The following is a 72,089-nucleotide window of genomic DNA, read 5'->3' on the forward strand; positions in this document are numbered from 1 at the left end:
TTGGTCTCGACACCCGGGAACTGGTCTAAAGTATAACACAGCAATGACACAGTAATCCTATACTTGGGTGTGAGGTCCTTGGTCTCAACACCCCGGAACTGGTCTAAAGTATAACACAGTAATGACACAGTAATCCTATACTTGGGTGTGAGGTCCTTGGTCTCAACACCCTGGAACTGATCTAAAGTATCACACAGTAAACTTCAAGAGCGGAATCTGGCTAAGTGTGAATTCCCAGTTCCAACTGGTTCTAACACACTGTAGGATCTGACTGAGGTCTGAGTGCTCACACAGAAAAGTATTCACAACGGCAGACAACCAGCAACTGACAAGCAAAATCTATATATACTACAGCGCTCCGCAGCGCCGCCCCCAGCCACTCAGCCAATCAGGAGTTCCGCTGGGATCAGCTGATCGTCCTGATCAGCTGATACCTCTCCTGCTGGCATAAAGGTCCTGTCTTCTGGTGCGCGCGTGTGCGTAGCTCTCCATCTGTGTGCACTAGAAGGCCCAGGCAAACCAGACACATGTTGCTGTGCGGAAACCGTCGGTCTGAACGCGGAGACAGCCGCCCCGCCGCCAGACCGCGCGGCGGCATCTCCGCTTTTCATTACACAAGACTCTTGACAAAGTGCTCGGACAGGGGGAGGAAGCCCTACTGAACAGTGGTCAGTCAAGTGGGGGACTGAGTGAGCATGCTCAAGTCCTAGATGAGGAGGCAGAGCTTGTGGAAGCAGAAGAGCCCATTGTCCAGGGGTGGGAAAAGATTCTGATGTGGAGCTGGAGCATGACAACAGTTCTGACAGCCAGGAAGAGGTGATTAATGGCAGACATCTCTTCCCTATGGCTGCGCATATGCTCCAGTCCCTCCGTAAGGACCCCCAGGTTAAAACTTTAAAATCAAGGCTCGACATGTGGGTGGCCACCATCTTAGATCCCCGGTGCAAGGGGAAAATGCAGCAGTTCATACCCCCCTCCCAAGCAGATGCCAGGGTGAGCCACATCCGGGATGCCCTTCTTCGTTGGGTAGAAGATGCGTTTCCTGAACCTGTATCCCGGGCCCAAGCTACCAAGCCTCATCATACTCAGCAAAGGTCTGGTGGTCCCTGTCACAGGAGCCCTAGTGGTCAGACCGCGAAATGCCTTCCAAACGGTGCCAGCGCACGGATTGTGCGAACTCTGGTCGCAGTCAATGCGTAGGAACCGTTGGGAATTGGCTGCAGACAAACCAGAATGGAGCCTGTAAGGTACGGTAATTACAACTTTACACACTATTTCAGGGTATCTGCCCCCATCTCTGTTTTCTGAGACAGGGGAACTCACTAACTGGCTATTTCTCGACCTGCAAATAAAACAGTTAAAACACGCTGTATTCTGTCTAGCCAACAACAAACAATAGTAGCGTCTCTTCAGAGACCTGGGATCGGTTTCTGTGTATGCTGAGTAATAGGGTAGCTAGAACAACAACTGACGATAGCGTCGGTTTATTGAAAGCAATATAAATAATTAATATATACAGAAAATTATTAAAATCAACAATTATTGAGACATGAGATAACACAGTATGAAAATAAAGGGGAGAAAAAATGCTTAGTTTCATGGAAAATGTCCTTTTGTGGGAAAATCATCAAGTCCTTGATTTCAAGTTCCGCAGAGTTCTTTGTTTCAGCTAAGTTCCTCACGGTGGCCGTGTGTTCATGAAGGTGGAAAAATGGAGGAATAAAGGCCCGCCTGCCAGCCATGTGCTTTTGATGAAGCTGGTTTGGGGGTGTGGCAATGCCGGCCCCCTCTGAGTCACCCACCAATGACAGTTCATTCCCTCTGAAAGATTTTAGGTTTTAAACGTACAAACTGCCGTACCTCACAAACGATACCCGTTATATTTAGGGGGATAACAGATTAATACTTGTCAGAAAATACAGATTAATATGACATCAGACATGGCTAGGGCAACGGGTCCAGTTCTTGAGAAGGGTCATATCTCAATAACCAGACGGACTATCACAATGAATTTCATATCAGCACGATGGCCAGATTTTACCGAATAAGACAATATGAATTTCATAGCTGTGCAATATTCGGTTTTCGTATACCGACAGGAAATAATACCACCCAGGCTTCCAGATTGGCCATTCATCGGTGCCAAGAAGTCTGGGGGGAAAGTAGGTTTGGAGTAGCCCCCTGCTGGGGAGGGAAGCCTTCTCTGAATAGAGTCCCCAGCTGGTGACTAGAGAGGTAATAAAAGATAAACATTCTAAGCTAATTAACACATCAAAAGACATCCTGCATCCAAGTCAGGGGCAGAGGAGAAAAACTTGTACTTTTAAAAAAAACCAGGAATGTCCGTTCTGAATCCTGTAATGGCTGCACAAATTTAGCCAGACAGCGATCAGAAATTGGACTGTGCGGCTCCTTCCAATTTGCCCGCGTTTCTCATGGCTGTTCCGTGACAGTCCCACTCCCAGCAGCAGCACCATTAGCCAATCTGTGAACCTGCTGAGTATGTTGAAAGAATTTTATCAGCCAATGCCAGATACTCCTTGTAGCAGCAGCACCACCAGCAGACAAAGCAGTCACCACCAGCGGCTGGCCCATATGGTGAATGATTACTTGGGGTCAGCCAGTGCTCCAGACAATATGGATAGTAATGATAACCCCATGGAGTATTGGACAAAACAACTGGATGCCTGGCCTGAACTCGCTCAGTATGCACTGGAGGTTCTTGCATGCCCCGTCGCCAGTGTTCTTTCTGAGCGAGTATTTAGTGCTGCAGGTGGGGTGGTCACCACCGACCAACGGACCCGTCTGTCCACAGACAATGTGGACATACTAACGTTCATTAAAATGAACGAGTCATGGATCAGTAATAATTACAAGGCCCCTCTCACTGATTCATGATGAAGATTAGACAGACTAAATGAAAATTTTGCTGTTTTTCAAGCCTCAAATGGTCTCCCTCTCAAACTCTGCTGCCTATCACTATCATCGCATATTTTTGCTTTTTAAGATCATAAAATGCAGCTTTTGCAGCTGTCCGACGTTTTAGTCTTTCTTTAACCCTATGCTTTTGGCCTACAACTTCTCCTGCTGCTCCAAAAAAAACCAAACTATAATGACTGCTGTGAAACCACCTCTAGGTCCCATGGCCTACGACAACTCCTGCTGCTACCAAAAAAAAAAAAAAACTGTGATGACTGCCGTGAAACCACCTCTAGGTCACATGGCCTACGACAACTCCTGCTGCTCCAAACAAAAATTGTAATGACTGCCGTGGAACCACCTCTAGGTCCCATGGCCTACGACAACTCCTGCTGCTCCAAAAAAATTGTAATGACTGCCGTGGAACCACCTCTAGGTCCCATGGCCTACGACAACTCCTGCTGCTCCAAAACACATTGTAATGACTGCCGTGGAACCACCTCTAGGTCCCATGGCCTACGACAACTCCTGCTGCTACAAAAAAAATTTGTGATTACTGCCGTGAAACCACCTCTAGACTCTAAGTCCCATGGCCTACGACAACTCCTGCTGCTACAAAAAAAAATTGTAATCAGGATTGTGATTCAGCCACCACTAAAGCCAAAGTTATCAGCAGGACTGCCAGGGAACTGGTATTTGTTTAAAAGGAAACATCCATTAGGTTCCCTTTAACATTGTGGAAATTGTTCCGCAGGAATGCGGAATTCCGCGGGAAACCGCTCGAATGTAGTGGTAGCGGAATTTCGTTATAGCGGAAGGCGGAATTACCGCGATATCGGAAATCGCTTCTTCCGATCATCCCTAGTACCTTCCGTAGGGCTGCAGGTGTAGCTATGGCTAGGGTGCCGCTGTGGTGCTCAGCCACTGTGTTCTTCCACCTGGGACCTTTTCTCATAGATTGGGCAACATTCAGGAAAATAGCAGCAGGTAGTGCAGGGAGGGGACTGTACTACTTCCTGCACTAGATGTAGCACCCCTCCCCCTTTCTATCCCGTGGGCAATGTGTCTCCTCTCTCACTACACAGGGCCTGCAGTGAGTGAATGTGCAGAGCAGCAGGTGAGTAGAGAGAATGATTGCTGTGCTGCAGCTAGGACATTAGCAGGGAGAGAAGGCAGGATGTGTTTAGCGCTTCAGAATTTGCCTGTCATTAGTAGCCATGTGCACTGGCTGCTTTAATACCACAGTGCTCTGGACTATTGAATATATATCCTGATCAGAGTAATTAATCAATAATGCAGGGCAGTCTACTGTTGCAGAAGCCAGTGATACAGGTGCTGACAGCTGACTTCTGTAGTGAGCAGAGAAACAAGCTCCAGGCAATTTAGATTAGCTTGATTGCAAGTAATCTTATCTCTTTTTCCAGCTCCCCCTCCCACCCTGTTGTATTCCCCCATGGCTCTTTCCTCTTTTCAGATTTTAGTGGCCTCTTTTAACAGCATGTTCCTGCCAAACAGCACTGGTGATGTCTGCAGTGCTGGTGAGAGGTCTTCCTGTCATTTCTCCTCTCCCACCAGGCTCTCTGTCTTGTGCCTCTACCTCTTTACTCCCACCCCCCCCCCCCCTTCCTTTGCATCTCCCTCTTTCATATGTCCGTCTAGCCTAATGTCCTACCACATTATTATTGTGTGTTTATATAGCACTGACATCTTATGCAACACTGTATACAGAGTTTCATAACAGTTAGCTTTGTCCACATCTTGACAACCCTTCACCCCAAAAATCCCCCAAAATTTGAAGCAACTTGCTCGGCGCCCCGACCCGTCAAACCTCCCATTAAAAATGTGTTGTTGTTTTTTTGTCTGTAAGTAATCAGCACCGGGTGTCAAATACCCTAGGTATGGCACTGTAAGGAGGCACTGGCTTCTTTATCTATTGACCTCCAACTAGAGTGTCATCATCCACTCCATTCAGCACTCCCCACTATAGAACGGTAGGTCATGCTGCCAAATCTGCAGGATTACCTTTCTTTCTTTGAAATAAATGGCTTGGGCTTGTGTCTCCTGTGGGAAGAACGGGCTACTGTCTCAACAGCAGATATCCCAGAAGATGACAGGAAATAAACTCAACACAAATGCTAAGAATATGGTTTAAATATATATTAAATATTGTAAATATTGTTCCATCTGTGTGCTACGCAAGCTGTTGGAAGTCTCCAAGTGAGGAAGCCGAACCCAAGATAGGTGCCGATCCTAGGTATCACATTTCAAGAGGGCAGAACACCCTGTGAAGTGGTGGAGGACAGTAAATACATTGGTAAGAGGTACAATGTACAAAAAGCCACCAACCATTCTGAGAAAGACTGTGTACATTTCCAACTAGCACTAATAAAGCAGAAACATTTAATTACATTTGACAAGAATACTGATATCTGCTGGGACAGCCTGACAGCATGCACCAATTTAACAGCATAAGATGATAACTCTCGGAGAGCTGCCAAGAGATGATAATATTTACATATATATTTGTAAATGTTACAAAATGTTCTTTTATGAGAGAACAACTTGAAATGTAATTATTTCTTCTCTAAAACATTACATGAAGTTACAACACTGCCATCTAGTGATGAGACACCGACCCAGGATGAGCATGCAAACCAGGTGCTCTGACTCTGGTCTGCCTTCAAGCCTTGCTTACAGTGGGACAGTGGTATAGGAATAGGGAGTGCAGAGGTTGCGATCGCACCGGCCAGAGGGGCACCCTTTCTTGGTCCTGTGGTGATAATTATCACTTTCAAAGATGCGTAACTAGGCCCCACCGGGCCCCCCTGCAGAATTTCCGGGCGCCCCCCCCCCCCCCCCCCCAGGGCCCGCTCGGGCCGTTTTGGAGGGCTGGAGGGGTCACAGCATGAGGGGAAAGCCATGCCCACAGTTGATAGGGAGGAGGGACGGTCCCCCCCTCACCTCGGGGCTCTCCCCTCCCCTCCAGATACATCCCTTCCGTGCGTTACAGCCTGCGTTCCTCTCCCTAGTCTCTGTATAACAGGAAGTCGCGTCAGAGGCTAGCGAGACGAACGCAGGCTGGAGCGTACGGAAGGTATGTATCTGTTTGCTGCCCGCTGCTGCTCAGGTACACTTATTTAAGCTGGAGGGGAGCGCAGAGGGGAGAGCCCCGAGGTGAGGGAGGGGAGGACCGTCCCCCCTCCCCGCCGACTGTGGGCATGGCTTTCCCCTCATGCTGCGACCCCTCCAGCCTCCCAAAACGGCCCTGAGCGGGCCCCCCCACGGGAGCAGGGGCTGCAGGCCCTATTGTTACGCCAGTGCTTTCAATAGTAGTAATCACGGTGGCGTAATGGTTAGCTCTCTCGCCTTGCAGCACTGGGTCCCTGATTCGAATCCCAGCCAGGGCACTATCTGCAAAGAGTTTGTACGTTCTCTCCATGTCTGTGTGGGTTTCCTCCGGGCACTCCGGTTTCCTCCCACATTCCAAAAACATACAGATAAGTTAATTTTCTCCCACAAAAATTGGCCCTAGACTACAGTACTTACACAACATAATATAGACATATGGCAATGGTAGGGATTAGATTGTGAGCTCCTTTGAGGGACAGTTAGTGACAAGATATAGATAGATAGATATATATACAATGTACAGCGCTGCGTAATATGTTGGCGCTATATAAATACTAAATAATAATAATAATCATTAACAAACTGTTCCCCATCCGTTTCTTGCACCTCTGGCACTGTGGTTTTCTTTGATTAATTTTGGTGCGCCCGCACATGCGCAGAAGAGCCGACCAGCCGATGGGTCGCCATGCTTCACGGCAGGACATCGGGGAGCACCGGAGCTGCAGCAAGGGACTCAGAAGACATCTAGGGGCTGGGAGAAGTCCCAGGTAAGTAACAATTGCTAATCTTGTTTCACCTCGTGAGTCCTTTCAGTCTAGGCACTGTTCACAGTGTACACGTTGCGTTGAGTTGTAACGTGTCACGTTATCAAGACGCACTGCATGCAGTGCATTGGACATAACTGATGTGTTGACCTACATAATGGTAGCCTATGACAATGCAAAAGTTGATGAATGACATGTTAGAATTCCTCACGTTATGAAGTTGGGACGTGCCGTAATGTCCGCATCATGTAACAAAATGCGACCTAATGCAGCTTAACGCCGTCAATTTTTATGTAACTTTTTACTGTTGCATTAGGGTTCCACTGTGCGACCTTAAAGAGATACTCCGACCAAGAATTGAACTTTATCCCAATCAGTAGCTGATACCCCCTTTTACATAAGAAATCTATTCCTTTTCACAATCAGACCATCAGGGGGCACTGTATGACTGATATTGTGGTGAAACCCCTCCCACAAGAAACTCTGAGGACCGTGGTACTCCTGGCAGTTTCCTGTCTGTGAACCTTGTTGCATTGTGGGAAATCGCTGTTTACAGCTGTTTCCAACTGCCAAAAAAGCATGCAGCAGCTACATCACCTGCCAACAGTAAAAATGTCACCATGTAATAAATGTCCGAATGTAAATCAGGGATTTAAAAGATTTTACAATGGGCAAACACTGACTAAATCATTTATACATAATTATTGTAAAAATGAAGCACTTTTTTATTACATTATTTTCAATGGAGTTCCTCTTTAATGTCGCTATACAACACAACGTCTCACTTCTGTTCCCCTATGTGACTACATGTGTAACTTTCTCCCTACATAACTATCCATCCACCATCTACATCAATACAAAGGGTGAGGCAACAGCTCCCATTCATGCACATAGGGACAAAAGTGGGAGCCACCAAAGGGACCCAGAAAAAATTAACACAACAGAAAGGCAGCTAAGATGAATGCTTACTGGGGATAGTTGGTTTATCTCAGACTGAATCCACAATACCTACATTTCCACCAGCCATTTATATAGAACTTCAAAGTGGTTCAATTTCAATTGCTTCCTATTTGGATTGGTCCAACTCTAAACTGCATACAAACTTCACTAAAATTTGCATCAAGTTGGAAAAATTGTCATCTTGTTGATCATCTCTACCGGCCCTTTCCCCGTCATGTGGCCAACTAAGGGAATGTACAAATTCAGGGACTGATTGTAAAATATAATGTAAATTCAATGCACTTATAGAATGTCTGTAATGTGTTATCAACACATTGTCACAGCTTGTATTCTGCATTTATATAGCAACTGACATTAAATAGGAACTGTTGCGAAAATCTTAAAATTTAAAACACATACAAATATACAAATAAGAAGTATGTTTTTTATTGAGTAAAATGAGCCATAAGTTACTTTTCTCCTATGTTGCTGTCACTTACAGTAAGTAGTAGAAATCTGACATTACCGACAGGTTTTGGGCTAGTCCATCTCTCCATATTGGATTCTCAGCATGGCCTTTATTCTTTATCAAGACACTCCCTGAAAAGATTTATACAAAGATGCTTACCAGCCTCCCTGCTCACCGTCCCCTTTTTTGGCAGTTGGATGGAGCAACTGCCATTTACTAAGAGTATTTTGAAAATAAAGAAATCTCTGTGAACCTCACATGAGGAGATGGGCTGGTCCAAAATCTGTCAGTTCGGTCAGATTTATACTACCTTACTACTTACTACTACTTACTCACTTACTACTAGAAAGTGACAGCAACATAGGAGAAAAGTAATTTATGGCTCATTTTACTCTGGAAGAAACGTACTTCTTAATTGTATATGTTTACATATATTTTAAATTTTAAGATTTTTGCGACAGAGGTGGGAGAATGGTGGGATGGGTCCAGGGAGTCAGCTCGGAGGGCGTGCGGGGGGGGGGGGGGGGGGGGGGGGCCTCATGGCTAGCGGGGCTCCAAGATACTTTTGCCCCGGGGCCCCATTGTAGCTAGAACCAGCCCTGACTCTAGTGCTTTAAGGTAAGAGGCCCATATGCAAGTAACTTTTTCTCCTGAGTTTTCTCCTAGGTGATATTTTCACAACTTGTCATTAAAATGCCTTACAATCCACAAGCAAGCAAGAAAATACTCCAAATAAATTTGATAGTACTTTTTCGCCTACCTTTTCAATTGCAAGGTACTAAAACATTTTTTAAAGAGAAGATGAAAAATTGTAAAGTCAGACTTTAGCAAGAACCTCTTATCCTGATCAGCATTCACATCAGTGTCCATATGCAATTAACCTTTTCTCAGTCATTTGCTTGGAGATCATTTTCATCTTCTCTTTAACCACTTCACCACGGAGGGGGTTTTCCTCTTTAGGACCAGAGCAATTTTCACCTTTCAGTGCTCCTCCCTTTCATTCGCCAATAACTTTATCACTACTAATCACAACGAACTGATCTATACCTTGGTTTTTTTGCCACCAATTAGGATTTCTTTGGGTGGTATGTTTTGCTAAGGATTATTGTATGCTAAATGCATTTTGACAAGAATAATAAGAAGTCTTCCTGCATGGTATAGATATACTGCTGCAAACGCGGCTAGTGGTTAAAATAACTTTACAGCACTTTGCAATTGAAAAAGTACAACTTTTGGTACTGGTAGCAGGTACTGGTAGTTGAAAAAGTACTATAAAAATTATTTTAAGCATTTACTTGCTTGCCAGTGGTTCAAAAGGCATTCTATTGAAACGTTTTAAAATATCACCTGGGAGAAAACTGAGGAGAAAAAGTTAATTGCATATGGGCCCAAGGGTGTAGCTAGAAATCACTGGGCCCCGAAACAAAATTTTGGTTGTTCCTCTCCGTCTGCAAAAAAATTATAAGGTACCAATGTGCACACACCCCCCCTTCCACACACCACTTTTAGGTAGCCTTTGCCAGGGACCATACTGTTCTGCTGTACTGTAGCACATGGCAAAACTTGCACTGCAGCACTGGCCATTACAGTCAATGGCCCGCTTGGGAATTGCATGTCTTTTGTATTTTTCTCTGTGATTTTAGATTGAACAGCTTTCTGGGTTTTTTTTTTTTCGCATGATGAAAGCATTCCTATCTACAATATATTTTGTGGCAATATGGAAAATTGGAAACAAAGGCAGAACAACGCATACGGAAAAAAGCAATCGCAAATACGGAAATCCCTAAATTGCACAAAAACCCACTAGGACAAGAGTGTTCCCTGCCTTTATATTTGGTACCAAGAAGTGCACTCATCCAGCAGACTAGATGGCTAGAAGTGCCTCCCCCAGTACAGCTAGCTCCCAGTATAGGTAGACAGATTTGACACTCAGTATAGGTAGCCCCCTAATATAGGTAGCGGAGGGTGCCTCAATATAAGGTAACATACCCCAGTATAGGTAGCCAGAGCTGTCCCCCAGTATATGTAGTCAAAGGGGCCCCCAGATTTAGGTAGCATCACCAAGTATAGATAGATAGATAGATAGACAGACAGACAGATGTATACAGTATAGATTGCCAAAGGTGCCACCCTGTATAGGTAATCAAAAGTAGCTACTTCCAAAATAGGTAGCCCCCAGTATTAGGAAGCATCCTCTTGTATAGATGGCTAGATGCCACCCCATGATGCAAGTGGAGGAAAGAAATAATTCCTCTCCATCCAGCCTCCACCAACGACCTGCCTTCCTCCACAGTCTCTGTCTTCATACATAACTCTGATCTTCTGCAGCCAGGAAAAAGAGACACTAAAACCTTCCGCTGCTACACCTCAAATTCACATGCAGTGCACCTAGGAAAATATCACCTAGGAGAAAACTCAGGAGAAAATGTTAATTGCATATGGGCCATATTCTGCTATATATATACTGGGCCGAGGGAGCACAGGATTGCACCGGAACACAAGAGGCCTGCCACAGCCCCAATATCTCCCAACCTGGGCCAGTCCCAGCCAAACTGGGATGGTTAGGAGGTATGTCTAGGGTTCTAGTGCTATTTGTCATCACATACCCAATTGGAGTCATGGACGCCTAGAAGATGGATTGGGGGTGGAGCCTGCCTGCTTGCTTCAGGGGGACTGCCACAGACCCCCTTATCACCAGCAGCTGAGATTAGGCTCCCATCCTACTTGGCTATGGGACTCATAGCTGGAGCAGGATCATCCACCAATCCAACAGGCAACCTAGGCAGGTGCTTGGTGCCTGTGTCAAGGGGCCTATCTGCTATCTTCTTTGACCTCTCTACACTTCAGCTTACCAAAAGGACCACAAGGGGGACCCAAATCTACTACCTTGCCTAGGGCCCCATTACATCTTAATCCATCTCTGCAACTGACTGCACAGTGGGCGAGGAAGCTAACTGACTGCAAAGAGGATGGGGAAATCAACTGATTGCACAGAGGATGGGGAAGCCAACTGACTGCACAGGGAATGAGGAAGTCAACTGACTGCACAGGGAATGAAAAAGCCTACTGACTGCACAGGGGGTGGGGAAGTCAACTGACTGCACAGGGGCTGGAGAAGCCAACTGACTGCACAGGGGATGGGAAAGCCTACTGACTGCACAGGGGATGGGAAAGCCTACTGACTGCACAGGGGATGGAGAAGCCAACTGACTGCACAGGGGATGGAGAAACCAACTGACTGCACAGGGGATGGAGAAGCCAACTGACTGCACAGGGGATGGGAAGCCTACTGACTGCACAGGGGATGGAGAAGCCAACTAACTGCACAGGAGCTGGGGAAGCCAACTGACTGCATAGAGGATGGGGAAGCCAACTAACTGCACAGGGGCTGGGGAAGCCTACTGACTGCACAGGGGATGGAGAAGCCAACTGACTGCACAGGGGCTGGGGAAGCCAACTGACTGCATAGAGGATGGGGAAGCCAACTGACTGCACAGGGGCTGGGGAAGCCTACTGACTGCACAGAGGATGGGGAAGCCAACTGACTGCACATGGGTTGTTGAAGTCAACTGACAGAACACGGGGGCCAGGGAACCCTACTGACTGCGCAGAGGATGGGGAAGCCAACTGACTGCACAGAGAATTTGGAAGCAAACTGACTGCACAAGGGTTGGGGAAGCCAACTGACTGCACAGGGGATGGGGAAGCCAACTGCCTGCACAGGGAATGGGGAGGCCAACTGCCTGCACAGGGAATGGAGAAGCCAACTGACTGCACAGGGGATGGGGAAGCCAACTGGCTGCACTGGGGAAAGGGAAGCCAACCGACTGCACAGGGGTTTGGGGAAGCCAACTGACTGTGCAGATGCCGGGAAAGCTAACTCACTGCACAGGGGATGGGGAAGTCAGCTGACTGCACAAGGGATGGGGAAGCCTACTGACTGATCAGAAGATGGGGAAGCAAACTGACTGCATAAAGGATGGGGAAACAAACTGACTGCACAGGGGCTGGCAAAGCCTCCTGACTGCACAGGGGCCGAGGAAGCCTACTGACTGCACAGAGCATTGGGACGCAAACTAACTGCACAGGGGACAGGGAAGCCAACTGACTGCGCACAGAATAGGGAAGTCAATTGACTGCACAGAGGATGGGGATTCAAACTGACTGCACATCGGCCGAGGAAACCAACTGACTGCACAGGGGCCGTGGAAGCCAACTGACTGCACAGGTGATGGGTAAGCCAACTAACTGCACAGGGAATGGGCAAGCCAACTGACTGCACAGGGGATGGGGAAGTCAACTGACTGCACAGCACAGTGGACGGGGAAGCCAACTGACTGCACAGGTGATGGGGTTCTTGTTGACGGACTGCAAACTATAATGGGCGCTAGTCTACTTTAGGGGACCCACCGCAAATCCCCATAGACACTTTCAGCTGGGCTGCAAAACGGAACAAATGGCTTCCGTTTGCTTGATGAAACCCCCACAAGCCTTATATCCCCGGGTAGCTACGCATGTCCTCTAACGAATTTTGCGGGTTTCGGTAAAAAAAAAAAGTTTGAACTGACTGTGTAGGAGCCTCGGAACGACCGCAATTTCGGGTCCGTCGGCCATCTTGGTTTTGCTCTGCAGGTCGTTTCTTCCTCCTCATTGGAGGGATTGTTAGGTGGGGCGTGCCAGCTAACAAACCCTCCAATGAGGAGGAAGAAAGAGACCTGCACAGCAGAATTAAGATGGCCGACGGAACCGAGATTTAGGCCGTTCGGTGGCTCCTACACGGCCAATTTAAACTTTCTGTTACCGAAAACCTCCCAATTCGTTACAGGGCATGCTTACCTATCCATGGGTATATGGCTTGTGGGGGTTTCAACAAGCAAACGGAAGCCATTTGTTCCGTTTTGCAGCCCAGCTGAAAGTGTCTATGGGGATTTGCGGTGGGTCCCCTAAAGTAGACTAGCGCCCTATAATGGATGAAACATGGAAGGAAACATAGGTTCTTCTTTCTACCTACCCCAAAATTTGTATGTGCAAATTGTCTTCTTTATAACTTACTCTAACGGAGAACTGTCTATAAAACAATCACACTAGCTCAATTTCTGAGCGTCATCCTTGCTGCATGACTGTAATGCCGCATGTATATCCGGGCCTTTGGAGAGTAGATATATGGCTTCTACACGTCAGACGCGTTTTAGAGTACCAACATGGCACGTTTAGCAGGCATCACGTGATCGGTGACTTGCTTTTCCAAGTCAGACAATAATGAAGATCTGCGTTGAAACACTAGCGTCATACTTGTGCGTCTGACGTCAGTACGTGCAGCGGCGCCTGCGTGGATTGGACGGCCAGTGTACGTCTGTACCGGGGCTCAGTAGCAAACATGGAGGAACAGAGCAGGAGCCAGCAGACACCCACGGGAGGCAAAGGCAAGGAGGCTGGTGGAGAGACGCGCGATCCGGTGAAGGAGAAGAAGGAGGAACAGGAATTGGTGAGTTGTTGTTGGGCGTGAGATGGGCTCTAGTGCGGAGGGGAAAGGCCTCTGCTAGAGACAGCTGAGTCATGGGGCCCATTCAGAGCAGAGCTAGTTCAGGTGCCTGCCGAGTGACCGGAGAACAGCATACAGCAGCTGCGATTACCACAACTCTGCCAGCGGGTGCCAATATATATTGCTTTGATAGATATTAATATGTAAAACTCAAACTATGAATTATATCAGCCTGTTGGTACACCCATGTGATACAACTACCAAGCCACTAATACAGTATGTATATTTACGTACACACAATTATTTTCTAACAAATAGGTTTGTGCTGTGATGATGTGATTTACGAGTTTGAGACAATACAGAGCAAGAGCATTGTAGGAAATGGCATTCTGAAGACTGCTGCAAGGATTTAGCTGAATGATTAAATCAATGAAAGACAAACTTTGTCATCAGGCACAAAGCATTGTGTTCTGCAGAAGGGAAATTGGCAAACATTAATGCTAGGTATACACTATGAGATTCTGTCAGATCGATTATTTCCAATCTGATTTGTGATCATTTTTTTGATAGATTTCCGACTTGTTTTCCATTTACTCCTATTGGAAATCAATCGGTGATCAGATTGGACATGATGGAAATAATCGATCTGGCAGTAAATCTACCAGAAAATCTTAGTGTGTACCTAGTATAATACAAGTGAAAGGAAAGCAGGACTGTGGCTCAAATGGCCTGCCTGTATCCAGCACCTGCCTGTATCCCACACTCGATGCACAGCTCGATTTCCGGCCACTCGATTATTTCTGAGCGTATTTTGATTATTGTTAGGTCGATTGACATGTAAAGTATGCCAAATTGACCTAACGATCCATCAATACGTGAATCAGACATGTTGGAAATAATCGAATCGACGGGAATCGAGCGGCGCATCAAGTCCGGGAATGCACCATGTGTATCTAGCATAAATGCGCTGTTTGGCTTTAAGAGATTAACAAATAAACATCAAGTTATAGCAGATTATAACTGCTTTAAAGTACTAATTTTAAGAGTAAGAAATCCTTGTAGTGATGATTCTCACAGGGTGTAGTTATGCTGATTAGTTTACGTGATGTTGGAGTCTTGCAGGAATGGCGTGTGCTCATACAATAATATGGTTTGTTTTGTTTTTATTTTGTGAGCTAAAAACAAATCCTAAACTGTGTACTGTACATTTATGGATGAAATGTAGGCAATTCAAGAGAGCTTGAGTGCTGTTTCATTTACAAATGTATTTTTCATTAAAGGGAACCTTAACTAAGAGGGATATGGGTGTTTCCTTATAAACCATACCAGTTGCCTGAAAGTCCTGCTGATCTCTTTGGGGAAGTAGTGGCTGAATCACACACCTGAAACAAGCATGCAGCTAATCCAGTCGGACTTCAGTCAGAGCACCTGATGCGCATGCTTGTTGAGGGGCTGTGGCTAAAAGTAATAGAGACACTGGATCAGCAGGAGAGTCAGGCAACCGGTATTATTTTAAAAGGAAAAAAATCCATATCCTTCTCAGTTTAGGTTCCCTTTAAAGGGAACCTGAGGTGAGAGGGATATGGAGTCTGGTATATATATATATATATATATATATATATATATGTTTCCTTTTAAACCATACAAGTTGCCTGGTTGATCTTCTGGCATCAGTAGTGTTTAAAGGACAGCAGAAATGAGATGAATATGGAGGCTGCCATATTTATTTCCTATTAAACAATACCAGTTGCCTGACATCCCTGCTAATCTATTTGGCACTAGTAGTGTTTGAATAACGCCAGAAACAAACATGCAGCTAATCTTGTCAGATACCTCTGATCTGCTTCATGCTTGTTCAGGGTTTATAGCTAAAAGCATTCAAGGCAGTGGATCAGCAGGACAGCCAGGCAACTGGTATTACTTAAAAGGAAACCAATATGGCAGCCTCCAAATCCCTCTTGCTGCAGTTGTCCTTTAAGCATATAGCTAATCCAGTCAGATTTGAGTCCGAGCACCTGATCTGCATGCTTGCTCAGGGTCTATGGCTAAAAGTATTAGAAACTGTCACTCACTTTTGACCACCATTACTTTGACACACTTCTCCCAATCCCCCAACCACCTGAAAAACAAGCATGCAGCAGATCAGGTGTATCTGACAAGATAAGCTGCATGCTTGTTTCTGGTGTTATTCAGACACTACTGCAGCCAAATAGATCAGCAGGGTTGCCATGCAATTGGCATTGTTTAATAGAATATAAATATGGCAGCCCCCATATCCTTCTCCCTTCAGTTGTACTTTAAAGGAAACATGAGACAAGACAAATAACATTTATATTGCTTTTCTCCTGTCGGACTCAAAGCGCCAGAGCTGCAGCCACTAGGACGCGCTCTATAGGCAGTAGCAGTGTTAGGGAGACTTGCCTAAGGTCTACTGAATAGATGCTGGCTTACTGAACAGGCAGAGCCGAGATTCGAACCCTGGTCTCCTGCGTCAGAGGCAGAGCCCTTAACCATCACACCATCCAGCCACTGAGATCAAAACTAAATCTATGGCCTGGGGCACACTGAGCGGATTTGGATGCGATCCGTCGGCCGCATCCGCCTGCAAATCCGCTTGGCTAATGTATTTCAATGGTCTAGTGCACACCGGCGGTTTGAGGTTTTTAGCAAACCGCAAACGTTCCTCCTGCTGCACGTTTGCGGTTTGCTAAAAAACCTCAAACTGCCGGTGTGCACCACACATTGAAATACAATAACCAAGCGTTTTCACTGGCTGATGCGGCCGGCGGATCGCATACAAAATCCGCTCGGTGTGCCCCAGCCAAATATCATCTCTCTGCTCCCAAAACCGCTAGTGTTTTGATGATCTGCTAGCGGTTTTGGTGTGCACTGGGCCTATGTAATTTTAGTTAGGCATATTATACAAGCAGTGGCATACATGTATCATTTCACGCTAACCTGATTCTTCTCCCTGCTGTGCTCCAGATAGAAACTCCGCCCCCATTGAGAAAAGCACCACATCGTTTTTGCATAGAGAGCATTGGTTTATGGACTTTTTTTTCAGGGAGAAATAGGTATATAGCGGTGATTTACAGATATTGGGAGCGATTCTTATCCCTTGTTGTGACAGTGGGTGTAAGGAAAGGAACATCCAGAGAGCAGTAGATGTACAGTGGCGTGACTCTTGTCATAATGGCTTTTGTTTATATAGATGATGCAAAATTTGTTTGGATGTGAAGTCTAGGCTCTAGTAGTAGACTGCTTCAAGTTAAGCATGCCCACCATATGCCTTAAAGTGACTCTGTAACAAAAATTACAACATTTTTTCTACCATCCTACAAGTTCCTAAACCTATTCTAATCTGTTCTAGCTCACTGCAGCTCTTTCTTCTATAACCATCTCTGTAATAAATCAATGTATCTTTCCCCTGTCAGACTTGTCGGCCTGTGTCTGGAAGGCTGCCAAGTTCTTCAGTGTTGAACTGTTCCTCTATGCACACTCCAGTGTGTGTTTTATTTACATAAGCCAGCAGCTTCTCTGCTATCTTATCAGTGACAGAAGAGAGCTGGATAAAAATCCTCCTCTGGAGGCTGTGAAAGGAGCTGGTCTGTCACATACTGAGGAATTAACGACATAGGCAGAGCTGTCTGCAGGAAGCCTGTAATGTTCAGTGCATGAGAGAAGCTGGGGACAGAAGGTAAACACACACAAGTGATCTCTTGAGATTCAGAAGTAAGGCTGTATACAGCCTGCTTGTGTATGGATGTATTTTCTATGTGTGGACATGCTGTACATCAACCTACTTCCTGTTTTTTTGGCCATTTTGTTTGTTTATAAACAAACTTTTAAAAACTGTTTTTGACTACTTTTAATGCGGCGGGGAGTGGTGAAATTGTGACAGAGGGTAATAGGAGATGTCCCCTAACACACTGGTATGTTTACTTTTGTGCGATTTTAACAATACAGATTCTCTTTAAGGGCTCTTTTCCACTATGAAATGCGATCGGGATTGCGATCGCGATTCCGATCGCGATCGCAATCGCGTTTCAATTTCCATTATGCGATTGCGATTGAGCCACTATACTCATTATAGTCCAGCTCAATCGCATACAAAACGCGGCAGGACAACGATTGCGCTTTGACCAAAATCGCATCGCAATCGGATCGCACTAATGGAAATTGCTGCTGCAGTTTCCATTAGTTTAATGTACCTTGCGATTTGCGATCAGAAGCAAATCGCAAATCGCAGGCTAGTGGAAAAAGGCCCTTAAGCACAATTTGTTGGTGTTTGTAAAGGCACTAAGGAAAAAGTATGCTGGCTGCTTTCATATGTTGACAAAATACTCGATTTACCTTTGCCACAAGTGTGCACTTATGGTGCCCATATATGGTAAAAAAATGTTTTTATCCAATCTTACCATTTCTATGTAGTATAGATTATAAGGGTAAATTAAGTGAATATACTGAAAGGATAATTTAGGCAGTTCCCTTATATTACATAGAAATGGTAAGATTGGATTAAAAAAAATTGCACCATAAGTCGCATCAGAGGGTAAACCCTGCATTTTATAATTCTCCTCTTTCTTACTAGTACAGATATCTCTGTACCCCAGATGCTCATAGTGTTCTTTAAGATAGCATGTCATCTCTGCAGTCATGGGCAGTCTCTCTCTTCAGTCGCTCTTGTTCTTACTTCCTGCTTTCTACATCTCTCCAATTGCAACCACTCACACACAACAGATATTAGTACCATTCTAGACTATGATACATACACTACATGTTACATACATAGGCATATGACTATGGTAGAGATCAGATTGTGAGCTCCCCTGGGGGACAGTTAGTGACAAGACAATATACTCTGTGCAACGCTGCAGAAGATGTAGACGCTATATAAATACTAAATAATAATATATTTGTTACATTATTATTGCTGATGGAAAGTACATGGAGTGAGGGAAAGCCAAGGGGAGGGTACAGTTTCAGGTAGGAAGAAACCGAGGGTGCTCTACCCTATATGGCAGGGGTAGCGATCTACCTGTAGATCACAAAGGACTTCATGGTAGAGCCAGAAACCAGATCACGCAGCACCGTATGAGTACAAGGTAATGCTATATGGTAGTTTCTGAACCATTTATGGATATGTGGAAGCTGCCATACAAAAACACTACACCGAACTATCGCATAAAGCAAGAGTAGGGGTTCGATCAGCAATAAGAATCAATAACTTTGTGTCTAATGCTGTATATAAACACCAACTCGATAACCCTTAGCCATTCCACCTACAAACCAACAATATAAGGTGCATCATAGCCAAAGACCACAGCTTTGTATCTCAAATAAGCAGCTCCAGGACTGGTCCTGTACTCGATCCTATGTCAAAGCACTCTCTGCCACACAACTGGAGCCCGCAATTGGCAGATATGTGGACAGTGCTGGAAATAAAGTCCAGCAGTCACTGTAACAGTGATAAACAGCACAGCAACCAAACAAGTGTTCCTAACACATCTCCCAGGTATGTGAATCTCCCCACTCTTGTAGAGATGAGCAGTCAGACAGGGCTCAGACACAGGGATGGAGATAAGATTCCACCACTTCTGAAGCATGCATCAGTTAGTGTCCTGGGATGTTTGAAGTGGAGCGCCACAGCAGCAGCTTGATTAAAAGTTGTAGTTGTTGCGCCATGTGATTGAGCAGTGTGTGACTCCACCTATATGTTTCACCCAGCTTTCTCAAGGCTGTCGTGCGTCACAATGCAAGTCCTGGTGCTGCTTAGTTGAGATACAAAGTGGTGGGCTCCTGCTATGGTGCACCTTGCATTGTAGGATTGTTTATTGTAGGATGGGATGGCTAAGATTTCTGTAGGAGGAATCAAATTAGTGTTTATATGCAGCATTAGACTCGTTTTTTTTATTTATTTATTTTTTATTTTTTTTATTGCTGATTGAGCACCTGTACTTCCTTCCCATTTAAAATAAAATACTGTATGTGTTTTGTGTATGTAAAAACTGAAATGTTTTGAGTGCACATATTCACCCCCTTTGCTATATGTAATCAATGCCTATTTATAACATGCTTGTATACATAGAACTGTTCTCTAAGCAAGTGCCTCTCCCCATGGGATGGTGATTAATGCTCCATTAATAATATAGAATAAGGTGTAATGTTCACAGAGTTGATAAGTTTGTTCTTTCTTTCATAGTCTGAAGAAGATAAGCAACTACAAGATGAACTTGAAATGCTGGTGGAGCGTTTGGGGGTCAGTATTGGAACAATATTTCAAATTATTTTCAGTTTTATGTGTTTGAACTCTCATCTGAATCTTTGTTTTCCATTTTAGGAGACTAAGGTCACATACACACATCAGTCTTTTGAAAATGAAAGATCACAGACCAATTTTACCTCCTTCCATGTAGTATGAGAGCCATACCTTCACAGTCTTTTCTATGGAGCTGAACTCCCCATCAGAAAAAAAATCTTTGCAAGATGCTGCACACACAGATGCTGTACAGACACAAAAGATCAGTATCTGCAAAAGATCTGTTCCTGCCAAAGATCCGTTCCTGCAAAATGCATTCAGAGTCTATGAGATCTGCAGATCATCATACACACCTTGTTTAACTGACATTCATCTGCAAATCTGACAATCATCTGCAGATCTGAAAATCCATCCTGGTGGATCTGATCTGTAGATGAATGTCTGTTAAACAAGGTGTGTATGATGATCTGCAGATATCATAGACTATGAATGCATTTTGCAGGAACGGATCTTTTGCAGATACTGATCTGTTGCATGTATACAGCATATTTGTGTCCAGCATCTTGCAAAGATTTCCATCTGATGGGGAGTTCAGCTCCATAGAATAGACTGTGTAGGTATGTCTCTCATACTACATGGAAGGGGGTAAAATTGGTCTGTGATCTTTCGTTTTCAAAAGACTATGGTCTGATGTGTGTATGAGCCTTAAGGCCGATGAAGGTTTATTAGCCAAAAGCTTACTTATATTTTTTTTTACCTCTAAGTTAGTCTATAAACGGTATCATCCTGATTTAACCACTTGCCGACCGCCCACAGCCCATGGGCGGCGGCAAAGTGGACGCCTAAAGGACCGCAATACGCCTTCAGGCGGCGCGTCCTTTAGGCATGCCGGGGGAGCGATCGCGTCATTGATGACGCGCGCTTCCCCCGGCAACTGGCTCCGCCCACCCGCCGTAACATCCCGCCGGCCGTACGGAAGCGCCGGCGGGATGTTAACCCCGCGATCGCCGCATACAAAGTGTATAATACACTTTGTAATGTATACAAAGTGTATTATACAGGCTGCCTCCTGCCCTGGTGGTCCCAGTGTCCGAGGGACCACCAGGGCAGGCTGCAGCCACCCTAGTCTGCACCCAAACACACTGATCTGCCCCCCCCCGCCCACTGATCGCCCACAGCACCCCTCAGACCCCCCCCCCTGCCCACCCCCCAGACCCCTGTTTGCACCCAATCACCCCCCTAATAACCCATCAATCACTCCCTGTCACTATCTGTCAACGCTATTTTTTTTTTTATATCCCCCCCTGCCCCCTGCCCCCTCCTGATCACCCCCAGACCCCCCCCCCTGTGTACTGTATGCATCTATCTTCCCTGATAACCTGTCAATCACCCGTCAATCACCCATCAATCACCTATCAATCACCCCCTGTCACTGCCACCCAACAATCAGCCCCTAACCTGCCCCTTGCGGGCAATCTGATCACCCACCCACACCAATAGATCGCCCGCAGATCCGACATCAGATCACCTCCCAAATCCATTGTTTACATCTATTCTCTCCTCTAAACACCCACTAATTACCCATCAATCACCCCCTATCACCACCTGTCACTTTTACCTATCAGATGAGACCCTAATCTGCCCCTTGCGGGCACCCAATCACCCGCCAACACGCTCAGATTGCCCTCTGACCCCCCTTATCAATTCGCCAGTGCATTAATTACATCTGTTCTTCCCTGTAATAACCCACTGATCACCTGTCAATCACCTGCCAATCACCTATCACCCATCAATCACCCCCTGTCACTGCCACCCATCAATCAGCCCCTAACCTGCCCCTTGCGGGCAATCTGATCTCCCACCCACACCATTAGATCGCCCGCAAACCCGCCGTCAGATTACCTCCCAAATGTATTGTTTACATCTGTTATCTTCTCTAAACACCCACTAATAACCCATCAATCACCCATCAATCACCCCCTATCACCACCTGTCACTGTTACCTATCAGATCAGACCCTAAGCTGCCCCTTGCGGGCACCCAATCACCCGCCCACACGCTCAGATTGCCCTCAGACCCCCCCCCCCCCCTTATCAATTCACCAGTGCATTAATTACATCTGTCCTTCCATGTAATAACCCACTGATCACCTGTCAATCACCTGCCAATCACCTATCACCCATCAATCACCCCCTGTCACTGCCACCCAACAATCAGCCCCTAACCTGCCCCTTGCGGGCAAACTGATCACCCACCCACACCAATAGATCGCCCGCAGATCCGACATCAGATCACCACCCAAGCGCAGTGTTTCCATCTATTCTCTCCTCTAAACACTCACTAATTACCCATCAATCACCCATCAATCACCCCCTATCACCACCTGTCACTGTTACCCATCAGATCAGACCCTAATCTGCCCCTTGCGGGCACCCAATCACCCGCCTACACGCTCAGATTGCCCTCAGACCCCCCCTTATCAATTCGCCAGGGCATTATTTACATCTGTCCTTCCCTGTAATAACCCACTGATCACCTGTCAATCACCTGTCAATCACCCATCAATCACCCCCTGTCACTGCCACCCATCAATCAGACCCTAACCTGACCCTTGCGGGCAAACTGAACACCCACCCACACCAATAGATCGCCCGCAGATCCGACGTCCGATCACCTCCCAAGTGCAGTGTTCACATCTGTTCTCTACCCTAAACACCCACTAATTACCCATCAATCACCCCCTGTCACTGCTACCTATCAGATTAGACCCCTATCTGCCCCTAGGGCACTCAATCACCCGCCCACACCCTCAGAATGCCCTCAGACCCCAGCCCTGATCACCTCGCCAGTGCATTGCTTGCATCTATTCCCCCCTCTAATCACACCTTGAGACACCCATCAATCACCTCCTGTCACCCCCTAGCACACCTACCCATCAGATCAGGCCCTAATTTGCCCCGTGTGGGCTCCTGATCACTCGGCCAAACCCTCAGATCCCCCTCAGACCCCCTTCCGATCACCTCCCCAGTGCATTGATTGCATCTATTTTCCCCTCTAACCACCCCCTGAGACACCCATCAATCACCTCCTGTCACCCCCCTAGCACTCCTATCCATCAGATCAGGCCCAATACAACCTGTCATCTAAAAGGCCACCCTGCTTATGACCGGTTCCACAAAATTCGCCCCCTCATAGACCACCTGTCATCAAAATTTGCAGATGCTTATACCCCTGAACAGTCATTTTGAGACATTTGGTTTCCAGACTACTCACGGTTTTGGGCCCGTAAAATGCCAGGGCGGTATAGGAACCCCACAAGTGACCCCATTTTAGAAAAAAAGACACCCCAAGGTATTCTGTTAGGTGTATGACGAGTTCATAGAAGATTTTATTTTTTGTCAAAAGTTAGCGGAAATTGATTTTTTATTGGTTTTTTTTCACAAAGTGTCATTTTCCGCTAACTTGTGACAAAAAATAAAATCTTCTATGAACTCGCCATACACCTAACGGAATACCTTGGGGTGTCTTCTTTCTAAAATGGGGTCACTTGTGGGGTTCCTATACTGCCCTGGCATTTTAGGGGCCCTAAACCGCGAGGAGTAGTCTAGAAAACAAATGCCTCAAAATGACCCGTGAATAGGACGTTGGGCCCCTTAGCGCACCTAGGCTGCAAAAAAGTGTCACACATGTGGTACCGCCGTACTCAGGAAAAGTAGTATAATGTGTTTTTGGGTGTATTTTTACACATACCCATGCTGGGTGGGAGAAATTTCTATGTAAATGGTCAATTGTGTGTAAAACAAATCAAACAATTGTCATTTACAGAGATATTTCTCCCACTTAGCATGGGTATGTGTAAAAATACACCCCAAAACACATTATACTACTTCTCCTGAGTACGGCGGTACCACATGTGTGGCACTTTTTTACACCCTAAGTACGCTAAGGGGCCCAAAGTCCAATAAGTACCTTTAGGATTTCACAGGTCATTTTGCGACATTTGGTTTCAAGACTACTCCTCACGGTTTAGGGCCCCTAAAATGCCAGGGCAGTATAGTAACCCCACAAATGACCCCATTCTAGAAAGAAGACACCCAAAGGTATTCCGTTTGGAGTATGGTGAGTTCATAGAAGATTTTATTTTTTGTCAAAAGTTAGCGGAAAATTGATTTTTATTGTTTTTTTCACAAAGTGTCATTTTCCACTAACTTGTGACAAAAAATAAAATCTTCTATGAACTCACCATACTCCAAACGGAATACCTTGGGGTGTCTTCTTTCTAAAATGGGGTCATTTGTGGGGTTCCTATACTGAACTGGCATTTTAGGGGCCCTAAACCGTGAGGAGTAGTCTGGAAATCAAATTTCGCAAAATGACCTGTGAAATCCTAAAGGTACTCATTGGACTTTGGGCCCTTTAGCGCAGTTAGGGTGCAAAAAAGTGCCACACATGTGGTATTGCCATACTCTGGAGAAGTAGTACAATGTGTTTTGGGGTGTATTTTTACACATACCCATGCTGGGTGGGAGAAATACCTCTGTAAATGACAATCTTTTGATTTTTTTACACACAATTGTCCATTTACAGAGTTATTTCTCCCACCCAGCATGGGTATGTGTAAAAATACACCCCAAAACACATTGTACTACTTCTCCCGAGTACGGCGATACCACATGTGTGGCACTTTTTTGCACCCTAACTGCGCTAAAGGGCCCAAAGTCCAATGAGTACCTTTAGGATTTCACAGGTCATTTTGCGGAATTTGATTTCCAGACTACTCCTCACGGTTTAGGGCCCCTAAAATGCCAGGGCAGTATAGGAACCCCACAAATGACCCCATTTTAGAAAGAAGACACCTCAAGGTATTCCGTTAGGAGTATGGTGAGTTCATAGAAGATTTTATTTTTTGTCACAAGTTAGTGGAAAATGACACTTTGTGAAAAAAACAATAAAAATCAATTTTCCGCTAACTTTTGACAAAAAATAAAATCTTCTATGAACTCATCATACTCCTAACGGAATACCTTGGGGTGTCTTCTTTCTAAAATGGGGTCATTTGTGGGGTTCCTATACTGCCCTGGCATTTTAGGGGCCCTAAACCGTGAGGAGTAGTCTGGAAATCAAATTCCGCAAAATGACTTGTGAAATCCTAAAGGTACTCATTGGACTTTGGGCCCTTTAGCGCAGTTAGGGTGCAAAAAAGTGCCACACATGTGGTATCGCCGTACTCGGGAGAAGTAGTACAATGTGTTTTTTGGGGTGTATTTTTACACATACCCATGCTGGGTGGGAGAAATAACTCTGTAAATGGACAATTGTGTGTAAAAAAAAAATGAAAAAATTGTCATTTACAGAGAGATTTCTCCCACCCAGCATGGGTATGTGTAAAAATACACCCCAAAACACATTCTACTACTTCTCTTGAGTACGGCAATACCACATGTGTGGCACTTTTTTGCAGCCTAACTGCGCTAAGGGGCCCAAAGTCCAATGAGCACTTTTAGGCTTTACAGGGGTGCTTACAAATTAGCACCCCCCAAAATGCGAGGACAGTAAACACACCCCACAAATGACCCCATTTTGGAAAGTAGACACTTCAAGGTATTCAGAGAGGGGCATGGTGAGTCCGTGGCAGATTTCATTTTTTTTTGTCGCAAGTTAGAAGAAATGGATTCTTTTTTTTTTTCTTTTTTTTGTCACAAAGTGTCATTTTCCGCTTACTTGTGACAAAAAATAATATCTTCTATGAACTCACTATGCCTCTCAGTGAATACTTTGGGATGTCTTCTTTCCAAAATGGGGTCATTTGGGGGGTATTTATACTATCCTGGAATTCTAGCCCCTCATGAAACATGACAGGGGGTCAGAAAAGTCAGAGGTGCTTGAAAATGGGAAAATTCACTTTTTGCACCATAGTTTGTAAACGCTATAACTTTTACCCAAACCAATAAATATACACTGAATGGGTTTTTTTTAATCAAAAACATGTTTGTCCACATTTTTCGCGCTGCATGTATACAGAAATTTTACTTTATTTGAAAATTGTCAGCACAGAAAGTTAAAAAAATCATTTTTTTGCCAAAATTCATGTCTTTTTTGATGAATATAATAAAAAGTAAAAATCGCAGGAGCAATCAAATAGCACCAAAAGAAAGCTTTATTAGTGACAAGAAAAGGAGCCAAAATTCATTTAGGTGGTAGGTTGTATGAGCGAGCAATAAACCGTGAAAGCTGCAGTGGTCTGAGTGGAAAAAAAGTGCCTGGTCCTTAAGGGTTAGAAAGACTGTAGTCCTCAAGTGGTTAAAACTTCTTCTATTTTAGGAGAAGGACAGTTCTCTTTATCGGCCAGCTTTGGAGGAGCTGCGCAGACAGATCCGTTCTTCCACTACCTCTATGACATCTGTTCCAAAACCTCTAAAATTCTTACGACCACACTACGGCAAACTGAAGGAGGTATATGAGAATATGGCACCTGAAGAAAATAAAGTAAGTCTGTTTGTTTGTCAGAGTGGATGGGATGTTTGTGATCATGTGATTTGACAGGATGTTAAATAGAGCGAGCAGTTTGTGAGGACTTCCTTGCCTGGAACTGGATGTACATTGTATAAGCTGAGGATATGTGGGTGATGTGAGACTTCTTGATTTGAAAAATGTCTTATGGTACCTGTACAAAATGATTCTTTCTATTCTGAGGTAAAGCAATCCTTAAATTGGCATACAGCTTTAGCAGTAAGACATGCGCAGCTGGGATTTCTAAATTTGAGGTCGCATTATATCTAAGTGGTGTTTGAGCTTGGGTGGAATAATGGTGGTTCCTGTATAGAAGTTCTGAATTGCCAAATAGGAAAAAAATTTATTTTGGCATGCTACTGAGTAAATATGCATGTACTAATTATGTGAATGTTGTGTAATTAGTATGTGCACAATGTTCCCCCAGAAATTTCTCCCAGCTGGGTGGCATGAAAAAGTAGCTGGGTGGGGTGCAAGAGGGGGATGCAGGGTTGGTGTAATCCTGCTTACAGCCTAGGAGGAGGATGAGGAAGTAAGCTGATGACAGCCGGGTGCTCACCACAATTAGCTGAGTGGAGCACCCGGCTAAAAGAGACTGGGGAGAACACTGCTGCATACTTAACACTATTTTAAAAAAAAATTTTGAATTGGCAGTTCAAAACATCTATACAGGAAGCTCCATTATTCGTTTGGGAAGCCACACAAATGTGAACATCATCACTCTTTGGCAGTGACTGCTGTTCTCAGAAACTAGGGCTGTGGAGTCGGAGTTGAAGAGACGGAGCAATTTTCGGTACTAGGAGTCGGTGGTTTCAATAAATTGAGGAGTCAGGTGATTTTTGTTCTAATTCCACAGCCCTGGTAAGAATTAGACTAAGGAGTCAGATACATTTTTGGTACCTGGTGTCAGTCGTGGTTTCAAAAACGGAGGAGTTTGATGCTTTTTGTACTGACCTCCACGCCCCTGTCAGTAACAAGGGCACATATGCAATCCACTTTTTCCCCTGAATTTTCTCCTAGGTTATATTTTCTCTTGTAAAAAATGCATTCTAAATCACTGGCAAGCCAGAAAATACTCAAAATAATTTTAATAGTAGTTTTTCAACTACTTTTTTTTTGTACTTTTTCAATTGCAAACTGCTGAAAAGTTATTTTAAATGCAAGATAAAAATAATTTTCTCCCAGGAGAAAGTGAATTGCATATGATCTAAGGTGCTGTTGAGCCTTGGTGAGTGTTTGGCAGGAGTTCCTGGTTTTGGAATGCAATTATGCCTGCTGTTCCATGCACCACCCAGCAATGTGACCTGGAGACATCATTGCCTATGGCACCCACATTGAGGTCCGGCAGCAATTGCATATGGATGGGGGAGGGAGAAAGTAGTTAGCATTTGGACTTGCAACCAGTGCTCCTAAGGTAGGTGAGGCTGTACAGCCTACAGCCTTTCCACCAGAGGAGGAAGTGACCTACTAATGGTCACTTTGACATACACCTGAAAAAATATGGATATGGAGGCTGCAATGTTTATTTCTTTTCAGCTTGCATCTTATTCAGTCTGACTTCATTCAGAAACACCTGATATCATTGCTTGTTCAGGATCTTTTGGCTAAAAAAAAAATTTCAGGTGATCTTTTAAAGTGAATGCTAAGCAAAAGATAATGATGATAGAAAATGAATTGCAGGTAAACGATATAATATATATCGCCGGAGGCGATCAGAAGTGCGGATTAGGAGCGCCCTCTAGTGGCCTTTCATGCAGCCAACTGAAAGTTGGCTGCATGAAATAGTTTAAAAAAAAAACAAAAAAAAAAACGTCCGGTTGCCAGCCTGGCGATCTTAATAGAACGCCAGGCAGGTTAAACAATATCAGTTGCCTGGCAGCCCTGCTGATATATTGGCTGCAGTAGTGTCTGAATTACAAACAAGCATGGAGCTAATCTTGTCGGTTCTGATATTTTCAGAAACACCTGATCTGTTGCATGCTTGTTCAGGGTCCATGGCTGAATATAATAGGCAGAGTATCGGCAGTACAGCCAGTCAACTGGTATTGCTTATAAGGAAATATGGCAGCCTCCATATCACTCTTACCTCGGGTTCACTTTAAGGTAATCTCAGACATAGTGCTATCTACTATTTGTACCTGGAAATTGAAAAAAAAAACCTCATTATGGTCCTATACTTTTTGATATGGAAAGCTTTTCTCTTCTATACACTTAATGCATTAGTCCTGGCTATTGAATGACTAACAGCTGTTATACCTTTTTATATTTTTGTCCCACAGCGCTTTGCTGCAGATATAATTTCCGTTCTCGCTATGACTATGAGTGGAGAAAGAGAGTGTCTGAAGTACAGATTATTAGGCTCACAGGAGGAGCTGGCCTCATGGGGGCACGAATATGTCAGGTAAGTGTTCTGAGATTCATTATAATGCTTATCTCTTGTAGTATTTTGGTAGAACCAAAAACAAAACTGAACTATCTAAAGTACAGATATTAATCTCAGATCAGTACATTGTTGTGGTTTGTGATGTTACATTTTACCCCTGTATGTGATCTTAAATGCCAGACTAAACAGGGAGGCTTTTCAGTTTTGATTTCCTCCAGGGTTGGAGCTGTCTTGATTGGGCGTGGCAAGGTGTTCCAAAGGTTATGGGTAGCATTACAGAGGGCTCTGGCTCCAGAGATTTTGAGTTGGACTCTGGGGGTGGCCAAGGTACTAGATCCTGTTGATCTGAGGTTGTGAAAGGTGTGATGCAATTACATGAAAGCCTATCACCAGTGGCATGCTATAGGTCTCAAAGTGGCATTTTAGCTAAATATCTGTTTTCAGTTTAGAATATCTCTCAATTTTTGTTGCTCTTTATGCCTCTTTGTGACAGTTGACTATGGGTCAGATAGTTTTGAGTCCCAAAATGTTATAGCCATCTCAGGTGCTGGGACAAATCTTCCAATAGAACACATTCTGATGTGTGGTCACTGAGAGTTTCTTCCCACTTTGTGCTTTTGGGATAGGAAGCGAGAGCAAATCTTTCCAGTGTAACATATATACTGCAGTAATAAACTGAAACATTGTAACCCCTGCGCCCTTTTACACTGTTGCGGTGCGATTCTTACACGATTACGATACCAACAAGTCAAGCCATGCGGGGCCGCTGCAGTGCGATCAAATCAGTGAGGCTTGCTTTCCACTGAAAGTATGCCTCACTTCGGGAGTATATGTGCAAGTCGTTCGGTAATGCACTTCATGCAGTGCATTGCCGCGACAGAAACCTCTGCCACACCACGATCACTACTGCAACGAGAAGCTGCATTTTCATGCAATGCACAAAGTGTAAAAGAAGCTAACTCATTTTATTACAATAGAGACTTTAAGGCTAGAGTTACACTTTAAACCTGAACTTTGGCTATACACATGCATTTCTTATGTAAAAATAAGTTATTAAAGGGTAACGTTGAATTATTGGCTGGGAGAACCCATTTCTAACTAATTTGTACTTGTTCTATTTGATTAAAAATGTCTGCAGGCGGATGCTAAGTCCACCCTTGTCACTGACCTGTATGTTTTTGTTGTAGACATTTGGCTGGAGAGGTTGCTAAAGAATGGCAAGAAGTAGATGAATCTGATAAATCTCAGCGAGAAACATTGCTGACACTGGTGAAGGAGATTGTACCATACAACATGGCACACAATGCTGAGCATGAGGCCTGCGACTTGCTCATGGAAATAGAGCAGATGGACATGTTGGAAAAGAACATTGATGATAATGCTTATGCAAAGGTTTGCCTCTACTTGACCAGGTGAGTTTTTTTTTTTTTATGTGGATGGTTTAAGCTTTTATCACTGCTTGCTCTTGTGCCTTTCGGCTTTTCTATAATTCCTGTTGGGTACTGAGATTTGGGATTGTCTCCAGGGCCGGTTCTCTCATGAAGCAAGGTGAAACACTTGCATCAGGTGCAGAGATTACAGGGGCAGCATGTTTGTACTGTGTGTCTTACAGCATACAGTCAGAATAGGAGGAGAAGTGAGAGGAGAGCGAGGTGAAGAGGTCATCATTGGGCAAAAGCAGCTTGTTGTGCTGTGTGAGGAGTCTTATAGTGAGTGAGTGGGGGGAGGCAGGAGAGCGTGCAGTGTTTCATTTGAATTGCACAGCAGAAGGGAGAAGGTGGCACTGCTGTCCTGACTGAGGAAGAATAGTGGCTGAGGGTGAGTAGTTTATAAGTTATGTGAAAACATTCAATAAAGCAGAGTACATTTTTGGGTGCTGTGCAATCCTTCCAAATCGAGGGGGCGGGGTGTCCCTACAAGTTTGCCTCAGGCAGCAAAAAGTCTAGAACTGGTCCTGATTGCATGTGTATGTTATAAATAGTACATTTTCTGATTAGTCCTTATGTTTGATATTTGTATCTTCCTTATAGCTGTGTAAACTATGTTCCCGAGCCAGAGAACTCTTCCCTTTTGCGCTGTGCTCTCTCCATCTTTCGTAAATTTAACCGTTATCCAGAGGCGTTACGGCTGGCACTCATGCTGAATGACATGGAACTTGTGGAGGACATATTCACTTCATGCAAGGATGTGTAAGTTTTGGCTAATGCATTCTTGATGATACATTGTGTGTGTGTGTGTGTGTGTGTGTGTGTGTACAATATTACATGTATTTTTTATAATGCAAGCAAAGTCTTGAGTCAAAGTTTGAGCCTTAATAATACCTTAGAGTTGTAATATGCTTTTGATAAATGAAGAGCAGTTTTGAAAGTCGCTTACTATTATCCAGAAATAAGACCCAGTTCACATTAGCGGTAAAAAAAACGGTCAGTTCCCTGATCAGAAGTGGACGGATCCAATGTTAACCTATGGATCCGCTCCACACAATCCGCTAAACAGGCTGCAAGTTACCTGCTGCACCAATTTTTCTGGACCGCTAAGCCCAGAGGAACGGAATTGGGGGGGGGGGGGGGGGCAATGAGACAATGGAACGTTTCTTCACTTTAGTAAAGAAACGGACTGTTCTAGGTAAATAAAATACACATTGGGGGGGGGGGGGGGCCTGGGGCTTCTCACAGAATTACTCTTTAAAATATGTGACTCCTGCCCTACAGCGATTGCAATTAGGCAAATTGCAATTGCAGGACATGCAACATTTTGGGAGCGTTTCCATTCAAATGTTTTCTATAGGAGCAGGGAAATCTCTCCCAAAATTGCTTGCAAGGCGTTACCACAAATAGCTAGCGTTAGCAATTTGCGCTTTGTAGTGGGTCCCTGGGCTGTTTTATACATCCAAAACAGTGTGATTTAAAGAGACACTGAAGCAAACTTATTTTCCCCATTTTTACCTTATGAGTCGCTTCAGTGCTCTAATGCCAAGTAATCCGCTGTGTCCCCGCCGCTAAACGAGGGCTGCAGAGCCCCCAAATCCATCCGCAAATATCCACGACCAACTTGGTCGTGGATTTTGCTGCGCTGAGGGGCAAAGCTTCCAGCTGTAGCTCTGCCCCTCCTGACGTCAATCGCCGCCTCTCCCTGCCACTCTCTATGAAGGAAGAGTGAAAGGGGCGGGCAGAGGCGGCGATCCACCGTGATTGACGTCAGGGGGGGGGGGGGGCAGAGCTGAAGCTGAAAGCTCTGCCCCTTCCAGGAAATGCTGGCTGCATTGCCCCCCTGGATTTGGGGGCTCTGCAGCCCTTATTTAGCGGCAGGGACACGGCGGATTACTTGGCATTAGAGCACTGAAGCGACTTATAAGGTAAAATGGGGAAAATACGTTTGCTTCAGTGTCTCTTTAACAATGTGATTTTTGGTAGATGCTAGTAACACAAGGAGAAATGTAGGACGTTTGTGATCTTGCAAAATCTGATTGCTATCAGATTGCACTGCTATGAAAGGCTTTGCAGATGATCTTGCTTTTTGTAATTCACATGCTGTTGGAAAAAGATTGCAAAGCACAGCAAACTGCATGCAGTCTAAAACGGCCCTTAGTCTTCTGAGACTATGAATCCACTGCCATGACAAAGCACACGGTACTGCATTTTACTGAAGGAGAAGTGCAATAAATGGCAGTGATGTTTTTCTGTGATTACTGCAGACCTCTATTTGTGTGCAGAGATGTTCCTGTTTGTCTCTTTAGGGGCAGCTGGATGGTTGAAGTCATTACAAGGAAAAATCCCTGCTCCTCATTACAAGTATTGCTGTATATCTGTTAAAATGCTTTAACCACTTGAGGACCTAGGGCTTTCTACCCCTTAAGGACCGGCCACTTTTTTTCCATTCAGACCACTGCAGCTTTCACGGTTTATTGCTCGCTCATACAACCTACCACCTAAATGAATTTTGGCTCCTTTTCTTGTCACTAATAAAGCTTTCTTTTGGTGCTATTTGATTGCTCCTGCGATTTTTACTTTTTATTATATTCATCAAAAAAGACATGAATTTTGGCAAAAAAATGATTTTTTTAACTTTCTGTGCTGACATTTTTAAAATAAAGTAAAATTTCTGTATACATGCAGCGCGAAAAATGTGGACAAACATGTTTTTGATAAAAAAAAAACCCATTCAGTGTATATTTATTGGTTTGGGTAAAAGTTATAGCGTTTACAAACTATGGTGCAAAAAGTGAATTTTCTCATTTTCAAGCATCTATGACTTTTCTGACCCCCTGTCATGTTTCATGAGGGGCTAGAATTCCAGGATAGTATAAATACCCCCCCAAATTACCCCATTTTGGAAAGAAGACATCCCAAAGTATTCACTGAGAGGCATAGTGAGTTCATAGAAGATATTATTTTTTGTCACAAGTAAGCGGAAAATGACACTTTGTGAGGAGAAAAAAAAAAAAAAAAAAAAGTTTCCATTTCTTCTAACTTGCGACAAAAAAAAATGAAATCTGCCACGGACTCACCATGCCCCTCTCTGAATACCTTGAAGGGTCTACTTTCCAAAATGGGGTCATTTGTGGGGTGTGTTTACTGTCCTGACATTTTGGGGGGTGCTAAATTGTAAGCACCCCTGTAAAGCCTAAAGGTGCTCATTGGACTTTGGACCCCTTAGCGCAGTTAGGCTGCAAAAAAGTGCCACACATGTGGTATTGCCGTACTCAGGAGAAGTAGTATAATGTGTTTTGGGGTGTATTTTTACACATACCCATGCTGGGTGGGAGAAATATCTCTGTAAATGACAATTTGTTAATTTTTTTTACACACAATTGTCCATTTACAGAGATCTTTCTCCCACTCAGCATGGGTATGTGTAAAAATACACCACAAAACACATTATACTACTTCTCCTGAGTACGGCAATACCACATGTGTGGCACTTTTTTGCACCCTAACTGCGCTAAAGGGCCCAAAGTCCAATGAGTACCTTTAGGATTTCACAGGTCATTTTGAGAAATTTCGTTTCAAGACTACTCCTCACGGTTTAGGGCCCCTAAAATGCCAGGGCAGTATAGGAACCCCACAAATGACCCCATTTTAGAAAGAAGACACCCCAAGGTATTCCGTTAGGAGTATGGTGAGTTCATAGAAGATTTTATTTTTTTGTCACAAGTTAGCGGAAATTGATTTTAATTGTTTTTTTTCCACAAAGTTTCATTTTCCGCTAACTTGTGACAAAAAATAAAATCTTCTATGAACTCACCATACTCCGTACGGAATACCTTTGGGTGTCTTCTTTCTAGAATGGGGTCATTTGTGGGGTTCCTATACTGCCCTGGCATTTTAGGGGCCCTAAACCGTGAGGAGTAGTCTTGAAACCAAATGTCGCAAAATGACCTGCAAAATCCTAAAGGTACTCATTGGACTTTGGGCCCCTTAGCGTACTTAGGGTGTAAAAAAAAAAAAGTGCCACACATGTGGTACCGCCGTACTCAGGAGAAGTAGTATAATGCGTTTTGGGGTGTATTTTTACACATACCCATGCTAAGTGGGAGAAATATCTCTGTAAATGACAATTGTTTGATTTTTTTTACACACAATTGTCCATTTACATAGAAATTTCTCCCACCCAGCATGGGTATGTGTAAAAATACACCCCAAAACACATTATACTACTTTTCCTGAGTACGGCGGTACCACATGTGTGATACTTTTTTGCAGCTTAGGTGCGCTAAGGGGCCCAACGTCCTATTCACAGGTCATTTTGAGGCATTTGTTTTCTAGACTACTCCTCGCGGTTTAGGGCCCCTAAAATGCAAGGGCAGTATAGGAACCCCACAAGTGACCCCATTTTAGAAAGAAGACACCCCAAGGTATTCCGTTAGGTGTATGGCGAGTTCATAGAAGATTTTATTTTTTGTCACAAGTTAGTGAAAAATGACACTTTGTGAAAAAAAACCAATAAAAATCAATTTCCGCTAACTTTTGACAAAAAATAAAATCTTCTATGAACTCGTCATACACCTAACGGAATACCTTGGGGTGTCTTTTTTTCTAAAATGGGGTCACTTGTGGGGTTCCTATACCGCCCTGGCATTTTACAGGCCCAAAACCCTGAGTAGTCTGGAAACCAAATGTCTCAAAATGACTGTTCAGGGGTATAAGCATCTGCAAATTTTGATGACAGGTGGTCTATGAGGGGGCGAATTTTGTGGAACCGGTCATAAGCAGGGTGGCCTTTTAGATGACAGGTTGTATTGGGCCTGATCTGATGGATAGGAGTGCTAGGGGGGTGACAGGAGGTGATTGATGGGTGTCTCAGGGGGTGGTTAGAGGGGAAAATAGATGCAATCAATGCACTGGGGAGGTGATCGGAAGGGGGTCTGAGGGTTTGGCCGAGTGATCAGGAGCTCACACGGGGCAAATTGGGGCCTGATCTGATGGGTAGGTGTGCTAGGGGGTGACAGGAGGTGATTGATGGGTGTCTCAAGGTGTGATTAGAGGGGGGAATAGATGCAAGCAATGCACTGGCGAGGTGATCAGGGCTGGGGTGTGAGGGCATTCTGAGGGTGTGGGCGGGTGATTGAGTGCCCTAGGGGCAGATAGGGGTCTAATCTGATAGGTAGCAGTGACAGGGGGTGATTGATGGGTAATTAGTAGGTGTTTAGGGTAGAGAACAGATGTAAACACTGCACTTGGGAGGTGATCGGACGTCGGATCTGCGGGCGATCTATTGGTGTGGGTGGGTGATCAGATTGCCCGCAAGGGGCAGGTTAGGGGCTTATTGATGGGTGGCAGTGACAGCGGGTGATTGATGGGCGGCAGTGACAGGGGGTGATTGATGGGTGGCAGTGACAGGGGGTGATTGATGGGTGATTGATAGGTGATTGACAGGTAATCAGTGGGTTATTACAGGGGAGAACAGATGTAAATATTGCACTGGCGAATTGATAAGGGGGGGTCTGAGGGCAATCTGAGCGTGTAGGCGGGCGATTGGGTGCCCGCAAGGGGCAGATTAGGGTCTGATCTGATGGGTAACAGTGACAGGTGGTGATAGGGGGTGATTGATGGGTGATTGATGGGTAATTAGTGGGTGTTTAGAGGAGAGAATAGATGGAAACACTGCGCTTGGGTGGTGATCTGATGTCGGATCTGCGGGCGATCTATTGGTGTGGGTGGGTGATCAGTTTGCCCGCAAGGGGCAGGTTAGGGGCTGATTGTTGGGTGGCAGTGACAGGGGGTGATTGATGGGTGATAGGTGATTGGCAGGTGATTGACAGGTGATCAGTGGGTTATTACAGGGAAGAACAGATGTAATTAATGCACTGGTGAATTGATAAGGGGGGGGGGTCAGAGGGCAATCTGAGCGTGTGGGCGGGTGATTGGGTGCCCGCAAGGGGCAGATTAGGGTCTGATCTGATAGGTAAAAGTGACAGGTGGTGATAGGGGGTGATTGATGGGTAATTAGTGGGTGTTTAGAGAAGATAACAGATGTAAACAATACATTTGGGAGGTAATCTGACGGCGGGTTTGCGGGCGATCTAATGGTGTGGGTGGGTGATCAGATTGCCCGCAAGGGGCAGGTTAGGGGCTGATTGATGAGTGGCAGTGACAGGGGGTGATTGATGGGTGATAGGTGATTGGCAGGTGATTGACAGGTGATCAGTGGGTTATTACAGGGAAGAACAGATGTAATTAATGCACTGGTGAATTGATAAGGGGGGGTCAGAGGGCAATCTGAGCGTGTGGGCGGGTGATTGGGTGCCCGCAAGGGGCAGATTAGGGTCTGATCTGATAGGTAAAAGTGACAGGTGGTGATAGGGGGTGATTGATGGGTAATTAGTGGGTGTTTAGAGGAGAGAATAGATGTAAACAATGGATTTTGGAGGTGATCTGATGTCGGATCTGCGGGCGATCTATTGGTGTGGGGGGGTGATCAGATTGCCTGCAAGGGGCAGGTTAGGGGCTGATTGATGGGTGGCAGTGACAGGGGGTGATGGACGGGTGATGGACAGGTGATCAGGGGGGATAGATGCATACAGTACATGGGGGGGGGGGGGTCTGGGGAGAATCTGAGGGGTGGGGGGGTGATCAGGAGGGAGCGGGGGGCAGGGGGGGGGATAAAAAAAAAATAGCGTTGACAGATAGTGACAGGGAGTGATTGATGGGTGATTAGGGGGGTGATTGGGTTCCAACAGGGGTCTGGGGAATGGGCAGGGGGGGGGGTCTGATGGGTGCTGTGGGCGATCTGGGGCAGGTGGGGGGGGGGGAAAATCAGTGTGCTTGGTGCAGACTAGGGTGGCTGCAGCCTGCCCTGGTGGTCCCTCGCACATTGGGACCACCAGGGCAGGAGGCAGCCTGTATAATACACTTTGTAAACATTACAAAGTGTATTATACACTTTGTATGCGGCGATTGTCGGGTTAACATCCCGCCGGCGCTTCCGTATGGCCGGCGGGATGTTGCGGCGGGTGAGCGGCGGAGGCGGAGGATCGCGTCACGGATGACGCGATCGCTCCGCCCATGCCCATACAAGGACCGCCGCCAATTGTCAATACGGCGGTCCTTGCGGCGTCCACTTCCCGGCCGCCAATTGTATATACGGCGGTCGGGAAGTGGTTAAAGGAGTACTATCGATTGAAACGACTTTTTTTTTTTTTTTAATACTCTATATTAGTGTACACATTGCCACTAGTGCTAAGGGCACTTTATTTCTTCACCCAGGTCTCTCTCTCACTATCCCTGCTTAAAAATTCATTTCTCACACAGCTCATAGTAGTTTGGGTCACCCTGAGCTGCTTGGTTACTCTGTCACACAGCTCACAAATATATTTCACTGTGTCACTCACAGCATGCAGCAGACATGAGGAGAAATAGGCTGATCTGAGGTGGTAACAGGTAACTAAATGAGCTGGAATATAACTAGCTATACCACGAGTTTGTGTTTACACTCAGACTGGCTGCCTGCTTGAGGCATTCACTCCAGGCTGCATCCACCTTACAAGCTGCTGAGAGGGGCAGACCACTGTCTACAATTAGCATTATTAGTATCTTTATCAGTAAAGAGAAGCAAAGATAATAAACACACATTGCTAGAATCTTTAACCCCTTACCACCATATCAACAAGATTCTTTCAGCAAGGTGATAATTAAACTATAAACTGAGGAGTTGATAGCAACTCCCCTGTGCAGAGACATGGTCTAGCCCTCTGGGAGCCTCAGTATTAGATACATTTTGTATCCAACACTGACGCCAAAACTGACTGAGGATTTTACAGCTGAGAGGAACAGCTGTGTGAGGAATCAAATTGCTCCTAGTACTTGCCCTAATGTGTGCTACAACATACAGCATTTAAAAATAAATGCATACATCGATAGTATTCCTTTAAGCTTGAGAAGATCTTGTTTTGAAGTATGTCTTGTTTATAGGGTTATACAGAAACAGATGGCTTTCATGCTGGGTCGCCACGGTGTCTATCTTGGTCTGAATGAGGATGTAGAAGAGTACGAGGATTTGACAGAAATCATGTCAAATGTTCAGCTGAACAGCAACTTCTTGGCTCTGGCTCGAGAGGTGACATTTTCAATAATACCCACTTTTAGTCACTTCTTATTTTATTTTTAAATGCCTTATTGTATTGTGATTATTTGTATTCCTTTAGTTGGATATTATGGAGCCCAAGGTGCCAGATGATATTTACAAAACTCACCTGGAGAACAACAGTAAGTGTAGAACGCAGCTGGTCTAACTGGAAGACTGAAAACCGTGCATAGTATGTTGATGTAACACATCTTCTAATATCCATCATTCTCACCAATAGGATTTGGAGGCAGCGGATCACAGGTGGATTCAGCAAGGATGAATTTGGCCTCCTCTTTTGTGAATGGATTTGTTAATGCTGCCTTTGGGCAAGACAAGCTGCTGACAGATGATGGAAATAAGTGGTTGTATAAGAACAAGGATCATGGTAAGAACTTATGCACTGCTATGCTCTGTTTTCTGTGTACTGTATTTTCTGCTTGTATTGTCCTATTCTCACACTTTGTCATCCTGGTTAGGAATGCTCAGTGCTGCAGCTTCCTTGGGTATGATTCTCTTATGGGATGTTGATGGAGGCCTTACTCAAATAGACAAATACTTATATTCTTCAGAAGACTACATCAAGGTTAGTTTTAGAGGTAGTCATTAACTGCTAGGATTTATGCATTTATGTGAATGCAGAATGTATAGATTTATCATTATATCAGTGTATACTTAATGTGAATGCTTCTATTTGCAGTCTGGAGCTCTCTTAGCCTGTGGAATTGTGAATTCTGGGGTGAGAAATGAATGCGATCCTGCTTTGGCTCTGTTGTCAGACTATGTCCTCCATAATAGCAATACAATGCGGCTTGGTGCCATTTTTGGGTTAGTACCTCAAACTTTTTCGCTGTTCTAAATATTACTACTACAGAGTACATGAGGGATAGCATTATGTCCATCTTTGTGTGGACCAAAGTTAATGAAATGGTAAAGCTCTGGAGTGTTCAACTCCTATAAAATGTTCTATACTTTATAGGCTTGGTCTTGCATATGCTGGATCCAATCGTGAAGAAGTCCTGTCACTGTTACTTCCAGCAATGGGGGATTCAAAGTCTAGTATGGAGGTAAGGCAATCATTTTTATTACATACAGTGGCTTGCAAAAGTATTTGTCCCCCTTGAAGTTTTTTTCCACATTTTGTCACATTACTGCCACAAACATGAATCAATTTTATTGGAATTCCATGTGAAAGATCAATACAAAGTGGTGTACACGTGAGAAGTGGAACGAAAATCCTACATGATTCCAAACATTTTTTACAAATGAATAAGTGCAAAGTTGGGTGTGTGTAATTATTCAGCCCCCTGAGTCAATACTTTGTGGAACCACCTTTTGCTGCAATTACAGCTGCCAGTCTTTTAGGGTATGTCCTTTACCAGCTTTGCACATCTAGAGACTGAAATCCTTGCCCATTCTTCTTTGCAAAACAGCTCCAGCTCAGTCAGATTAGATGGACAGCGTTTGCGAACAGCAGTTTACAGATCTTGCCACAGATTCTCAATTGGATTTAGATCTGGACTTTGACTGGGCCATTCTGACACATGGATAGGTTTTATTTTAAACCATTCCATTGTTGCCCTGGCTTTATGTTAAGGGTCGTTGTCCTGCTGGAAGGTGAACCTCCACCCCAGTCAAGTCTTTTGCAGACTCCAAGAGGTTTTCTTCCAAGATTGCCCTGTATTTGGCTCCATCCATCTTCCCATCAACTCTGACCAGCTTCCCTGTCCCTGCTGAAGAGAAGCAACCCCAGAGCATGATGCTGCCACCACCATATCTGACAGTCGGGATAGTGTGTTCTGAGTGATGTGCAGTGTTAGTTTACTGTCACACATAGCGTTTTTTTATTTTGGCCAAAAAGTTCCATTTTGGTCTCCTCTGACCAGAGCACCTTCTTCCACATGTTTGCTGTGTCCCCCACATGGCTTGTGGCAAACTGCAAACGGGATTTCCTATGCTTTTCTGTTCACAATGCCTTTCTTCTTGCCACTTTTTCCATAAAGGCCAACTTTGTGCAGTGCACGACTAATAGTTGCCCTATGGACAGATTCCCCCACCTAAGCTGTAGATCTCTGCAGCTCGTCCAGAGTCACCATGGGCCTCTTGACTGCATTTTTGAGCAGCGCTCTCCTTGTTCGGCCTGTGAGTTTAGGTGGACGGCCTTGTCTTGGTAGGTTTACAGTTGTGCCATACTCCTTCCTTTTCTGAATGATCGCTTGAACAGTGCTCCGTGGGATGTTCAAGGCTTTGGAAATCTTTTTGTAGCCTAAGCCTGCTTTTAAATTTCTTAATAACTTTATTCCTGACCTGTCTGGTGTGTTCTTTGGACTTTATGGTGTTGTTGCTCCCAATATTCTATTAGACATCCTCTGAGGCTGTCACAGAGCAGCTGTATTTGTACTGACATTAGATTACACACAGGTGCACTCTTTTTTAGTCATTAGCACTCATCAGGCAATGTCTATGGGCAACTGACTGCACTCAGACTAAAGGGGGCTGAATAATTACGCACACCCTACTTTGCAGTTATTGATTTGTAAAAAATGTTTGGAATCATGTATGATTTTCGTTCCACTTCTCACGTGTACACCACTTTGTATTGGTCTTTCACGTGGAATTCCAATAAAAATGATTCATGTTTGTGGCAGTAATGTGACAAAATGTGGAAAAATTCAAGGGGGCCGAATACTTTTGCAAGCCACTGTATAATTGAGCTTGTTGCCCATATTTAAAAATTGTAATAAGACCATTTGATGTGAATGCGTTTAAGTTTTATGAACAGTTAGAGATATTGGCCTCAATTCACTAAGCTTATCTCCTGTCTTTAATAACGTTTCTAGAATTGTCACCATGGTGATAAGGAATGTAGTGGTCAGGAAACTTTTTACCTCAGGCAAACCTAAAGTTAACTCTTCTGTCTTTAAGTTAACTCTTCAATCCTTAAAATAACTCGAGAGTTAAAGACAGACTGTTAATTAACTCCGTGTGAAAATAACTACAGAGAAGGTAACTTAAGGAATGAAGAGATAAGATAACTCTCTGTGTGGAGGTAAGTTTTCTCTTGCCTTATTATCTCCAGCATGATCTTAGTGAATTGAGGCCATTGTCTACACAACTGTTCCTCTTCTCTCTGCACAGGGTTCTTCAAGTACATTTACCATAACAATTAAGCCCAGTTTTTTAATACATTGTGGTCAGTGTGTGGCCTGTGCTGAGTTTTTCAAGAGCTGTCTTAATTGCTTCTAGGGGAGAGTCATTAACTTCTCAGCAGCCTCAAACTAATTATCTCCTTTGAGAGAGCGCACTGCATTTTGACCTCAACCGATAAAACTAGTTGTGCTGTAAATTCTTGGAATGTTTTGATGTCTTTGGGCTAGCAGAGGATATAGAAACTAAAAGAAGAAGTTCTATGCTATTTTCTCACTCTGCTCCCTAGTGACAGGTGGCCCTAAATGCACATTAAAGTAGTACTAATAGCATGGAAATGTAACAAATAAAATATTAAAAAATTGCTAAAATTAATTGGCCTGGAGCACTTGCAAACAAATCAAGGAGAAATTGGCCGGAGATTTCAGTGCAGCCGGCGCCACCATAGGCCAGAATAGGAATAACGACTAAAGTGGTGCTCACAGTAATTTGGCCAGCAATAGATGGCAGGCAATTTACACCTTACCCCCTGAGAGCATGGCAACATGGAGGGGTAATGGTGATTAACACCACTGGGACTTTTGCAGGAGCAGGGTGAGACATTTTTTGGCTTTAGCCTGCGCCCAAATTTCCCGGCGGCTTAGTTATATGTACACACTTGCAGGCCTGTAAATAAATTGGCTGCTAAAGGGCTAAAGTGGAACTGTAGGGAAAATAACAATTAATACAATTTCTGATTGTTTAAATTTATAAATAAATACTGTGAACAGTGTTTGCTCATTGTAAAGTCTTTCCTCACCCCGATGTACCTTCTGAAATGTATAACTGGTGGTGACATTTTTAGTTCTGTAAGGTAAACTGTGTGGAATGTTCGTTACTGAGAGTTCTATGCACAGAGGGAGATATTGCTTGCTTGGCAACTGGGAAAAAAGCTATTTCCCACAATACAGCAACCTTCACAGACCGCAAACTGTCAGGACCATGGTCATGACATCACACTCTGGGAGGGATTACACCACAATATCAGCCATACAGACCCCTTGATGATCTATTCGAGAAAAGGTAAAGCTTTCTCATGGGAAAGGAAGTTTCGGCTACTGAGCTGCCATTTTTATTACCGTCAGCTTTTTAACTGGACCCACTGGACTTTGATTCCTTTTGGCCCACCACAGTAGCTTTAGGTCTCCATAATCTGACTTGGGTGGTGTGCGTGCACAACCCAAAACATATTTGTTAGATAATTGCTACCTACCAACATACTACCTATGTTTATGTGGTTATCCTCTTACAGGTTGTTGGTGTAACAGCTCTTGCTTGTGGCATGATCGCTGTGGGATCCTGCAATGGAGAAGTGACTTCTATCATCCTTCAGACAATAATGGAGAAATCTGAGCAGGAGTTGAAGGACACTTTTGCCCGTTGGCTTCCTCTTGGTTTGGGGTTGAATCATCTAGGTGAGTTGGCTTGAGAGTAAAGCTAAGGAAATCTGTAAAATATAAATCTGTTCTGATTTAGTTTTAACTTCTTTTCACAGGGAAAGGCGAGGCCATTGAAGCAATTCTAGCTGCATTAGAGGTTGTGTCTGAACCATTCCGAAGTTTTGCCAATACTTTAGTTGATATTTGCGCATATGCAGGTATGTTGCTAATTTTTGACATGGGTATATTTCATACTGCAGACTTTCACAACAGTAATTTTGCCATTTTCATTTACCTTAATGTTGCTCAACAGTATGGCTGTTCAGAAGTCTGTGTGTAGGTGGGTCATATGGATGTTTGAGTAATTTTAAGCACTAATGGCAACCTTTTAATTCAAAATTAAATATAAAAACACACTACCGAAAGGGGTACAGGTAAGAAAATATGTCACACTTTGCCAATTTCGGCTTAACCTTAATTGTACATAAAAATTGAGAGGAACGTTAGATCAAGTCACTCTTCACTGGATCAGAACTGTCAGACAGATATCTTCTGTATACAGAGATTTGCTAAAAATAGTTCGTGCGCCAGGGTCTCTGTGTACTGACTTAGTATCAATGTCAGATTGCTGGATGGTAGTGTGCGCCAACAAAGGGTGAATAGACATATAAGGGTCTTTGCTGATTTCCCCCCCCACCTATAGTTTCTGGGTGGGGTGTAGCTATCTTGCATATACCGAGTCAATCACAATTTGGACACGCTTAAGTCAGCCCTTTGAGTATCACTTACCAGTCACGCTCTATACCTCACTCTTGACACCTATGGTGATCTTCATACCCAGCTACCTTCTATGAAGGTTTATTTTTTTTCCCCTATGGGGTCAATTTCCTTTACCAATATAGCATGGTAGGCTGGTGAATTATGTACACAAGGTAACCAGTCTCCCACCAAGGAAACAGTGCGTTCTCTGTGTATATTCTCTTGCTGGTAGGGCTGACTTAAGCGTGTTCAAATTGTGATTGACTCGGTATATGCAAGATAGCTACACCCCACCCAGAAACTATAGGTGGGGGGGGGGATCAGCAAAGACCCTTGCATGTCTATTCACCCTTTGTTGGCGCACACTACCATCCAGCAATCTGACATTGATACTAAGTCAGAACACAGAGACCCTGGCGCACTAACTATTTTTAGCAAATCTCCGTACACAGAAGATGTCTGTCTGACAGTTCTGATCCAGTGAAGAGTGACTTGATCTAACGTTCCTCTCAATTTTTATGTACAATTAAGGTTAAGCCGAAATTGGCAAAGTGTGACACAAAATTAAATATACCCCAGTGGCGCTGGCAAATGCATTTTTTTTCTCCCTTCCTGATTATACAACCAATTATATGGTTGTATTCATTGGGGGGTGGTGGGGGTCTTGGTAGAGTTATACCCTGACAAACAAAGTAGCCCATACAAACATCCATGATCAGACAAAAGGCTAAAGTTGAGTGCATTTTATTGAGGACTTATCCAACAAGGTAACAGGTCCCCAGTAGTGAGCTAATTTTTTGTATGCAATACATAAACCTGCTGTCCTACTTTTTCCTATTACTAGGTTCAGGAAATGTCCTGAAAGTGCAGCAGCTTCTCCATATCTGCAGTGAACATTATGACTCCAAGGAGAAAGAAGAAGAGAAAAAGGACAAGAAGGAGAAGAAAGAGACCCCTGCAGACATGGGATCCCACCAGGTAATGGCTGGCTTGTGATATGCTTGGCAGACACTATACAGTGTTACATATTGTATATAAATTGCTTACCTGGTCTACCACCATACATCATAAAATATTAGACAATGTTTCAGTAGAAATCTGATCTAATATCAACCGTATGACTGCAGCTGCTAGCTTTGTACTGTTTGGTGCATTATGTGTACATCATGCATATAGTACTGCCCATTGCGCCCTCTGGCATCAAGCCGCCAAAGACAAATCCAACCAATATTTTTATCATATTGCTTTCGTTTTATTGGATTTTCCTAAGATTTGATGTTTATATTGAATCTGATGTGTGATCTATTACATATATCATCTAGCAGATCTGGCTGGGGGGGTGTTTGTATTGAGGAGACTGAAACCTATACTAACTGTGGCTACAACTACTGCCCGCTATGAAATAGGCACTAATTGCCTATAGGGGGGGGGGGGAGTTACTGACCAGGGCTAAGTGATGCAAGGCAGTGAGGAGAGATTAACTTGCCTCTCAAATCTCTCTGCTCTTTTGTTGGGGGCGGGGTTGAATGGAGCAGCATCTCCATCCTCTCCCTTTGCTGTCATGGGGAATCACAGCATATGCATGTGGGGTGGAGCTTTGTGGTTGGGACAGAGTTAAGTGTCCAGGCGACCAGGGTAAAGGCCAGCCCTGAAGGCTGACCCTTCTGTCCAGAGATTGTCATAGTGCTTCCACCCTGTATTTGGAGTTCACCTCCCCTCTGCGTGTGTCATCCTGCACTGTCGTGTCCTCCTTCCACCCCTACTTGGTACTCACTGCTGCTTTTTCCTGACCTAGCTGCTGCAGTGTGCCCACCAGCCTGCTTTGTCTGTCTGTCCACAAACTTCTCAGAACACCCAGATTCGAATCACATTGCACGGAGCGTGCAATGTGATTCGAATCTGGGTGTTCTCTGGCTTGTCATACAGTTAAGGACTGTGCCCTCCATTCACACCACACAGAGAAAACTCTGTGAATGGCATTTGTTGCGGGAGCAGTTTAAATTGTGAAGTTGGGCATAGGCAAGCAGGCTGGTGACTGAGTAGTGAAGGCTGGCAAACTGATTGTGGGGGAACAAGGAGGAGCCGCAGTTATTATACTTGGGTGTTCCTAAAGCCAGCTGCCAGAGCCCTGATTATCCGTTTAGCAGCCCGTGCTCAAGGCAAGCGCACTTGCAGCAACAAGCCATGCGATACAGGAGAGAGGGGTTGGGGCCTCTGGTGTTCTGCAGGCAGCATCGCTCTCTTCTTGTCCAGCTCTATTATGTGAAAGTTTTTGTCACCTTGGAATTTTATTTTTTTTCTCTGCAGGGTGTTGCAGTCCTGGGCATTGCTCTCATAGCCATGGGTGAAGAAATTGGCTCAGAGATGGCGCTGCGTACCTTTGGACATCTGGTAGGATTTTGGAACTGCTTTAAGAAAATATGACTTGGCCAGCATGCAATGTATTAAGACATGGCTTAATCACAGTCTGACTTCTCTGTAAACAGACTTTGAAATTAGATCATGGAGGCAGTTTCTACAGGCCAAAAATCTACTATTTTAACTTACCTGCAGTTTCTTGCAGCCGCCTGGAGTCCTCCAGTGCCCATGACGTCATCCTGATCCCTCTCCGGCCAGCAGCAGTGACCAGCGCAAAGCTGGCCTGTCACTGCGAATCGCCAGCTACTGCGCATGTGCAGCCCCGAGCCGTGCACACCCTGATCGTGCTGCCAGGAGTGATGTGTGCAGGATGCAAAAATTGCTACTGTGCATGTACAGAGCGCGATCAGGGTGCGCACTGCTCGGGCCCGCGCATATGGAGTAGCCTGCGACTTGCGGCAAAAGACCAGCTGTACGGGGGTCACAGCTGCTGGTTGGAGGAGATCAGGAGGACGTTGCGGGCACAGGATGACTCCAGGGGGCTGCAAGAAGCCCCAGGTAAGTGAGAGAGTTTCATTTTGGTAACTGGGGGTGCAGGAGTGACATAAAGGGATTAATGTGGTTTTTATTTATATGTGTAGAATTGATCATAGTGCATTTTTAAATGTGCCTACTACGTGGCTCTTCCTGCATATAAAGCTGAATCGCAGCTTTCTAAGCACAACAGAAAGTGAAAGTTAGGGTTTTTTTACACTTCAATGAATGTTCTCTGGTTCGTTACAACAGAGATCATTCATTATTCAGGTACTTTGGGAACATCTGTTCCATTCACCAATTTGTGCTGTAATGTCCCGTGACGGTGGCAAGCATGGGTGCGCACAGAAATGCAAAGACCAGTATCTACGCCCCTGGGACTTTAGATGAAGTCCTGGGGGGAGTAGATATACTGCCCCAAACACAACTAGTAGTTAAGGGCTGGACAGATAAAGAGAATGCATAGAACATAACTAGTAAGGAAATGCAAGTAAAGTTGGTAAAATCTATTCACCATTTCCAAGATAGAGCTCTGCACTTAAAGGGAACCTAAACTGAGAAGGAAATGGATTTTTCCTTTTAAAATAACACCAGTTGCCTGACTCTTCTGCTGATCCTGTGTCTCTAATACTTTTAGCCACAGCCCCTCAACAAGCATGCAGATCAGGTGCTCTGACTGAAGTCAGACTGGATTAACTGCATGCTTGTTTCACGTGTGTGATTCAGCCACTACTGCAGCCAAAAAGATCAGGACTGCCAAGAAACTGGTATTATTTAACAGGAAACATCCATATCCCTCTCAGTTTAGGTGCACTTTAAGATCATATACGCTAAAAGGATATTAGAAGAATTGAGAGATCCTCTTAAATCACAGTGGTAATATTATTCTTTCTCTCTTCTGTGTCAACATCTAATTTTTTATTTTAATTTTTTCTTCAATAGCTAAGGTATGGTGAGCCAACTCTCCGCAGAGCTGTCCCCTTAGCTCTAGCGCTTATTTCAGTCTCCAACCCAAGGTTAAATATTCTGGATACATTGAGTAAATTCTCTCATGATGCAGATCCAGAAGTTTCCTACAATTCTATCTTTGCTATGGGCATGGTTGGCAGTGGTAAGTGATTCCTTTCGGTGTCTTAATGACTTCTTACTGGTGATTAAAGTTTAAGCCACACGTGAGCCTTTTTTTTTTCCATAGGAACCAACAATGCTAGACTTGCTGCTATGTTAAGACAATTGGCTCAGTATCATGCCAAGGATCCTAACAATCTCTTCATGGTGCGATTGGCACAGGTTAGTTAAGCTATACCCACCTAAACTTCTGTGTACACCCTCAAATCCTCCTTTATCCTCACATCCTAGAGTATACTTTTCATGACAAGCTCTGGAAATGAGCCACTGATGTCCCAAGTCCACTCCACAAAGCCCACCCGCTGCATTACCCTGCATCGCCCCCACATCAATATGCTCCCTGCCACTGAATACAGTGTTCTGAGGTCCATGGTAGTAACAGCAGCCAAAGGAGGTTTTTGGCATCCACAAATCCCCACCCACCCAAGACAGTAGGAAGCTTTGCTGTTCCACTGACATGGCAGCCTGCCACCAAAAGACAAAAGGTCCTTTCCCACTTGTAAAGGTAGCCATACATCTAGCGATGATGGGCAGGTTCGACCAAGAGTCAAATCAGATTCGATTAGAGAGAGTTCTGTTGGCTGCCCATACACCTCAGGCTGATTCCCGATTAATTTCAGCATGAAATTGATCAGGAATCTGCCTTGTGACGTTGCATCCGGCCACCTCGCCGCCCCGATGCTGTCTGCCCTAATGTTACATTTCCGTTTGACCCGACATTACCTGGTTCCGAGCACACTCTGTTCTTCATACACACATGCCACGTGATTGCCGTGTATGGCGGTCGCGTGTCTGACGTCACACGTGTGCCCTTACTTGGCAACCACGTGGGAGGCGTGTATAGAGAACGGAGAAAGCCCGGAGCTAGCGGAGGCCATGGACAGATAATGCATCACTTTCACTGGGGGGCGGGGCTAATGCCGGGGTTTTGTTGCATTCATTGCTTGTCCCAATATCTCACGGTGTTACCGCCGCGCACCCATTTGAGCAAGTCGGCCCTACTTCTTGTAGTATGTGTGATTGACTAATGCAACCAATTTGGCCCGAAATTGGTTGCATTGTCAGTTGGGCATGCACTTGGTGGCACCGATTTTTCTTCCAATTAGATTATAATAATCGATTTGGATGGTCAATCGGCCGCCAAGTCGTCTGATGTATGACTACCTTAGGTTTCAGCATGACATAATTATTGGAATTTTGATTTAGGACAGTTAGATGGGGGAGGGGCAGGGGTGCTCACAATAGAGGTGACTGGGAGTGAGGGGGGGAGAAACCAATCCCAAAGTGTATATAGGCTTTAATATATAAAACAATCTCTAGATAAAGTGTTTGGTTTTTTTTTTTCCCCCTCATGAGGGAAAAATCTTGATGTACAAGCAATAAAAGAACATAATTTGATGTGTGTCCAATTCAAAATGGTGTGCACACACTCATAAATGTTAGGTGTTACCATAAAAGCTAAGGATCATTCAATGCTAATTTACAAGGTTGATAGAAAAGACCATAATCACCAAATACATATTGCAGTGTCTCAGACAGAAGTTTAAACTTGAGAATGTCACCTGATGCAGAATCTGGCAGCTTGAGCCATCCTCCAGTTTTCACAGCAGGGTTCACCACAAGAGCAAGAAAATTCTGGGCTTAAAAGAATACTATCGATACCCAAGTTTTCTAAAATGACAGTGTGCAAGTAATGTCTAAGTAGCAGTGTAAACATTTCCTACTTTTCATGTTAAATATCAGAGGCAAAAGCTGTAATTTCATTGAGGGTATGATTTAGCTATATTGGGACAAATCAATTGCAGAAGGGGTGTCTGCTTCAATGCACAGCCAGAGTTGCATATCAGACTGCAGAAAGCAAATATCAAACATATCAAACTCTGAAAGCAAAAACGGTATGAAAAAGCTGTGACAATTAGTTACATTTCTTCTGCTCTCTTCAGACATGTCAGTCAGAAACACAGGACACAGGATCTGCAGCTGTTGGGAGCTCTCTTCTGTCACACACAGAGCTACACATAGGGCTGGTGCACACCGAGCGGCTTTTTCAGCGTTTCTGCAGCCGCTTGGTCAATGTATCTCAATGGGGTGGTTCACACCAGAGCGGGAGGTGTTTTGCAGAAACGCATACTACCGGGGTGAGGCATTTTTTGGGGATTGTGGATGCGTTTCTGCCTCAATGTTAAGTATAGGAAAAACGCAAACCGCTCTGAAAAACGGCAGTTCAGAGCGGTTTTGCAGGCGTTTTTGTTACAGAAGCTGTTCAGTAACAGCTTTACTGTAACAATATCTGAAGTCTACTACACCAAAAAACGCTTCACAAAACAGCAAAATGCTAGCTGAAACGCTACAGAAAAATAACAAAAAGCGTTTCAAAATCTGCTAGCATTTTGCGGATCTGCTAGCGTTTTTTGGTGTGCACCAGGCCATAGAGTTAACTGATCAAGTGTGAGGGGAATTTCCCCTCTCCTCATGGCTCAGTCAGCCGTCAGTTTTGGCGTCAGTAAAGTTTGAATGTATTTTGCTAACAGTAAACAAAGAAGTTGCTACTAAAATGTATACACCAGTACTTGGCAGCACTTCCCAAACAATTCCTGTGTCAATTGAAAAAAATATGTGAATCGATAGTATTCCTTTAATGTAGCTAGAAGTTAGCATAAGCTGGGAAGGGACAGGACCTGACTGGCATCCCTCATCTTCTGGTGACCAACCTGTTCCCGATCTTATGAAATTTGTTTGTTTTGTTTTTTGACAGGGTGAGTGTGGTCTGTTAATCCATTCCTGTATCATGGGTGTTGTAGGAGATAGCCATTTCTGATCAATGAGCTTTTATGTTTGTGTATATGAACTGTGAACTTGCTTGTATTACAGGGCCTCACACACCTTGGGAAAGGCACACTCACACTTTGCCCATATCATAGTGACCGGCAGCTTATGAGTCAGGTGGCAGTGGCTGGGTTATTAACTGTACTTGTGTCATTCCTGGATGTAAGGAATAGTGAGTATTTTTATTGACTTATTTTAATCCATGTGGGTTTCTCCTAGCGGTTATTTATCTTAATTATTCTTCCAGTGCGTCTTACTGAATAAATGTCTGTCTCTTATTTTTCTAGTCATTTTGGGAAAGTCACATTATGTACTCTATGGTTTAGTAGCTGCAATGCAGCCGCGCATGTTGGTTACATTTGATGAGGAACTCAGGCCTTTACCGGTATCTGTTCGAGTTGGACAAGTAAGTAACTGAATACTTCAGATGTGTACTGAAGTTTTTTTCATGTACAAAGAAAACATAATACTTTAGTTTATCTGTCACTGTTGAAAAGTTATCACACAATGCAATGTAATTTTGAAATATATTAGGATATTAGTTTATTCTTTTAGCCAAAAAGACAATCTTATTTAAAGTTGAGCAATTTTATGCTATGAAGCATTAAAATAGATGTAACTAAATTTCGTTTTCTGCCAGAATTGTTTGCTTTGGACACGTCATGCAGTGCATATGTGAGCAATTGCTGAACACAGTGGCCTCAATTCACTAAGCTTATCTCCTGTCTTTAATAAGGTTTCTACAGTTATCACCATTGTGATAAGGCAAGTAGTATTCAGGAAACATTTGACCTCAGACTAACCTAAAATTAACTCTTCAATCTTTAATATAACTCCAGAATTTTAAAGTTAAAAACAGGCTGTTAACTGCGTGTGAAAATAACTACAGAGGAGGTAACTTAAGGAATGAAGAGATAAGATAACTTGCCACCACACAGTGAGAGAGTTATCTCTTGCCTTATTATCTCCAGCATGATCTTAGTGAATTGAGGCCAATGGGACAGTAAGTTGTGCAGAAAGCAAAGATTGGATGGAAGAGCCATCGTACACATTTTATATGGCATTCATATAGATTTAGCTACCAATTAGGGCAGCCATAAGTCATGAGATTGTGTTTAATAGAACACTAGGACAAAAACGGTAAAAGTTTAAAATTGATGTACATTTATTCCAAAGGAAAAGCACTGTAAATGAATGCTTTCTTATGTAGTTTCTTACCGACAGGTGTTGAACTAGTCAGTCTCGTCACGGAGTCACCTCAAGGCTTTCGCTATTTTTTTTTTCAAAGCGCTACCTGGCAAGGATCTATGAAAAGATGGGAATGTTTAGAGCCAAAGAAAAGGCTTCATTTGTACAAAATGTTGTTTGCTAAATTGTAGCTTACACCCATCTTTTGTACATGTGACAGGTGTTACTTGCTATCTAGCAAATATAGCGTGTCTTTACAATAATGTGTGATAATTACACTAGTAGGTATACGGCATTCTGAAAATCTTAAACTTTACCTGAAGAACACTTTTTTTTATAAAAATGTTTCCACCTTTTGTAAAACTTGTGGTATGAGGTGCATTCTTTACATGAATACACGGCAAGGCAACATGTAGCGTTTGTCGTCTTTTTCCACCTTTAAGCATTTTTCACCTTTTTGTTTTATAGGCTGTAGATGTTGTGGGACAGGCTGGAAAGCCCAAGACCATTACTGGTTTTCAGACACACACCACCCCTGTGTTGCTGGCACATGGCGAACGAGCAGAACTTGCTACAGAGGAATATCTGCCGGTCACCCCCATCCTTGAGGGATTTGTCATTCTCAGAAAAAATCCCAATTATGATGTGTAGTGTTGCCTAAAGAACATGGGGGGTACTGTGGGTTGATGGAACTAGTGTTTTTTTTCTTTTTTGTTACTAAAACTTATTAAATAATTTCACAACTGTATTGTGACTTGTCAGTTAAAGCTTTTTTTTCTTTTTCTTTTTTTATTTCAATATACCTTTTATCAGGATGAGATTTATTTTAACAATGTCTTTCAAGGCAGCTCTAGACTCATAAGCCAACCTGTGTCAGACTTCACATGGTGCTTGCGTAGGTCTGCACTGTATAAGGTGACAGGTATACCTTACCTGTGTCAGACTTCACATGGTGCTTGCGTAGGTCTGCACTGTATAAGGTGACAGGTATACCTTACCGGTGTCAGACTTCACATGGTGCTTGCGTAGGTCTGCACTGTATAAGGTGACAGGTATACCTGTGTCAGACTTCACATGGTGCTTGCGTAGGTCTGCACTGTATAAGGTGACAGGTATACCTTACCTGTGTCAGACTTCACATGGTGCTTGCGTAGGTCTGCACTGTATAAGGTGACCGGTATACCTTACCTGTGTCAGACTTCACACGGTGCATGATTAACCACTTCACCCCAAAGGGGTTTTTACCCTAACGGACGAGCGATTTTCACCTTTCAGCTCTCATCCCTTTCACTACTAATCACAATGAAATGATCTATAATTTTTTTTTCACCACCAATTGGGCTTTTTGGAGTGAATTTGTTTTCAGTAATTTATTTTCTATGCATTTTAAAGGGAAAAACAAGGGAAAAAATGAAAATATACACTTTTTCCAATTTCATCCCCTATAGTTTTAATATAAACACTGTTACTGTGCATAAAACCCACACATTTTATCTGCCTATTTGTTCTGGTTATCACAAGATTTTCATTATTTCCCTAGTACAAAGTACGGTGACAATATAGTATTTGGAAATAAAAGGTGTATTTTTTTTTTATGGTTTTGTGCACTATTTTCAAGTGCACGGGAATGCATGCGCGAACGCGCACAGCGGCAGCAGCATTGTCTGACTTATAAAAACGTCCTGAAGCCATTAAGAGGCTCTAGAAGGGCGTTTTTATAAGTTGGTTTGTCATTAAGTGGTTAAAGTAGGTCTGCATTGTATTCAGCCGTACCTATCCCCTTACTGTGATTTGTATTTAAAAAAATAAAGAGAGGAAATAAAAGCCTGTAAAGAACTAGCTGGACCATGCTGAAGCTGGGAAAAAAAGAGGCCATCCTCTGCCTGCCAGCCTTCAAACTAGAATCAGATGGTTGGACAGGAGCTTGGCTTTGCAGGTTGCGGTCATGCCCCATTTACACCTGCATGACTATAAGCCAGTCTCTGCTCCAATGCAGAGTTGTGTATAGCCATATGTAGGGAATAGGTACAGTTACGTTTGTGGTCCGCAGTTCTTCTGACTGCAGAGCAATCAAAAATAGCAACTTGTTCTCTCATTTTTGTAAAGGCACATTATAAGGATGTGAGGTTTGACACAGGCTGACTTTAAGTTAAAGGATAATATAAGTAACAAGTGCAACCCCTTACCTAAAGAAACCACAGGAGTCTACCTGAAATGCAGCAGAATTGTACTGCTGCTGACCATGTGAAAATCTGAAAGATCAATTCAATTGGGCCATGGGAAGAGGCTTATTTGAGAGTTTGTATAGAGAGGATACATGGATGGAAAGGTCTGAGAAGATTTTTAAGGGAATGGACAGAACAGAAATACACCCATAGCATCAAAAATGAGTTAGGCCCAGTTCACACTTGCAAATAAGTGGCAAACGGATCCGTGAAAATGTATTTGATCACCGGTCGTTCGGATCTGTTGCCACTCCGTTTCCGTTTAGCTGCTTCCGTTCTGTGTCCCCACAGACCCCCACCTACAACGTACATTTTTCTATGTAGAACGGTCCGTTTCAGAAGGTAAGTTCTGCGGATTGTTCGGAACGAATCCAATTGGACGGATGTGAATGGATCCATAGGTTTACATTAGATCCATTAGCATCTGTTAGGATTTGTTTTGTTCCGATCGCGAACAGACAGTTTAACGCCAGTGTGAACTGGGCCTTAAAGAGAAACTAAACTCCTTCATTTTTCCATATAAACAATACTCCCGTTCCATTGAAAGATTTATTAGGAAACAATGACCACTCTTACAAGAAGATGTGCTCAGTAAAATTATAAGATCTCAACTGGCATTTTTCCAAAAGAGGTAATTTGTTTGATGACAGAGTAATGAGGAGCTACATGGGTAAAAGTATGGTAGGGGGCATCAGGTATGGTAGGAGGCATCAGAACAATGAGCAGCCAAACAGTTTTTTCAGTGCTGATAATGCAAAGCATGTAAAAATATAGTGTCCGAGAGAAGGCTTATTGTATTTTCATCTAAAGTGACAAAAGGTGACGGATCTTATTACATGCCTCACTATACAGGATTTATTAGAATGTAAATGTAATTTAAGGTAAATGGTTTGGACAAAAGATCCCTTCCATGTGAGGATAGAAGAACATATTAGAAATATGAAGTAAGGGGAGGACAATCAAATGGCCTCAATTCACTAAGATCATGCTGGAGATAAGGCAAGAGAAAACTTACCTCCACAGTGAGAGAGTTATCTTATCTCTTCATTCCTTAAGTTACCTCTTCTGTAGTTCATTTACCTCCTCTGTAGTTAATTTCACTCGCAGTTAATTAACAGCCTGTCTTTAACTCTGGAGTTATTTTAAGGATTGGAGAGTTAACTTAAAGAGAACCCGAGGTGGGAATTACTTTTACTATTGGGGCACAGAGGCTGGTTGTGCGCACTAAGACCAGCCTCTGTTGCCCCATCGTGTGTCTCCATGTCCCCCCTGCTCGCCGCTATACCCCCCGCATTGCTGGCGACACGCAGCGTGTCGCCAGCTCAATGTTTACCTTGCGCTGTCAGTCAGCGCTGCTCCCCTGCCTCCTCCGCATCGGCGCACCCGCCCGTGTCCCTTCCCTCCCGCTGATAGGAGGGAAGTGACGCGGCGGGTGGCGCCGATGCGGAGGAGGCGGGGGAGCGGCGCTGACTGACAGCGCAAGGTAAACATTGAGCTGGCGACACAGCCAGCAATGCGGGGGGTATAGCGGCGAGCAGGGGGGACATGGAGGCACACGATGGGGCAACAGAGGCTGGTCTTAGTGCGCACAACCAGCCTCTGTGCCCCAATAGTAAAAGTAATTCCCACCTCGGGTTCTCTTTAAAGACAGAAGAGTTAACCTTAGGTTTGCCTGAGGTAAAATGTTGCCTGAATACTGCATGCCTTATCACCATGGTAACAACTCTAGAAACGTTAAAGACAGGAGATAGGCCCAGTACACACCGAGCGGTTTTTGGAGCGATCCGCCAGCCGCATCTGCCTCTAAAAACGCTTGTCTAATGTATTGCAATGGGATGGTGCACACCGGCGGTTTGCGGTTTTTGCCAAGCCGCAAACGCGCCTCCTGCTGCGCGTTTGCGGTTTTCGGAAACGTTTCGTCCTCAATGTAAAGTATAGGAAAAACGCAAACCGCTCTGAAAAACGCTAGTTCAGAGCGGTTTGCCAGGCATTTTTGTTACAGTAGCTGTTCAGTAACAGCTTTTACTGTAACAATATGTGTAATCTGCTACACAAAAACGCACGCAAAACCGCTAGGTATGTTTAGAAAACCTCTCTAAACATACCTAGAATCGCTCTGAAATCAGCTCCCAAAACCGCTAGCGTATTGCGGATCTGCTAGCGGTTTTGGTGTGCACTGAGCCATAAGCTTAGTCAATTGAGGCCAAAATTGTCTCAGCACATTTTAGTAGATGCCATCATTCCGAAGACAGATAAATGAGGGACTATTTAAAATGTATGGCAAAGAACCCAGGACAATCAACTGAACCAGAAAGGCTTAGACATTGCATACACAGGGATTAAACTCTGAATATCCTGAACCATTTTCGAGTGCATCTGTGGTTCAGCTATTTTTAATCTGTGGGAACATTAGATACTTTCCTGGAAGCATACTGAAGAAATTGTGTTCATGGATATACTGTACTCACTGACAAGAATGTCATGTAAGTTAAATTTAAATAGCAAATGCCCCTTTGATAAAGTTAATACCGATGTGAATAATAATGTGAATCGGCTTACGACTGGTATAGAGCAGCTACATGATTGCAGCACACCCAGCACTGTATTTCGGCAACAGGAAGAGGGGGTAAGCCTGCCTCTTTGAATGTACTGGTTAGAAATGGTCCAAAAGGGGTCTGCCAGCTTCTCATGTGATCTGTACCGATATTTCTGTTGCATTACAGGTGAGACACCTGTGGTTGATTTAGATAGGGGTTGCTGTTGTTGCTGGTATTATCTGAAAGCTTAATAGGCACTACCAGACTACTGGATATTAGTGCAGACATATAGCACAAAAGGATATTCTTATTGGCGCTGAGGGGGTTTTATAACATGTAAATACAGTATTTAATTTATTTGCTGTTTTGTAGATGGATTTATGTGGGACTCAATGGCATGTTCTGAAAACCTCTACTTTGTAAGTGTTCAAAATATAAGCCTGCAGCCAATGTTGTTATTAAAATGGGTCTCAAGTTAGTAACGTTTTGCCCAAAACAGGTGCAAACAGAAATGGAGCAAATGTTGAATAATTATCCAGAGCAGCCAATCAGAAAGGTCACCTAACAATAAAAACACAATTGGTTGATCTGAGCAACTGGTCCACTTTAGCTCAGGTTTTCTGTCTCGCCCCCCCCTAATAAATTAATTAATGAATTAAATAATAGAATGTAGTTGATAAGCAATGCATTTTTATGGGATTGTGTCATCTGTCCTAAGCTGTTTGAAAGCCATCATATCTTTAGGTCTTTTCCCCCACTACAATGATGTGTGTGCCTTGCATTACTGTCAGGTCCATAATTGCACAGAGACATCTTTTTTTTCTAATTTTTGCTTCTGTACATTACCACAATGAATTTTAAATGTAACAACTCAGATGCTGTTGAAGTGCAGACTTTCAGATTTTAATTCAGTGGTGTGCACAAAACAATTGCATAGAAATGTGAGATAACTAAAGTATTATTTTTTTTTTTACGTAAGCCACATTTCAGGGGTTCCAAAATAATTGGACAAATTAAATAACTGGAAATAAACTTCAACTGCATCTGAGTTGTTTCATTTAACCACTTCCCGACCGCCTAACGCACAGAGGCGGCCGGGAAGTGGACCCCACAAGGACCAGCTCATGCCCAAAGGCGGCGGTCTTTGTAGGGGCATGGGCGGAGCGATCGCGTCATCCGTGACGCGATCCTCCGCCTGGCGCCGCTCACCCGCCGCAACATCCCGCCGGCCATACGGAAGCGCCGGCGGGATGTTAACCCCGCGATCGCCGCATACAAAGTGTATAATACACTTTGTAATGTTTACAAAGTGTGTATTATACAGGCTGCCTCCTGCCCTGGTGGTCCCAGTGTCCGAGGGACCACCAGGGCAGGCTGCAGCCACCCTAGTCTGCACCAAGCACACTGATTTCCCCCCCCCCCGCCCCAGATCGCCCACAGCACCCATCAGGACCCCCCCTGCCCACCCCCCAGACCCCTGTTTGCACCCAATCACCCCCCCAATCACCCATCAATCACTCCCTGTCACTATCTGTCAATGCTATTTTTTTTTTATCCCTCCCCCCTGCCCCCTCCTGATCACCCCCCACCCCTCAGATTCTCCCCAGACCCCCCCCCTCCAGCCCCCCCCCCCCCCCCCCCCGTGTACTGTATGCATCTATCCCCCTGATCACCTGTCAATCACCCATCAATCACCCCCTGTCACTGCCACCCATCAATCAGCCCCTAACCTGCCCCTTGCGGGCAATCTGATCACCCACCCACACCAATAAATCGCCCGCAGATCCGACATCAGATCACCACCCAAGCGCAGTGTTTACATCTATTCTCTACCCTAAACACCCACTAATCACCCATCAATCACCGCCTATCACAACCTGTCACTGTTACCCATCAGATTAGACCCTAATCTGCCCCTTGCGGGCACCCAATCACCCGCCCACACGCTCAGATTGCCCTCAGACCCCCCCTTATCAATTCGCCAGCGCATTACTTACATCTGTTCTTCCCTGTAATAACCCACTGATCACCTGTCAATCACCCATCAATCACCCCCTGTCACTGCCACCCATCAATCAGCCCCTAACCTGCCCCTTGCGGGCAATCTGATCACCCACCCACACCAATAGATCGCCCGCAGATCCGACGTCCGATCACCTCCCAAGTGCAGTGTTTACATCTATTCTCTACCCTAAACACCCACTAATTACCCATCAATCACCCCCTATCACCACCTGTCACTGTTACCCATCAGATCAGACCCTAATCTGCCTCTTGCGGGCACCCAATCACCCGCCTACACGCTCAGATTGCCCTTAGACCCCCCCTTTATCAATTCGCCAGTGCAATATTTACATCTGTTGCCCCGTGTGGGCTCCTGATCACTCGGCCAAACCCTCAGATCCCCCTCAGACCCCCTTCCGATCACCTCCCCAGTGCATTGATTGCATCTATTTTCCCCTCTAACCACCCCCTGAGACACCCATCAATCACCTCCTGTCACCCCCCTAGCACTCCTATCCATCAAATCAGGCCCAATACAACCTGTCATCTAAAAGGCCACCCTGCTTATGACCGGTTCCACAAAATTCGCCCCCTCATAGACCACCTGTCATCAAAATTTGCAGATGCTTATACCCCTGAACAGTCATTTTGAGACATTTGGTTTCCAGACTACTCACGGTTTTGGGCCCGTAAAATGCCAGGGCGGTATAGGAACCCCACAAGTGACCCCATTTTAGAAAAAAAGACACCCCAAGGTATTCTGTTAGGTGTATGACGAGTTCAGAGAAGATTTTATTTTTTGTCAAAAGTTAGCGGAAATTGATTTTTTATTGTTTTTTTTTCACAGTGTCATTTTTCACTAACTTGTGACAAAAAATAAAATCTTCTATGAACTCGCCATACACCAAACGGAATACCTTGGGGTGTCTTCTTTCTAAAATGGGGTCACTTGTGGGGTTCCTATACTGCCCTGGCATTTTAGGGGCCCTAAACCGCGAGGAGTAGTCTAGAAAACAAATGCCTCAAAATGACCTGTGAATAGGACGTTGGGCCCCTTAGCGCACCTAGGCTGCAAAAAAGTGTCACATGTGGTACCGCCGTACTCAGGAGAAGTAGTATAATGTGTTTTGGGGTGTATTTTTACACATACCCATGCTGGGTGGGAGAAATCTCTCTGTAAATGGACAATTGTGTGTAAAAAAAAAATCAAACAATTGTCATTTACAGAGAGATTTCTCCCACCCAGCATGGGTATGTGTAAAAATACACCCCAAAACACATTATACTACTTCTCCTGAGTACGGCGGTACCACATGTGTGGCACTTTTTTACACCCTAAGTATGCTAAGGGGCCCAAAGTCCAATGAGTACCTTTAGGATTTCACAGGTCATTTTGCGACATTTGGTTTCAAGACTACTCCTCACGGTTTAGGGCCCCTAAAATGCCAGGGCAATATAGGAACCCCACAAATGACCCCATTCTAGAGAGAAGACACCCAAAGGTATTCCGTTAGGAGTATGGCGAGTTCATAGAAGATTTTATTTTGTCACAAGTTAGCGGAAAATGACACTTTGTGAAAAAAAACAATTAAAATCAATTTCTGCTAACTTGTGACAAAAAAATAAAAACTTCTATGAACTCACCATACTCCTAACGGAATACCTTGGGGTGTCTTCTTTCTCAAATGGATTCATTTGTGGGGTTCCTATACTGTCCTGGCATTTTAGGGGCCCTAAACCGTGAGGAGTATACTCATTGGACTTTGGGCCCCTTAGCGCAGTTAGGGTGCAAAAAAGTGCCACACATGTGGTATTGCCGTACTCAGGAAAAGTAGTATAATGTGTTTTGGGGTGTATTTTTACACATACCCATGCTGGGTGGGAGAAATACCTCTGTAAATGACAATCTTTTGATTTTTTTTACACACAATTATCCATTTACAGAGTTATTTCTCCCACTCAGCATGGGTATGTGTAAAAATACACCCCAAAACACATTATACTACTTCTCCCGAGTACGGCGATACCACATGTGTGGCACTTTCTTGCACCCTAACTGCGCTAGGGGGCCCAAAGTCCAATGAGTACCTTTAGGATTTCACAGGTCATTTTGAGAAGTTTTGTTTCAAGACTACTCCTTACGGTTTAGGGCCCCTAAAATGCCAGGACAGTATAGGAACCCCACGAATGAATCCATTTTAGAAAGAAGACACCCCAAGGTATTCTGTTAGTAGTACGGTGAGTTCATAGAAGATTTTATTTTTTGTCACAAGTTAGCGGAAATTGATTTTTATTGGTTTTTTTCAGAGTCAAAGTGTCATTTTCCGCTAACTTGTGACAAACAAAAAAAATCTACTATGAACTCACCGTACTACTAACGGAATACCTTGGGGTGTCTTCTTTCTAAAATGGGGTCATTTGTGGGGTTCCTATACTGTCCTGGCATTTTAGGGGCCCTAAACCGTGAGGAGTAGTCTTGAAAACAAATGTCTGAAAATGACCTGTGAAATCCTAAAGGTACTCATTGGACTTTGGGCCCCTTAGCGCAGTTAGGGTGCAAAAAAGTGCCACACATGTGGTATCGCCGTACTCAGGAGAAGTAGTATAATGTGTTTTGGGGTGTATTTTTACACATAACAAATGCTGAGTGGGAGAAATATCTCTGTAAATGGACAATTGTGTGTAAAAAAAATAAAAAAATTGTCATTTACAGAGATATTTCACCCCAAAACACATTATACTACTTCTACTGAGTACGGCAATACCACATGTGTGGCACTTTTTTGCACCCTAACTGCGCTAAGTGGCCCAAAGTCCAATGAGCACCTTTAGGCTTTACAGGGGTGCTTACAAATTAGCACCCCCCAAAATGTGAGGACAGTAAACACACCCCACAAATGACCCCATTTTGGAAAGTAGACGCTTCAAGGTATTCAGAGAGGGGCATGGTGAGTCCATGGCAGATTTCATTTTTTTTTGGTGCAAGTTAGAAGAAATGGAAACTTTTTTTTTTTTTTCTCTGTGTCATTTTCCGCTTACTTGTGACAAAAAATAATATCTTCTATGAACTCACTATGCCTCTCAGTGAATACTTTGGGATGTCTTCTTTCCAAAATGGGGTCATTTGGGGGGTATTTATACTATCCTGGAATTCTAGCCCCTCATGAAACATGACGGGGTCAGAAAAGTCATAGATGCTTGAAAATGGGAAAATTCACTTTTTGCACCATAGTTTGTAAACGCTATAACTTTTACCCAAACCAATAAATATAGGCTGAATGGGTTTTTTTTAATCAAAAACATGTTTGTCCACATTTTTCGCGCTGCATGATTACAGAAATTTTACTTTATTTGAAAAATGTCAGCACAGAAAGTTAAAAACATTTTTTTGCCAAAATTCATGTCTTTTTTGATGAATATAATAAAAAGGAAAAATCGCAGGAGCAATCAAATAGCACCAAAAGAAAGCTTTATTAGTGACAAGAAAAGGAGCCAAAATTCATTTAGGTGGTAGGTTGTATGAGCGAGCAATAAACCGTGAAAGCTGCAGTGGTCTAAATGGAAAAAAAGTGGCTGGTCCTTAAGGGGGGTAAAGCCCTAGGTCCTCAAGTGGTTAAAATTGATTGTGATAAATGTTAGAAAAAAGGTTGTTTTTTTTCCAAAAGCTTATGGACCTAACTGTATGCTTTTTCCACATTTGCTTTTTTTTTAATAGCTATAGATGGGGAAAATGGCCAACAATTTTGCATGCAGTGCATTAGAAAAAAAAAAAAAAAAAAAGGCAAGTGCATAAGTCTGAGTTGATCCACTGTACTCTGCTACACATTTTCAAAAGTGCATACCAACGTGTATAGCGTGAAAAAGCCTTTGTACGGTTCTTAAACTGCTTATGGGCAAAAATGAGCCATGATCTTTTATCAGAAATTGTATATTTTATTTGATTTAAAATTAAATTTAATATCCACTGTCTTCTTTTTTTTTTTTTTTTTTTTTAATTATTGTATGTATATATGAACTAAGATCTTTCCTTAAATTTAAGTGTAACTGGAGCTTCTTTATTTTTCATGGTAAAGTAGGTGAGATTTCAAACTTCTTTTATTGCTCCTGTATACTGGTTGGTAAGATTTGCTCTCACCTCCTGTGGTGTCATTGGCTAAAATATTGAGGGAATACCTTCAGTAAAGAAAAGTCTCTGATTAGAGCTACATTTGTGTTTTTGTTGATTCTGCCCATACACTACAGGCTGGTTCCCGTCCAATTTCAGCATGAAATCTTCAGGAAATCAGTGCCGCCGCTGCCCCAAATGTATAAATGTCCCCACCCAGTGTGTGCATTTATACATTACTTGTCCTGTAGCAGCCTCTGCACAGTGTCCATAATCCTCCAGGTGTCTTTCCGTACGTGCTACTGGCGCAAAGCGTCTGACGTCTGATGCTATGCGCCAGTGATGTGTATGGAGAGCCGCCCAGAGATTACGGACACCGCGTGGTGGCTGCAACAGGACAGAACGTATAAATGCACAGACGGGGGGGGCACATTTATACATTGCAGCGGGGGTTTCAGCGTCTAGTCGCTCGTTCCAAAATCGCCCGCTGTACCGCCGCACACCCAACCAACTTCAGCACGGCATCTTGTGGCATGCGCAATCGACCGCGTGACCAATTTCTGTCCCGAAATTGGTCGCTTTGTCGATCAGCATGCACTTGGCAGCACCAATTTTCATTGAATTTGATTATAACAATCGAATTGGATGGTTGATTGGCTGTCAAGTCGCCTGATGTATGGCCACCTTGTCCAAAACTACCAGTGAACAGCTTGTGTTTTGCACCCTTAGCTGCTAATACCCCTATATGGATTACAGCAAAACAGAGGTACAAACCAAGACCATTTATTAAATATTGGAAAAACTTGCCCTTACTGTTATTTACTAACCAGTAAAGAACAATACATATGAATTTACAGTTGTTCTGCTTTTGAGAACAAGGTCACAGGCTAATTTTTACTTGTGGAGTTATTTGGAGGTTTTACCTAATGGCAGCAAGGCTGACCTGGGCATTATTTACTGAGATCCTCTGACATATTTTTTTTTTATCACCTCTCCTCCTGGCTGTCCAGCAGCCCGCTCTGTCCTGAGCTGAATCTATAATTTTCTGCTCCCTAAGCCAGGTTTTCCTGTGCCATGCACACTAGCTTCCCTCTTCCATGTAGCCCACACCTGAATGTGTCCCTCACCCATGTTCCTTTATTTTGCTTTTAACTAGAATAAGCGGTATGGATGAGCAGCTACTGTGTTTATTTGGCTCACTTTCAAGTTGCATGGAAGCTTGGAATATGTGCATTCTATTGAGCATCTCTACGGAGTACAAGGGGAAAACAAAAATCTAAGTCCCACCAAGTTTTTTGGGGGGAAATTACCCTCCTTTGATGTTCTGTCTGAGAGAAACTCATTACCCATCTGATGCAGCTCAGAGGAGACCTTAACCCAGGATTGAACTTCATTTCAATCAGTAGCTGATACCCCCTTTCCCACAAGAAATCTTTACCTTTTCTTGAATAGATCAACAGGGTCTGTATGGCTGATATTGTGGTGAAACCCCGCCCACAGTGTGATGCCATTACCAAGGTCCTAACAGTTTGCTGTCTATGAACCTTGTTGCATTGTGGGAAATTACAGCTTTTCCCAACTGCCAAGCAAGCAATATCTCCCTCTGTGCATACCGGTAGAACTCTCGGCAACGAACATTCCGCACAGATTACTTGGCAGAACTAAAATGTTACCACCAATGATACATTTCAGAAAGTAAATTGGGGAAAGGAAATATTTTTTTTTTTAACATTGGTCAAACACTGACTGACTAATCTATAAATGAATATTGTAAAAATAAGCAATTTTATTCATGTTATTTTCACTACAGTTACTCCTGAAACTATTCCTCCTGCTTGAGTCTTCAGCTCTCTCAGCCCTGTTCCTGACCTTTTTACTATTTAACAGGACTAACTGTCGAATCCTCTCCAAATAGCCCTTGTGACCGTGCATGAGCATATCTGAGCTGGGCTTGTGCATTTCTGAACCATGCTTTCCCAGTAAAAGGGGAGCGCTAGAGCATGAAAGAAAGGTAATGTGCACGAGCGCTTTCTTTTACTGAGCATGTGTGGTTCAAAACTCGCACATGCTCAGTTCAGAATTACTTGTTCACACCCCAGTGTTGGGAAAAACCTTACTGGGCGGCAGAGACCCTAAAGATTATAAACAACAGGCAGAGCTTCAGTACTCTGGCACTCCAGGGTTTTTATCTTAAAGGTTTTACACCTGGAGAAAGACATTTAAAAGTGAAGTCATATTCTCACACTCCAGTTAAAGAAATTGAAGTCCTGGCTAAGGTAAGCATGAACAGACTACCCCAATGTAAGAAAGCTGACAGGATACTGTAGTAAAACATTTTATAAAATGACAAACCTTTTCTTATAGCTGCTGTCCCTTTGCTATGTCTGTACCTGCAGTTACATAAATAAGTGGCTAGATGGCGTCATCGATGCTATTATAAAAACCGTGTGTTTGAAAACTACGTTTTCCCTGCATGTTTAAGAGAAAAGAGTGCATTTATTAACTTTGTTTACTGAATATTGTCGTCACCTCCCCCCCAAAAAAAATTTGAACCACATTCAGAACACCCCAAACCTAAATCTATGTACCGCAGATGGCAGTGCTTTATCTGCACATATATGGTCAAGTCTGAATAATCCACATCCGTGAATTATATAACCTCTCACAGTGAAAGCTCTAGGCATTTGCCTGCCGACCCTAATTGGAGATCTGTTTGGTTGCGGTTTCTCACTTTTGTTAATGACAATAAATCAATAACTTATGGGCAAAACAGGCCCACATAAAGGCAGTAGTCCAGGAGGACACTCTCATCCCCCCTTAAGAACACACTAAGTGGAGTCACTGGCTATTTGTGTGTGGTCTTATAACAGGCTGGATTGTGAGCAGCTTGAGTGACAAGTCACTTACGCTTTTATATGAAGGGCCGATCAAGAAGGATTAAAAACTTGTGGTAGTTACAGTATGGCTACCAATATGCTAGAATGTTTTGTGTACTGGTAACAGTATATATAATTTTTTTTTGGGAGGGAGGGGGGGGGGGGGGGGGTTATCGCTGAGGGAATTCACCCCTGAACCCCCAGATCTGAAGATCATCTGAACATCTTGAAGGGTAAGCTTTACTTGATTCAGTACTGCACTTTAAGATTAGTACTGGTTGGCTTTGGAATTACATGGTGCAACTCTCTTCATTGGTCAGTATTTCCTTTTGGACCCACCTGAAAAAGGTTTGATGGTACATTGGCATAGTGGATCTCATCTTACAGCACAGGGTTCACAGTTCAAATCTTGACCAGCTCTCTATCTGTATGGAGTTTGTGTGTTCTCTCTGTGTTTGTTTGGGTTTCCTTTGGCTCCTCCCACGTCCTAAAAACAAAGATAATTGGCTTCTTCATATGTCCACATGATGGACATATGACTCTGGCTTAGGGGATTAGATCTCCTAATCAGCTCCTCTGACAGGACAGTTAGTGACTTGACCATATACTATTTAAAGCACTGCAGAAGATGTCAGCATTGTATAAATACAAAGTAAATAATTATCCTCACAAACTGGTTAATGTAGACAACAGACTGGTCTCAACAAGCCAGTGCGTGGAGATGAAATGTGATCAATGTTTCAAAACAAAACCAGCACTCTTTATACAAATCTTTCAGTGTTTACTCAATGATAATACTAACTGAAAATTACATAGAATATTTTGAGTTTTGAGGGCAGTAAAACATGAGCTGAGCCTCAAGCTTGTCAAGTCATGGATGTTATGGTGACATAGCAACTGTATACAACATTTACCTTATCAAGCAAGCCTAAAGTTTTCCTATGGCTTGCCTTGACAGAAGTACTGCTGAATGTAGCAGTATGGGGTATCTACCGCTGTGAGGCTGTAATGCACGATTTGGAAAACAGTAATAGATCCCCTCACATTATCCCCCTTTTCTTATGTGATGAAGTTCAGGCTACTCATACTTAAGTTTTATTCATGACTAGCAGAAGATTCTGTGTTGCCCAGGTATGTATTTCATTGTTGGCTCTGCCCACTTTTTTGTAACCTTGACATAGTCACTCAGTGACCAAGTTTGTGAGCTTTGGGGCACTTGGCAGCAATCAGTGACGTAGCAATAGGGGGGTGCAGAGGTTGCGACCGCATTGGTGCCCCTGCACCAGTGGGGCCCTCTAGGGGCACCTCCTTCATCCATTTTATTAGCTTTTTATTGGTGCTATGCTGGTAATCACCTCTATATGTACATTGCATAGTGTTAATCCTTAAAGGGAACAAGAGAGGATGAAGAAAAGATGTTCTACATACCTGGGGCTTTCTCCAGCCCCATACGCCTGGATCGCTCCCACGCCGCCTGCGTCCGCCGGTACCGGGTCCCGTCATTGCCGCGAGTCGGCCAGCGGACGCGGCCAATTCTCTGCATCACAGGGCGCTCCCTCCATACAGGTACGCGTGTGGCTGCTTACTGCGCAGCCGCATGCGTACGTGTATGGAGGGAGACTCTGTCCGCTGGAAATGACGGGCCCGGTACCGGCGGTTCCAGGAAGCGATGGATGGCGGCATGGGAGCTATCCAGGCTTATGGGGCTGGAAGAAGCCCCAGGTATGTATAAAATCTTTTTTTCTATTTTACCTAAGCATTCCTCTCTGGTTCCCTTTAACAAACTGTTTCCTTACTCTCATTACCTCTCTGACACTACAGATGTCCTTGATGAGATTTGGGACTACATATTAAAAGAACGGATGGGGCCCCATGTAAAACTCGCACTGGGGCCCCATGCTTGTTGGCCACTGGCATCAATAATTTAAATGTTCCCATGGAAACAAATCTGATTGACTGGGGTTACAATTCACAAAAGGGGGGGGGGGGGGGGGAAGAGCCGAAAACAGCCAATGTAAGAATGGCAACAATTTAAATATACATGTTGAAAATAAATAGGTGAATTTTGATTGGCTGTAGGCTCCACCCAAAATTAGTGGAGAGCTCGGAGAAGCTTTTTTTTTTTTTTTTCATAGATAAGTGAAGTTTCTTAACTCTTCCTGTACTGGAAACCATATGAGACGAATCTTTACCACTAATATACTCTTTCTTAGCTGTACTACACATACAATTCATTATAGCATACGTTTATTTTCACTTCAGATTCCTTCCGAGGCCAACACTAAAATGTATTTTTTACTCACCTGGGACTTCTTTCAGCCCCTCACAGCTGTTTGAGTCCCTCGCCCTGCCGCTCCAGTGGTCCCCACTGTCCTGCTGGCCGCCTGTGATGATTGCGACCATGCTGGTGGGTCGGGGTTTTCTGCGCATCCACGTCATCAGGCATGTACATCGCCTGCTCAGTAGTTGTGCGCAGGTGCAGTACGAGCCAGATGACGTATGTACGGGTATTCGTACAGGTGCAGAAGACGTGACCTGCTGCCAGGGTCGTGATCCTCATGGGCGGCCAACAGGACAGTGGGGACCACCGGAGCTGTGGCGAAGGACTGGAAGAGGCCCCAGTTGAGTAAAAAATAGATTTTAGTGTTAGCCTGGGAAATCCTTTAATGCTTGAGGAAACCCTAGCATAGTGCAAAGTAGAGCACACAGCATCAGAGTCTGACTTCAGGACTCTATGTAAATTAAGCAGTTTTATGAATATTCTTAGATACCCCACAGATCCATGTTCCATCTCAAAATGTTACATTACAAAATTCTGTGTTCTTCTTTTTCATATGGATTCCTATGTATGCAGCTTTAAATTGAATTGTCTGGAAGTGCATATGATTGGCCTAGTTGCATGCAGCATACAATTTACAGTTAAAGCGGAATATAACCCTGCATTTCAACTTTGCTCTAAAACATTATTTACAGCATATTATATGCAAAAAGCATTTTTTTTTTTAGTAGACCAGCATTGGAAGGGTTAAACACAGAGGTTTTAAGTTCCGTGCAGACGTTCAGATAGTTACATTCTATTTAGTTAGATGTATCTATTGATAAACTGTTACACACTCTTTGGCTGTCCTCCAAGCTCCTTCTCAGTGAGAGAGATGAGTCACAATAAACACTTGGATACTTATTTGTAAACAAAAAGTATCTAACTGAAGTTCGGATGCGTCTGCAAAAATCTCCAGGGACTTTAAAGCCCTGTGTAACCCTTCCAATGCTGGTCTAGTAAAAAAAAAATGCTGGTTGCATATAATATACTGTAAATAATGTTTTAGAGCAAAGTTGAAATGCAGGGTTATATTCCGCTTTAAAGAGAACCTGAGACGAGAAGCGACTCAGGTACCATACTTACCTGGGGTTTCCTTAAGCCTCCTTGAGGCTGCTCGTCCCTCGCCGTCTCCCAGGTCGCTCCTGTCCTGCAGTAGTGCTCAAAAGCCTGGCTGAGTTGCACTTCATCACGCATGTGCGGCCCAGCCAGGCATACTCCCCATTGCGCTCCCGTGGCTGGGAGCATTCTGCGCGAAGGGCAACTCGGCCAGGCTTTCGGGCACTGTTGCAGGACAGGAGCAACCTGGGGAGAAGGCGAGGGACGAGCAGCCTCAAGGAGGCTTAAGAAAATCCCAGGTAAGTATGGTACCTGAGACGCTTCTCATCTCAGGTACACTTAAGGTTGCATGCAAGCCAGAATTATTAGCATTTCATGGATCTTCTCTTATGTCTGTGTATCCACAAAAAAAATCTCATCAGTATTAGGGCTCTGCACCTGACTATTACAGTCCTACTGAAACTGTATATTTAGTACTTAAAGGACCACTATCATGAAAAAGTGTAAAATTCATATTTATAAGAAGTACATTGCTCCCACAGTGAAATGCACCATAAATTGCTTTTCTCCTATGTTGCTGTCACTCACAGTAGGCCGTAAAAATCTGGCAGGTTATGGACTAGTCCATCTCCTTATGGGGGATTCTCAAGGTTTCCTTTAATCTTTACTAAAGCACCCCCCTGGAAAGGATCTATATAAGGCATCCTTTCCATGGACTGTTGATGGGCAGTGAATTGCCTCTCAAACTCTCTCAACTGTTCACTGCTGCCTGGTAACTGCTTGTTGCTGCATAACTGCTTGCTTCTGCCTGGTAACTGCTTGCTGAGAACGCAGCTCAACAGTCAGTGGAAAAGAGGCCTCAGGATGCCAGCCGGCTTCACTACTCACTTGCATGCTATTTTGGCAGTTGAACCGAGTAGTGATGGTCAAGTATATGCAAATAACTTTGAGTTGATGCAAATTTATGCAGCTTGAACATGGACCAATTGAATTTTCCCTCAGCAGGATTTGTTTGTTTCATTTTCAAGCTGCATAAATTTGCATTAACTCAGTTATTTGCATCTAATTGACCATCACTAGAACCGAGCAACTGCCATTCAGTAAATGCTTTTGAAAATAATACCCTGCGAAATCCCCCATGAGGAGACAGACAAGTCCAAAACCTGTCAGATATCAGACTTTTACTGCCTACTGTACAGGTGGGTTAGGAAAAAATAAAAGAAACATAGTGCATTTTACTCCGGAACAAATGTATATTTTATACATGTTATACACCTGCATTTTAAATGTAACACATTTTTGTGAAAGCGATCCTATAAAATGGCAGTCCATTTAACCACTTGCCGACCGCCCACAGCCGATGGGCGGTGGCAAGGGCTGGGCCCAAACGACCGCAATACGCCCATCGGTGGGCATGGTTATGCGGCGATTGCGTCATGCGATCAGCCGCCGCCGACAGGCTCTGCCCCCCTTGCGCAGTAACTCGCCGGCCGTTTGGAAGCATGGGTATGTGTAAAAATGCACCCCAAAACACATTATACTTCTCCTGAGTACAGCAATACAAAGGGGCCCAAAGTTCAATGAGCACCTTTAGGCTTTACAGGGGTGCTTACAATTTAGCACCCCCCAAAATGCCAGGACTGTAAACACACCCCACAAATGACCCCATTTTGGAAAGTAGACACTTCAAGGTATTCAGAGAGGGGCATGGTGAGTCCGTGGCAGATTTAATTTTTTTTGTCACAAGTTAGCAGAAATGGAAATTTTTTTTTTTCTCTCAAAGTGTCATTTTCCGCTAACTTGTCACAAAAAATAAAATCTTCTATGAACTCACCATGTCTCTCAGTGAATACTTTGGGATGTCTTCTTTCCAAAATGGGGTCATTTGGGGGGTATTTATACTATCCTGGAATTTTAGCACCTCATGAAACCTGACAGGTGCTCAGAAAAGTCAGAGATGCTTCAAAATGGGAAAATTCACCTTTGGCACCATAGTTTGTAAATGCTATAGCTTTTACCCAAACCAATAAATAGACACTGAATGTTTGTTTGTTTTTTTTATCAAAGACATGTAGCACAATAAATTTGGACAAAAATGTATACAGAAATTTTACTTTATTTGACAAATTTTATCACAGAAAGTAAAAAAAAATCTTTTTTTTTTTTTTTACAAAATTAATGTCTTTTTTGATGAATATAATAAAAACTAAAACTCGCAGCAGCAATCAAATAGCACCAAAAGAAAGCTGTATTAGTGACAAGAAAAGGAGGTAAAATTCATTTAGATAGTAGGTTGTATGACTGAGCAATAAACCGTGAAAGCTGCAGTGGTCTGAATGGGGAAAAAAAAGGCTCTGGTCCTTAAAGGGAACCTTAACTGAGAGGGATATGGATGTTTCCTTTAACCACCCTGGCGTTCTGATTAAATCGCCAGGGTGGCTGCGGGAGGGTTTTTTTTAAATAAAAAAAAACTATTTCATGCAGCCAACTGAAAGTTGGCTGCATGAAAGCCCACTAGAGGGCGCTCCGGAGGCGATCTTCCGATCGCCTCCGGCGCCCAGAATAAACAAGGAAGGCCGCAATGAGCGGCCTTCCTTGTTTTGCTTATATCGTCGCCATAGCGACGAGCGGAGTGACGTCATCGACGTCAGCCGACGTCCTGACGTCAGCCGCCTCCGATCCAGCCCTTAGCGCTGGCCGGAACTTTTTGTTCCGGCTACGCTGGGCTCAGGCGGCTGGGGGGACCCTCTTTCGCCGCTGCTCGCGGCGAATCGCCGCAGAGCGGCGGCGATCAGGCAGCACACGCGGCTGGCAAAGTGCCGGCTGCGTGTGCTGCTTTTTATTTCATTAAAATCGGCCCAGCAGGGCCTGAGCGGCAGCCGCTGGCGGTGTTGGACGAGCTGAGCTCGTCCAGACCGCTCAGCTGGTTAAACAATACTAGTTGCCTGGCAGTCCTGCTGCTCTCTTTGGCTGTAGTAGTGGATAAATCACACACCTGAAACAAGCATGCAGCTAATCCAGTCTGACTTGAGTCAGAGCACCTGATCTGCATGCTTGTTCAGGGGCTGTGGCTAAAAGTATTAGACACAGGATCAGCAGGAGAGTCAGGCAACTGGTATTATTTTAAAAGGAAAATTCTATATCCTTCTTAGTTTAGGTTCCCTTTAAGGGTGAAAAGACTGTGGTCCTTAAG

The 72,089-nt window shown here is 44.0% G+C and overlaps 1 protein-coding gene across 1 annotated transcript; it reads left to right on the top strand.

Moving 5' to 3' along the window:
• Positions 1–13,547: 13,547 nt before the first annotated feature.
• PSMD2 (proteasome 26S subunit ubiquitin receptor, non-ATPase 2) lies at positions 13,548–52,521 on the top strand. The gene is made up of 21 exons (XM_068281318.1): positions 13,548–13,705; positions 19,905–19,961; positions 26,283–26,447; positions 28,751–28,872; positions 30,042–30,266; positions 30,885–31,043; positions 38,265–38,409; positions 38,498–38,558; positions 38,657–38,803; positions 38,895–39,001; positions 39,116–39,243; positions 39,395–39,482; positions 42,854–43,016; positions 43,097–43,198; positions 44,584–44,717; positions 46,047–46,130; positions 47,574–47,742; positions 47,827–47,921; positions 50,631–50,757; positions 50,873–50,991; positions 52,242–52,521. Exons 1-21 carry the CDS (start codon positions 13,598–13,600, stop codon positions 52,422–52,424), a joined length of 2,688 nt encoding a protein of 895 aa, XP_068137419.1. The 5' UTR covers positions 13,548–13,597; the 3' UTR covers positions 52,425–52,521.
• The last annotated feature ends 19,568 nt before the right edge of the window (positions 52,522–72,089 follow it).

The sequence above is a fragment of the Hyperolius riggenbachi genome, chromosome 4 (assembly GCF_040937935.1).
Source record: "Hyperolius riggenbachi isolate aHypRig1 chromosome 4, aHypRig1.pri, whole genome shotgun sequence".
NCBI classification, from domain to species: Eukaryota; Metazoa; Chordata; class Amphibia; order Anura; family Hyperoliidae; genus Hyperolius; species Hyperolius riggenbachi.

Bases quoted from the DNA above. Each gene is read 5' to 3' on its own strand.
- PSMD2 (XM_068281318.1), top strand. From the start codon at position 13,598: ATGGAGGAACAGAGCAGGAGCCAGCAGACACCCACGGGAGGCAAAGGC. The intron at 44,718-46,046 runs GTAATGGCTGGC...TTTTCTCTGCAG, and splicing joins CAGACATGGGATCCCACCAG to GGTGTTGCAGTCCTGGGCAT. The intron at 46,131-47,573 runs GTAGGATTTTGG...TTTCTTCAATAG, and splicing joins TGCGTACCTTTGGACATCTG to CTAAGGTATGGTGAGCCAAC.